The sequence below is a fragment of the Impatiens glandulifera genome, chromosome 1, assembly GCF_907164915.1.
Source record: "Impatiens glandulifera chromosome 1, dImpGla2.1, whole genome shotgun sequence".
Taxonomy (NCBI): Eukaryota; Viridiplantae; Streptophyta; class Magnoliopsida; order Ericales; family Balsaminaceae; genus Impatiens; species Impatiens glandulifera.
In genome coordinates this window covers 69,291,958-69,364,046 of record NC_061862.1, presented here as the reverse complement: position 1 = coordinate 69,364,046, position 72,089 = coordinate 69,291,958, and the positions used below count along the sequence as shown (strand labels likewise).

At 28.7% G+C, this 72,089-nt stretch overlaps 6 protein-coding genes, 1 non-coding gene and 1 pseudogene across 12 annotated transcripts; 2 read left to right on the top strand and 6 right to left on the bottom strand.

Annotated features, from left to right (window-relative positions):
* Positions 1 to 28,469: 28,469 nt before the first annotated feature.
* LOC124931383 lies at positions 28,470 to 30,838 on the bottom strand (annotated as a pseudogene).
* Positions 30,839 to 31,900: 1,062 nt separating this feature from the next.
* On the bottom strand, positions 31,901 to 32,650 carry LOC124931372 (proline-rich receptor-like protein kinase PERK2). Its single transcript, XM_047471825.1, has one exon. The coding sequence runs from the start codon at positions 32,648 to 32,650 to the stop codon at positions 31,901 to 31,903; it is 750 nt and encodes a 249-aa protein (XP_047327781.1).
* Positions 32,651 to 33,152: 502 nt separating this feature from the next.
* On the bottom strand, positions 33,153 to 35,308 carry LOC124918818 (acidic leucine-rich nuclear phosphoprotein 32-related protein-like). 2 transcript variants are annotated; one of them, XM_047458876.1, is made up of 3 exons: positions 35,205 to 35,308; positions 33,926 to 35,011; positions 33,153 to 33,518 (listed from the first exon to the last, which is right to left on the bottom strand). In XM_047458876.1, exons 2-3 carry the CDS (start codon positions 35,006 to 35,008, stop codon positions 33,327 to 33,329), a joined length of 1,275 nt encoding a protein of 424 aa, XP_047314832.1. In that variant the 5' UTR covers positions 35,009 to 35,011; positions 35,205 to 35,308; the 3' UTR covers positions 33,153 to 33,326. The 2 variants fall into 2 exon arrangements, with proteins under 2 accessions (XP_047314832.1, XP_047314831.1); XM_047458875.1 differs by lacking the exon at positions 35,205 to 35,308 and having other exon boundaries at positions 33,926 to 35,198.
* Positions 35,309 to 38,663: 3,355 nt separating this feature from the next.
* On the bottom strand, positions 38,664 to 41,243 carry LOC124918817 (plant-specific TFIIB-related protein 1). The gene is made up of 3 exons (XM_047458874.1): positions 40,582 to 41,243; positions 40,334 to 40,492; positions 38,664 to 39,575 (listed from the first exon to the last, which is right to left on the bottom strand). The coding sequence occupies exons 1-3, from the start codon at positions 41,170 to 41,172 to the stop codon at positions 38,829 to 38,831; spliced, it is 1,497 nt and encodes a 498-aa protein (XP_047314830.1). The 5' UTR covers positions 41,173 to 41,243; the 3' UTR covers positions 38,664 to 38,828.
* A 1,703-nt stretch (positions 41,244 to 42,946) lies between these two features.
* LOC124931363 lies at positions 42,947 to 44,937 on the bottom strand. Its single transcript, XM_047471814.1, has 3 exons — positions 44,553 to 44,937; positions 44,095 to 44,475; positions 42,947 to 43,039 (listed from the first exon to the last, which is right to left on the bottom strand). The coding sequence occupies exons 1-3, from the start codon at positions 44,799 to 44,801 to the stop codon at positions 42,947 to 42,949; spliced, it is 723 nt and encodes a 240-aa protein (XP_047327770.1). The 5' UTR covers positions 44,802 to 44,937.
* Positions 44,938 to 56,566: 11,629 nt separating this feature from the next.
* Positions 56,567 to 57,951, top strand: LOC124921722 (50S ribosomal protein L17-like). Its single transcript, XM_047462413.1, has 6 exons — positions 56,567 to 56,687; positions 56,761 to 56,815; positions 56,945 to 56,995; positions 57,071 to 57,162; positions 57,458 to 57,535; positions 57,623 to 57,951. Exons 1-6 carry the CDS (start codon positions 56,632 to 56,634, stop codon positions 57,777 to 57,779), a joined length of 489 nt encoding a protein of 162 aa, XP_047318369.1. The 5' UTR covers positions 56,567 to 56,631; the 3' UTR covers positions 57,780 to 57,951.
* Positions 57,952 to 59,228: 1,277 nt separating this feature from the next.
* LOC124918816 (DEAD-box ATP-dependent RNA helicase 21) lies at positions 59,229 to 62,752 on the bottom strand. 5 transcript variants are annotated; one of them, XR_007097529.1, is made up of 4 exons: positions 62,540 to 62,752; positions 60,063 to 62,228; positions 59,903 to 59,987; positions 59,229 to 59,349 (listed from the first exon to the last, which is right to left on the bottom strand). XR_007097529.1 is itself a non-coding variant. In XM_047458871.1 (3 exons), the coding sequence occupies exon 2, from the start codon at positions 62,210 to 62,212 to the stop codon at positions 60,092 to 60,094; it is 2,121 nt and encodes a 706-aa protein (XP_047314827.1). In that variant the 5' UTR covers positions 62,213 to 62,228; positions 62,540 to 62,752; the 3' UTR covers positions 59,690 to 59,987; positions 60,063 to 60,091. The 5 variants fall into 5 exon arrangements, 2 of the variants coding, with proteins under 2 accessions (XP_047314827.1, XP_047314829.1); XR_007097528.1 differs by lacking the exon at positions 59,229 to 59,349 and adding an exon at positions 59,690 to 59,826; XR_007097530.1 differs by lacking the exon at positions 59,229 to 59,349 and adding an exon at positions 59,690 to 59,826 and having other exon boundaries at positions 59,903 to 59,982; positions 60,064 to 62,228.
* Positions 62,753 to 67,356: 4,604 nt separating this feature from the next.
* TRNAQ-UUG lies at positions 67,357 to 67,428 on the top strand. Its single transcript has one exon. It is a non-coding gene; the product is annotated as a tRNA-Gln (tRNA).
* Positions 67,429 to 72,089: the final 4,661 nt, after the last annotated feature.

Genomic DNA, 72,089 nt, shown 5'->3' with positions numbered 1-72,089 from the left:
AACATAGAATAAGATAAAGTAATAGTTTTGATTTAAATTTGATGCATTTAAAATTTAAATTATATATGATTAAATATAAAAAATGTAAAATAAGATTTTAATAAATCTAATACAAATTTTATTAATATTTTTAACATTTAAAAAGTTAAAATAAAACAAAGAATATTATATAATTTTATTTATTTTCAAACTAAACATGGCTATTTAAATTTGAAATTTTATAATTCTTAAAGTTATTATGCATAAAATAAATATCATGCATCTAAAAATAAATCAAAATGCATAAGAACATATAATATAATGCATCTAAAATAGAAATATAATAATATAAATTTAAGTAAGATGAAAAGAAAACTTATTTGAACTCATAAATGCTGATATATAATGAATTCTAATTCTAATAATATCCTGCAATTAAAATATATATTATATAGTGTTATTCAAACAATTATATATAGTAAACACATTAAAAAGATTAATAGAATTATTATACATGTATGGACCAACAAACGACTCTTCTCCATAGCAACAATATCCGACATATTTACGTTCTTATTTGATTCACCTTCATGATATGAGATTAATACTGTTTAACATACAAAACATAAAGGTGTCAATAGTTGTATATTAAAAAAGGAACTAAATAAATACATCAAGTTACAACCATTCAATAGAGTGTGAGTATAAAAAAAATAATGTCAATGCAATAAAAGAGAGAGCATAGAATCAAGATAATCTTACATCATTCGATTTCAGTAAATTGTTCTACCCGCTCAAATTCAAAAGTCCAATCACTAGAACCATATTGTCTCTTCAAAGACAGCCAAATAATTTGTATCACCATGATCTATTCCGTGTTGAACAAATTTGTCAAACCAACCATTAGCGGCCTTAAGACCAACTCTCTGAATAATTTGATAGTCAAAGCAGGCTTAGGGAGATCTTCCTTAAATAAGACAATCTTATCCAATTGTTAATTGAAGATGATGATGAGGAAGATGAAGAACTTGTGCCCACACTCATTCCTGATGTTGGTAAGTTTTTGCTTGCTAAAGCTGAATACATATGTTAAAATGGTCTTATCTTCTTATAATTTATTTTGTAATGATATACTTTACAGCTAAGGTAGAGGCTACAAAACCCATTGTAACCAAGGCTAAAACTGTTGTCAAGCCTGAAACATCTTCCAAGCAAAAGGTGAGCATTGTTGATCCAAAAAGAATATCTCTGATGAATCTGATGATGACTCTAGGAGGTAATTCATGTTTTACTGTTATTCAGATAATGAAAAAACTTTGAAGAAGGTTCAAATAGCCTATCTAATATTTGATTGATTTGTGGTTGTTGATTTAGGATATGGAGGGTGATTCTGATGACTCAGATGATGATGAAGATGACTCTGATGATGAAGAGGAAATCCCAACTCTCAAGAAGGTATCTTTTATTTTACTTTTTCTTTTCGGTTTCCAAATGCTTTTTATGGGTCTGCTCTAATATGTTGACAATGATTTCTATTGAAGCCTATTAATGATAAGAAGAGAGCCAATGATTCAGCTTCAAAGACTCCTGTTCAAACTAAGAAGGTTAAGGCTGATACCACCCCTCAAAAGAAAGTTAAGCAAATTGGGTTTTCAAAAAATTACTTTTTTCATTACATATCGACACAATTATGGATGATGCAAATATTATAAATTTCAGATGGGAAAAAGGTAGCTCATGTAGCTAATCCTGAAAAACTCAAGCAGGAAAGGGACAACAAAGCCAAAATCTGATGCCAAAATCACTTACAAATCCTGCACCAAGTATGCTTACTTCTAAAAGAATATATTATGTTTTTGAATTTGCGACTTCGTTGTAACCTTTTGCATTATAAAATCTATTTGTAGGACATTCACCTCCGACGGTGTTCTTCAATCTCATGCCCGGGCAAAGCATGACGCCAAGTAGATGTATATTTTGCATGTGTTGCTGATGTTCTTGAAATGGAGCAGTTCTGCCCTTATTAACAAGCAATTCCCCCTACAAATTTCTTAATACAGGAGAAAATCAGAACTGTGTTGTATGTTGCTCATCATAGCTCTGATAATTTTGTCAAATACAAAAATGTGTGATCTTGTTCCATGTTTATTTTTTTTATGAAATAATTAATGGCGCGGGATTGATGACATTGGTGATGAGTACTAATATGATCCCAATTTAAAATTTGTATAGACAATCTTGCCTTTTAAATAGTTCAAATACAAATACACTACAATCAAAAAGTTTAAAAGTACACTTTGTTATGCAGTTCTGATCTTATTGTTTAAAGAATTGAATTGAATGATGTAATATGTTGCTTTAGAAACATGAAGATGATGTGATTCCAATTCTCATCTTTTGATTAGAGTCAATATTGCATTACTTTCCTAGTACACTTACTATTTGAATCATTTTATTATTATTAAATAGGTCAATTCATGTATTTGAATTTCCATATTTAGTTATGTCTCTCATTAAGTAAAATTTTCCGTCACTTTTATTTCCTATCTTAACAGATTATCTTCCATCTTCTAAACATATACCAGAGCATTTCCTTGCTGAATTGACAAAAACAAGTTTCTCAGACCTTTCTGCAAACAAATATCAGGTATTCTTCGTGTATTTTTTCTTGAAATATGAACATAAGGCTCCTTGAGTAATACTTTGCATCATATTGTTCTAATCGGTTGAACGATCTATGCTTCAATTTAAGAGTACTTGATGACCTGTTTCTATTCTGATTGTTCGTTTTTTATTCATATTTTTTTATTTAAATTTGACGAAATATACTTTGGTCTATTTCTAATTCAATAACATAATAACACTTTGGTTTGAACTAAATTTTCCCATGTTGTAGAGATTAAAAAGAAGCATTTCATACATCATGTGTTTGGGTATGAACATTTGGTAAAATTCATTATCCAAATTATTTTGTAGGTTATTGTCATTTTTGGAAACCATGATAACAAATGTATAATTTTCTTTGTCTTCCTTTCGATTTATGAAATAATTTTTATTTCTATGTTGTATGGAATTACTTTAGTATTTTAGTATACAAATTTGTCTTTTAGTTTAATTGTTTTTTTAAATCTTTAAAACATTATTAGAATCTTGTAATATGTTAGTTAATGTTTTTTTATTTAATTATGATATTATTTTATGAGATAATATTGTTGATATAATTTATATTTCATTTGATAAAAATGTCAATAATGAGTAGGAAATGTCTCTACCAGAAGCTTTATTGTTCCAAGTAATCCGACGATCAGTCGATTCTCTTCTTCGATAAGTGATATTAATGGTCTTCTCCGATAAGTGATATCAATGGTTTGGTCGCCGAAATATATACTTTCTCCTTATATATATCATCATGGATCAATTTATCATTTATGGAGATAGATCTATCTATATCAATTGCGGATTGAACAGTAAGAGAATCTCCTCTTCCACTTTGATCAACAACGATGATTCGACTCTGATTATTACTTCCTTCAGCTTTCAACTCTAATCCCTGATCTACTTTAAAGAAATGACTGGATCCAAAAAGTGATAATCTAATTGGATCGAAAGTAAGGTGTATTGCCCGGAAGAACAAGGTACCAAGGTTTGTGAGAAAAATGTAATTCTTTTAAAATGTAATTTTGTTGTCCAACCTATAGTTCTGTCTAAATTTTATATTTTATAATGTCTATACCTTTTCTTTATTTGTAAGTTCATATGTAGGGGCCCTCATCTTGAAAGATTCCGTGAATTGGAATGACTATCAAATTATTCAGAGAGTTGGTCCTAAGGCAACTAATGGTTGGACTGACAAATTTGTTCATGGTGATCCAAATTCTTTGACTCTTTGGAGAGACAATATGGTGCTAGTGGTTGGACTTCTGAATTTGAGTGGGTAGAACAATTTATTGAAATTTAATGATGTAAGTTTTGGTTCTGTGATGCTCTCTACATATTTATAAAATTTAAGTATTTTAATTTTATCATCCTTTTGGAATCTATTTTAAAATAACAAGAAAATCTAAATATGGAAAACGTGTAAAACATCTAGTGGAATGAATTGAAATGATCTCTTGATTATTGCATTGACATTATTGAATGATTGTAACTTGATTTATTTATTTAGTTCCTTTTTTTGATATACAACTATTGAAACTTTTATATTTTATATGTTAAACATGTTTAATCTCATATCATGAAAGTATATCAAATGAGAGACATAAATATATCGAATATTGGTGCCATGAAGTAAATCCGCTTGTTGGTCCATACATGAATAATAATTCTATTTATCTTTTTTAATGTGTTTACTTTATATAATTGTTTGAATAATACAATACAATATATTTTAATTACAGAATATTATTCTCATTCATTATATATCAACGTTTATGAATTCAGGTAAGTTTTCTTTTCATCATATTAAAATTATATTATCATATTTCTGTTTTAAATACATAATATGTTTTTATGTATTATAGGTTTATTTTTGGATGCATAATACAATTTTTTTATTTTTAGATTTTATAAATTATAAGAATTCAAATATATCAACTTTAAATCTTATTTTACATTTTTTATTTAATAATATTTAATTTAAATATTAAATACATCAAATTTAAATCAAAATTATTACTTTATTTAATTTTATTTTTAACATATAATTACTATTTTTTATACAAATTTATTATCTCATTAAATTTTAATTTTGTATTAAACATATTTTTATTAAATTTAAATTTGCATTTAACTTATAAAAAAAATACATATTTTCTATTTAATCTAATATTATATAAAATTTTCATTAACTTTTTTTTTTATTAAATTTAAATTTTTATTTAACATAATTTACATTAAATTTTATTTCTTTTTATACTTATATATTTCTTAAGAATATATTTTTTAAATACTCTTATTATTTTTATAAATAATTTTAAATTTTAAATTAAACTTATTTTTATCATTAATTTATAAATAATTTTTTTTATTTTACTTTAAACATAATTTCCATTAAACTTATAAAAATTTTAATTTTTTTTAATTTAATCTAATATAATTTGATTCTTGAATTAAACTTATTTTCATTAAATTTTAATTAGACTTAAATTTATTATTAATTCTTAAAAAACAATTATATTTTACATAAACCCTAATCCCTCAACCCAAAACCCTAAACCCTAAATTTATTTAATTAAATTTAAATTTGCATTAAACTTATTAAAATTAATTTTTTTTATAAATATAAAATAATTTAAATTTAAATTTGTATTAAACTTTTAATAAAAAATTTATAGTCTAATATAATTTAAATTTAAAATTTGCATTTAACTTATTCAAAAAAAATTACATTATATTTTATTAAGTTTTTTACTTATACATTTTTTATATCAAGAATATTACTTGTCTCTTAAAGATTCTTATAATGTTTATAAATAATTTAAAATTTTCAATTAAACTTATATTATATCATTAATTCATAAACATACTTTTATATGTTTTTAAAATTAAAATTTGTATTAAATTTATATTACTTTTTTCTATTTGATATAATGTAATTTAAATTTTCATTAAATTTAAATTTTGCTTTAAAATGATTTTAATTAAATTTAAATTTGTATTATTTTTTTAAAACGTATTTTGAATTAAATTTTATTTAACTTTTTACTTATATATATTTTTAATAAGAATATTATTTATTTTTTTAAATATTATTATAATATTTATAAATAATATTAAAATTTTAATTAAACTCATATTTATCAATAATTTATAAACACATTTTTATATTTTACATTAAATGTTTTTTCATTAAATTTAAATTTGCCATAAAATTATTAAAATTTCATTTTTTTTTCTATTTAATCTAATATAATTTAAATTTTGTATTAAACTTACTTTCATTAAATTTAAATTTGAATCAAGTTTATTAAAAAAAAATTTGTATTAAATTTTATTTAAATATTTACATATATATATATATTTTGTATATTAAGAATATTATATATTTTTATATATTCTTATTATGTTTATAAATAATTTTGAATTAAAATTATATTTATTATTTAAACATAAACAAACTTTCAATTTTGCATTAAACTTATAAAAAATGTATTATTTCTATTTAATCTAATATAATTTAAATTTTCCAAAAAACTTATTTAAATTTGTATGGAATCTATTAAACACATATTTTACATTAATATTTTTTATTTATATATTTCTTATATTTCTTATATTATTTTTTAAAATATTCTTATTATTTTTATAAATAATTTTAAATTAAACTTATATTTATCATTAATTCATAAACAAACTTGAATATTTTATATATTTTATTTAAATTTTAATTTTAATATTAGTATTAAATAACAAACCAATATTTGAGAAAAAAAACTCAGAATTAAATTCAATATTATTCCATTTTGTGTTTGATAATGAGAAAGATTCAAGACAACTAAAAGATCTTTAAGGAATCTCCAAGAACATTGTATAAGTAGAGGTAAGAGAATTTTCGCATTACAATAATAATGAAGGTTCGAGAATGCACATACCACAAACCGGGTAAAACGATTTAAATAAATTCAAAAATCGATGATCTAGTTGGATCAATACCAAGGTGAAGTGTGTTGTCCGGAATGTCCGTTTACGAACTACTCATGAAGTTCAATGTAAGGTTTGTTGTCTAAAATTTTGAGTAAAAATTTGAACAGAAAGATAAAAAAAATATGATTTTTTAATTTGCAGGATTCTTCCAAATTTAGAGAGATTCCAGTTGTGATAATGTTATTAAAGAATGTATTGGATCGAATTGACAAGTAAAAACTATTGATTCACTGTTTTTTCTATGAACTTATCAGTTGTTACTTCTGATGGTAATTCTATAAAGACATTATTGAACCTCTAAATTCATTATTTGGATCGGAGTTTGGTCATCATCTTCTACCTACTAGTACCCACGTCTCATCTCATCTTTCTATCTAAGATCTTTTGTTAATAAACTTTTCTAAAGTTATTTCTTGACATCCATGTCTTTGATTTTCAGGGATCAGAATTTCTTGAGGATTTTTTGCATTGCTGATCAAAATAGACTGACAACCAACACCAAACATTCTAGTTATTTGTTATATATCGAATGTTAATGGACTTTTTAAACCACAATTGGATGGTAAACTCTCCATATGAAAGCTTCTCCATTCGCTCAAGTTATTTTCTAAATGGTAAAGTAGTCCTAATTATAATTTGAAATTTGTTTTCAAGTTTCTTATTTTGTTTAAATTTAATAAATTGTTTTGATACATTTCTCACGATATTGTTTCACACTTTTGAATATTAGTGTGATGAAAAAGTAACCTGTTTGTTTCTCGTTGTATTTTAGGACTACCCTCATTCAAAGGGTTTTTAGTAAATTTTCTACATCAATTTGTTAATAGTAGTCAAGATGGTGTTTTTTTCATCCTTTGCATATTCTAGTTTTAGGCTTGTCACAAGATGACAAACAACATAATATACATGACCGTAACAACATGCATCATGGGCTAGACAATTCTTTGCCGATAAAAGAAAAGAATCTTTAATGCACAGGTTGCGCTACATATTATCTTTGCAATCTAAATTTTGAAACTATTGATACATTTCCTTTTAGTTTCTACTTTTAGCATACAAGGATAATGTGTCATAGTCCTTCCAAACTATAGTTCTATCTTGGTTTTATATTTTACAATTTCTACGCATTTTCATTATTTGCAAATTCATATGCAGTATGTTATTTGTCAGGTAAAGTTGATGGAGATGTCAGAGCTAGAGACCCTCACCTTGAGAGATTCCGTGAATTTAAGGGATATTAGAATAACTCTTAAATTATTCAGAGAGTTGGTCCTAAGATAGCTAATTGTTGGGCTGACAAATTTGTTCAACACAAAATTGATCATGTTGATCCAAATTCTTTGGCTGTCTTTTGGAGAGGCAATATGGTGCTAGTGGTTGGACTTCTGAATTTGAGCGGGTAAAACAATATACTTAATTGAATGAAGTAAGCTTAATTTTGTTCTGTGATGCTCTCTACATATTTACTAAGTTTTTTATGATTTTTTTTATACTAACACTCTATTGAATGGTTGTAACTTGATGTATTTATTTAGTTCTTTCTTTTGATATACAACTATTGACACATTTATGTTTTATTTATATGTTAAATATGATTAATCTCAGATATTGGTCCAAATAAGAGACGTAAATATATAGATATTGCTGACATGGAGCAGAGCCGCTTATTGGTCCATACATGTATAATAATTCTATTTATCTTTTTAATGTGTTTATTATATATAATTTTTTGAATAACACTATACAATTAATTGCAGAATATTATTAAAATCTTTATTTATTATATTTATATATCAACGTTTACATGAATTCAAGGAAGTTTTCTTTTCATCATATTTAAATTTATATTATCATATTTCTATTTTAGATGCATACTTTATTTTTATGCATTATAGGTTTATTTTTAAATACATGATATAAAAATTTTTTATGCATTATTGATTTTAAAAATTATAAGAATTCAAATTTAAATAATTCATGTTTAGTTTAAAAATAAATAAACTTATATACCATCCTTAATTTTAGTTTAACTTTGTAAATGTCAAAAATATTAATAGAATTTGTATTAGATTTATTAAAATCTTATTTTATATTTTTTTATTTAATCCTATATAATTTAAATTTTAAATACATCTAATTTAATTCAAAACTATTACATTATTTAATTTTATTTTTAACATATAATTATTATTTTTTATATAAAATTATTTTCTCATTAAATTTAAATTTTGCATTAAACATATTTTTATTAAATTTAAATTTGAATTTAACTTATATAAAATACATATTTTCCATTTAATCTAATACGATATCAATTTTGCATTTAACTTTTTTTTATATAAGCATTTAACTTATTTTACATTAAATTTTATTTTGTTTTTATATTTATGTAATTCTTAAGAATATATATTTTAAATAATCTTATTATTTTTCTACATAGTTTTAAATTTTGAATTAAACGTACTTTTACTATTAATTCATAAACAAATTTTTATATTTTGCATTAAACATATTTTTCATTAAACTTATAAAAATAGTATTTTTTTTCAATTTAATCTAATATAATTTAAATTTTCATTAAATTTAAATTATCATTAAACCTATTTTAAACATATTTCGTCTTACATTTTATTTTGATTTACTTATATATTTCTTATATTAAAAATATTATTTATTTTTTAAATAATCTTAAATAATTTAAAATTTTGACTTAAATTTAAATTTATTATTAATCATAAATATATTTTATATTTTATATTAAATATATTTAATTAAATTTAAATTTCATTTAACTTATTAAAATTGAATTTTTTCAATAAATATTATATAATTTAAACTTGTATTAACCTTTTTATAATTTTATTTTTATATATAATATAATTTAAATTTAAAATATACATTAAACTTATTTTAAAAAATCATTATATTTTATTTTGTTTTTTACTTATATATTTCTTTTATTAAGAATATTATTTGTTTTTTAAATATTCTTATAATATTTATCAATAATTTTAAATTTTCAATTAAACTTATATTATAATTTTTATTCATAATTTTTTTTATATTTTTGTAAAATTAAAATTTGGATTAAATTTATTAAAATTATATTTTTTATTTATTTTCATTATATTTAAATATTGCATTAAAATAATTTTTATTAAATTTAAATTTGTATTAATTTTTTAAATCATATTTTGTATTAAATTTTATTAAATTTTTTACATATTTATTTTTATATTAAGAACCTAATACATTTTTTAAAATATTTTAATAATATTTATAAATAATTTTAAAATTTTAATTAAACTCATATTTATTATTAATTCATAAACACATTTTTATATTTTGCATTAAATGTAATTTCATTAAATTTAAATTTACACTGAACTTATGAAAATTTTATTTTTTTTAATTAATTTAATATAATTTAAATTTTGTATCAAACTTACTTTCATTAAACTTATATTTATATTTGGATAAAACTTATTAATAAAATATTTTTTATTAAATATTTTTTAGATTTTTACTTATATATTTCTTATATATAGAATATTATTTATTTTTTAAATATTCTTAATATTTTTATAAATAATTTTGAATTAAAATTATATTTATCATTAAATAATAAACAAAGTTTTATATTTTGCATTAAACTTTTAAATTGTATTATTTCTATTTAATCTAATATAATTTAAATTTTTCAATAAACTTTTTTTATTAAATTTAAATTTGTATTAATTCTTTAAAACACATATTTTGCATTAAAATTTATTTAGTTTTTTTACTTATATATTTTTTATATTATGAATATTATTTATTTTTTTAAATAGTCTTATTATATTTATAAATAATTTTAAATTAAACTTATATTTATATTAATTCATAAACAAACTTATATATTTTGCATATATTTATTAAATAAAAAACCAATATTTGAGAAAAGATATCAAAATTAGAAATCTCTAAGAACATTGGGTAAGTAGAGGTAGAAGGGATTTTTTGCATTACAATAATAGTGAAGGTTCGAGAATGCACATACCACGTATCGGGTAAAGCGATTTAAATAAATTCAAGAAGCAATGATCTAGTTGGATCAATACCAAGGTGAAGTGTGTTGTCCGGAATGTCCGGTTACGAATTACTCATGAAGATCAATATAAGGTTTGTTGTCTAAAATTTTGAGTAAAGATTTGAACAGAAAGAGAAAAAGGAAATATAATTTTTAAATTTGCAGGGTTCTTCCAAATTTAGAGGGATTCCTATTGTAAAAAAATCATCAAAGAATATATTGAATCGAATTTACAGGTAAAAATTATTATTATTGATTTATTGTTTTTTTTTATGAACTTATCAACCGTTACTTCTGATGGTAATTCTATAAAGCCATTAATGAACCTCTAAATTCATTATTTGGATCGGAGCTTGGTCATCATCTTCTACCTACTAGTACCCATGTCTCATCTTTCTGTCTAAGATCTTTTATCAATAAACTTTTTTAAAGTTATTTTTTGACATCCATGTCTTTAATTTTCAGGTTCTTTAAGGTGTTTTATGCACTGCTGATCAAAATAGACTGACAACCAGCACCAAACATTCAAGTTATTGGTTTTATACCGAAAATTAATGGACTTTTTAAACCACAATTGGATGGTAAACTCTCCATATGACTCTGCATTTGCTCAAGTTATTTTCTATATGGTAAAGACCTAATTATAATTCGAAATTTGTTTTGAAATTTCTGATTTTGTTTTTATTTGATAAATTGTTTTGATACATTTCTCACGATATTGTTTCACACTTTTGAATATTAGTATGATGAAAAATAACTTGTTTGTTTCTCGTTGTATTTTAGGACTACCCTCATTTAAAGGGTTTAGTAAATTTTCTACATCAAATTGTTAATAACAGTCAAGATGGTGTTTCTTTTCATCATTTGTCTCTTCTAGTTTTATGCTAGGCACAAATTGACAAACAACACAATATACGTGATCATAGCAACATGAATCATGGGCTAGACATTTATTTATCGATAAAAGAAAAGAATTCATTAATGCACAGGTTACGCTCCATATTCTCTATGAAATCTAAATTTTGAAATTATTGATACATTTCCTTTTAGTTTATACTTTTGGCATACAAGCATAATGTGTCATGGTCCATCCAAACTATAGTTCTGTCTAGGTTTTATATTTTACAATTTCTATGAATTTTCATTATTTGCAAATTCATATGTAGTATGTTACTTGTCATGTAATATTGATGGAGATGTCAAAACTAGATACCCTCACCTTCAGAGATTCCATGAATTAGAGGAATATTGGAATAACTCTCAAACTATTTAGAGAGTTGGCCTTAAGGCAGCTAATGTTTGGGCTGACAAATTTGCTCAACACAAAATAGATCATGGTAATCCAAATTCTTTGGTTGTCTTTGGAGACGCAATCTGGTGCTAGTGGTTGGACTTCTAGATTTGAGCGGGTAGAGCAATTTACTAAAATTGAATGATTTAAGTTTAACTTGGTTCTGTGATGCTCTCTATATATTTACAGAGTTTTAATTATTTTAATTTTATCATTCTTTTGGAACTTATTTCAAAAGCACTAGAAAATCTAAATGCGAAAAACGTGTAAAATATCTAGTGGAATGTACTAAACTGCTCTCTATTATTGCATCGACGTGATTTTTTTTATACTCACATTCTATTGAATGGTTGTAACTTGATGTATTTATTTAGTTCATTTTTTAATACACAACTATTCACACCTTTATGTTTTGTATGTTAAACAGGATTAATCTCAGATCATGAAGGTGAATCAAACGAGAGACGTAAATATATCGGATATTGCTGTTATGGAGTAGAGGCGTTTGTTGGTCCATACATTTATAATAATTCTATTTATCTTTTTTATTGTGTTTACTATATATAATTGTTTGAATAACATTATATAATATATTTTAATTGCATGATATTATTAGAATCCTCATTCATTATATATTAAGGGTTCAAGTAAATTTTCTTTTCATCCTACTGAAATTTATATTATCACATTTCTATTTTAGATGCATAATATGTTTTTATGCATAATTTTTTTTTAGGAAAACGTTTAAAACCATTTCATTAAAATCCCAAAAGTGGGAGGGTCAAAAATCAAAGCTAGACAAATTCTAGTTATGATTAAGGATGATAATCAAAAGACCCTAAAAAACTGATTAATAGCATTCATACATTCTAAAAAACAGATATTACAAATAGAAAAGACTACATTCAAACCTAACTATCGGATTTTCGCATGCCATCTATCTTCATTGAGAGGTCTTCTTCCCCTTCCTCTTCCTCTTCCCCTTCCTATGACGATGTAAGGAGATTGTATTGAATAGAATGATGAGTATTGTCGTTTCTTATTTTGAATTCTCTCTTTGTAAAAGCCCGTTCTGATTTGATAGAAAGAATTGTTTTTGAGAATTTCGGGGCTTTTACCTTTGTTATCTTCAACTTGAATTTCTATGTTTTTGTCTTCCTTATCTTCGGCTTCAGCTTTAGACTCCAAATCGGTTTTGGAATCTTCTTTATCGACTTTTGAATTCTCTATTTCAGTTTTGAAATTCTGGGTGTCTTCCTCTTGAGTTTCCTCAACAACAACTTGAAGTTCATCTTCCTTTTTCTCTTGATCATTCGCATTACATTCTTATCATTCTTAAAATCTAATATGCATTATTAGTTTAGTTTTAAATGCATAATATAATTTTTATTTTTATTTTATACATATTAGATTTTAAGAATATAAGAATTTAAATTTAAATAATTCAATTTTTAGTTTGAAAATAAATAAACTTATATTTTATCCTTAGTTTTAGTTTAACTTTGTAAATATTAAAAATATTATTAGAATTTGTATTAAATTTATTAAAATCTTATTTTTATTTTTTTTATTTTTTTTATTTTAATTTTTAAATACATAAAATTTAAATCAAAACTATTACTTTATTTAATTTTACTTTTTACCATAATAATAATTATTTTTTATATAAATTTAATTTCTCATTAAATTTAAAATTTTCATTAAACATATATTATTAAATTTAAATTTGCATTTAACTTATAAATACATGTTTTCTATTTAATATAATATTATATAAATTTTGCATTTAACTTATTTTTATTAAATTTTAATAAGCACTCAACAAATTTTGCATTAATTTTATTTCGTTTTAAACTTATATATTTCTTAAGAATATATTTTTTATATATTCTTATTATTTATTATTTCTATAAATAATTTTAAAATTTAAATTAAATTTATTTTTATTATTAATTCATAAACAAATTTTTATATTTTGCATTAAATTTAATTTTGTATTAAACCTATTTAAAAAATATTTTGCATTAAATTTTTATTTAGATTTACTTATATATTTCTTATATTAAAAATAATAATTATTTTTTAAATAATCTTATAATGTTTATAAATAATTTAAAATTTTAACTTAAATTTAAATTTACTATTGATTCATTAATAAATTTTATATTTTACATTAGATGTATTTAATTAAATTTATATTTGCATTAAAATTATTAAAATTGCATTTTTTCTATAAATATAATATAATTTTAATTTTTATTAAATTTTATAATTTTATATTCTTTTATAATCTAATATAATTTAAATTTAAAATTTACAAAAAATTTATTAAAAAAAATTATTATACTTTATTGAGTTTTTTTACTTATATTAAGAATATTACTTATTTTTAAATATTTTATAATTATTATAAAAATTTTAAATTTTAAATTAAACTTATATTATATAATTAATTCATAAACACACTTTATATTTTTATAAAATTAAAATTTGTAATAAATTTATTAAAATTACATTTTTTATTTATTCATATATAATTCAAAATTTCATATAATATTTTTATTTAATATATTAATAATATTTATAAATAATTTTAAAATTTTAATTAAACTTATAATATCATTAATTCAAAAACATATTTTTATATTTTGCACAAAATGTATTTCATTAAATTTAAATTTTCATTAAACTTATTAAAGTTATATTTATTCTATTTAATCTATTATAATTAAAATTTGGTAATAAATTTACTTTAATTAAATTTAAATTTGGATCAAGCTTATTAAAAACATATTTTATTTTAATTTTTATTTAGATGTTTACTCATATTTTTTTATATTAAGAATATTATTTATATTTTAAATATTTTTACCATGTTTATAAATGGTTTTGAATTAATCTTATATTTATTATTAAATCATAAACAAACTTTATATTTTTCATTAAACTTATAAAAATTGTATTATTTCTATTTAATCTTATATAATTTAAATTGTACAATAAACCTGTTTTTATTAAATTTCAATCTGTATTAAATCTATTAAACACATATTTTGCATTAATGTTTTATTTGGTTTTCTTACTTATATATTTGTTATATTATGAATATTATTTATTTTTTTAAATATTCTTATTATGTTTATAAGTAATTTTAAATTAATCTTATATATACACAAATTCATGAATAAACTTGTATATTTTTAATAAATTTAAAATTTTCATTATTATTAAATAATAAACAAATATTTAAGAAAAGAGACCATAATTCGAACACGCTGCAGTGTCGTTTTGTGCTTGATAATTCGAAGGATTCAAGACAACTAAAAGGAGATCTTTAGGAAATCTCCAAGAACATTGTGTAAATAGAGGTATGCGTAATTTTCGCATTCCAATAATAGTGAAGGCCCGAGAATGCACATACCATGTACATGGTGAAACAATTTAAATAACTTTAAGATACAATAATCTAGTTGGATCAATACCAATGTTTGTTGTCTAAATTTTGAGAAAACTTTGAACAGAAAGAGAAAAAGAAAATATATTTTTTTTATTTTGCAGGGTCAATACCAAGGTTTGAGAAAACTTTGAACAGAAAGAGAAAAAAAATATAATTTTTTTAATTTGCAAGATTCTTCCAAATTTAGAGAGATTCTAGTTGTGATAATGTCATCAAAGAATGCATGTAAAAAATATTGATTGATTGTTTTTTCTATGAACTTATCATCAACCCTTACTTTTGATGGTAACTTCTACAATGCCACTAATGATCCTCTAAGTTCCTTATTTGGATAAGAGCTTGGTCATCATCTTTTACCTACTACTACCCATGTCTCATCTCATCTTTCTGTTTATGATATTTTGTCAATAACCTTTTCTGAAGTTATATATTGACATCTATGTCTTTGATTATCATGGATCAGAATTCCTTGGAGGGTTTTAGTTCGCAAACGGCACCAAACATTCCAGTTATTGGCCTAATATCGAATGTTAATGGACCTTTGAAAACACAATTGGATGGTAAAATCTCCATATGAAGGTTTCTGCCTTCGCTCAACTTATTTTCTTTAAGGTAAAATAGACCTAATTAAAATTTGAAATTTGTTTTCAAGTTTCTGATTTTGTTTAAATTTGATAAATTATTTTGATACATTTCTCACGATATTGTTTTAAACTTTTAAATATTAGTGTGATGAAAAAGTGAGTTGTTTGTTTATTGTGGTATTTCAGGACTGCCCTCATTCAAATGGTTTTTAGTAAATCTTCTACATCAATTTTTTAATAGCAGTCAATCTAGTCTTCCATTTCATCATTTGCCACTTATAATTTTAGGCGTGTCACAAGGTGACAAACAACACATTATACGTGTTTATAGCAACATGAATTATGGGCTAGAAATTTAATGTGTCATGGTCCTTCCAAACTATGGTTCTATCTAGGTTTTATATTTTACAATTTCTATGCATTTTTATTATTTGTAAATTTATATGTAGTATGTTACTTGTTAAGTAAAATTGATGGAGATGTCAAAGCTAGATACCCTCACCTTGAGAGATTCCGTGAATTGGAGGGATATTGGAATAACTCTCAAAATATTCAGAGAGATGGTTCTAAGGCAGCTAATGGTTGTGTTGATAAATTTTTCAACACAAAATAGATCATGGTGATCTAAATTCTTTGGCTGTCTTTGGAGAGGCAATCTGGTGTTAGTGATTGGACTTCTGGATTTGAACGAGTTGAACAATTTACTAAAATGAAATGATGTAAGCTTAACTTGGTTATGTGATGCTTTATATATTTATAAAGTTTTAATTATTTTAATTTTTTCATTCTTTTGGAACTTGTTTCAAAAGCACAAGAAAATCTAAATGCGGAAAACATGTAAAACATCTAGTGGAATGAACTTAAATTATCTATTTATTATTGCATTGACATGATGCTTTTTTATATTCACACTATATTGAATGGTTGTAACTTGATGTATTTATTTAGTTTCTTTTTTAATATACAACTATTAACACATTTATGTTTTGTTTATGTTTTGTATGTTAAACAAGATTAATCTGTGAATCAAATGAGAGACGTAAATATATTGGATATTGCTTCCATGGAGCAAAGACGCTTGTTGGTCCATACATGTATAATAATTATATTTATCTTTTTAATGTATTTACCATATATAATTGTTTGAATAACACTATACATGAATTTTTAATTGCAGGATATTATTAAAATCCTTATTCATTATATATTAGCGTTTTTGTGCTCAAGTAAGTTTTCCTTTCATCCTACTTCAATTTATATTATCATATTTTTATTTTAGATGCATGTAACATTTTTATGCATTATAGGTATAGTTTTAGATGCATGATATAATTTTTATTTCATTAAATTTAAATTTGATAAAGCTTATTAAAAACATATTTTGTATTAAATTTTATTTAGATTTTTATTTATATATTTCTTTTATTAAAAATGTTATTTAGTTTTTAAATATTCTAACTATATTTAGAAATAATTTTGAATTAAACTTATATTTATCATTAACTCATAAGAAAACTTTAATATTTTGTATTAAACTTATAAAAATTGTATTATTTCTATTTAATCTAATAAAATTTAAATTTTACAATAAACATATTTTTATTAAATTTAAATTTGTATTAAATCTATTAAACTCATATTTTGCATTAATGTTCATTTATATTTTTTACTTATATATTTGTTATATTATGAATATTGTTTATTTTTTTAAAATTCTTATTATGTCTAGGGGTGTTCAATATTTGGTCAGAACCGAATATCCGACCGAATTCGAATTCACCCGAATTCGAATTACATTTTCGTTTTTTGAATCGAATTTTAAATCGATTCGAATTCAAATACGGTTTTCAGTTTGATTTTCGAGTTTAGGTTTCAACTCGAAAACTAAACCGAAAACCGAATTCATTTTTATTATTTATTTTTATTATATATTATATAACTTATTATATATTATATAATAAATTATCATGGGCCTCCTATTAGATCCCTATATTAAATCCATAATCTCTCATTCATTTTTCTCTTTCTCTAGTTGTTCACACCTCTCAACCGTCATTTATTATCATCGTCGACACTGTTTTATTTTTGTCGTTCAATGGTCGAATATATATTGGCGTTAGTCACTAAGCTAAGTTTTGCGTGATTTATATTTTTTTATAATTTAAGTAGATAAGATCTCTTTAACAACTTATTTATTTTGTTAACTCTTTTAAAAAACATTATCTTATGGGTAGGTGATGTATATTTGGTCTAAACCAATTATCCAACCGAATTCGAACCAAATTCGAATTAACCAAATTCGAATAAACCGAATTCGAATTTATTCAAATCGGTTCGGTTTTTGAATTTTCTTAAAAAAATAAAAATTCGAAGAACCCGAACCGAAAACTCGAATAACCCGAAAACCGAACCGATGAACACCCCTAATTATGTCAATAAATAATTTTGAATTAAACTTATATTTATCACTAATTCATAAACAAACTTATATATTTTGTATATTTTTATTAAATATAAATTTTACATTCATAATTGGAACACGTTGTCGTTTTGTGCTTGATAATGCGAAAGATTAATGGACAACTAAAAGGAGATCTTTAAGAAATCTCCAAGAATATTGTGTAAGTAGAGGTAAGAGGAATTTTCGCATTATAATAATAATGAAGGTCTAAGAATGCACATACCACATACTGGATCGATTTAAATAAAATTAAGAGCGATAATCTAGTTGGATCAATACCAAGGTGAAGTGTGTTGTCCGAAATATCCGATTACGAACTACTCATGAAGATTAAGATAAGGTTTGTGTCTTAAAAAAGTAAAAATTTGAACAGAAAGAGAAAAAGAAATTATAATTTTATAAATTTATAGGGTTTTTCCAAATTTAGAAAGATTCTAGTTGTGATAATGTCATCAAAGAATGTATTGGATCGAATTGACAGGTAAAAATTATTGATTGATTGATTTTTCTATGATGGTAACTTCTGATGGTAACTTCTACAAAGTCATTAATGATCCTATAAATTCCTTATTTGAATCGGAGCTCGGTCATCATCTTCTACCTACTAGTACACATGTCCCATCTCATCTTTTTGTCTATAATATTTTGTTAATAAAATTTTCTGAAGTTATTTCATGATATCCATGCATTTGATTATCAGGGATTAGAATTCCTTAGAGATTTTCGCTCTGTTGATCAGAATAGACTAGCAACCAGCACCAAAATTACAGTTATTGGTTATATATCGAATGTTAATGGATCTTTGAAACCATAATTGAATGGTAAACTCTCTATATTAAGGTTTCTACATTCGCTCAAGTTATTTTCTATATGGTAAAGTAGACCTAATTATAATTTGAAATTTGTTTTCTAGTTTCTAATTTTGTTTGAATTTGATAAATTGTTTTGAAACATTTATCACGATATTGTTTCACACTATTGAATATTAGTGTGATGAAAAAATGAGCAGTTTGTTTCTCGTTGTGTTTTAGGAATTCCCTCATTCAAAGGATTTTTAGTAAATTTTCTAAATCAATTTTTAATAGCAGTCAAGCTAGTGTTCCTTTTCATCATTTGCCTCTTCTAGTTTTAGGCTTGTCAATAGGTGATAAACAACACAATATATATGACCGTAGCAACATGCATCATGGGCTAGACACTTCTTTGCCGATAAAAGAAAAGAATTCATTAATGCATAGGTTGCGCTCCATATTCTCTATGAAATCTAAATTTTGAAACTATTGATACATTTCCTTTTAGTTTCTACTTTGAGCATACAAGGATAATTTGTCATGGTCAATCTAAACTATGGTTCTGTCTAGGTTTTATATTTTACAATATATTTTCATTATTTGCATATTCATATGTAGTATGTTATTTGTTAGGTAAAATTGATGGAGATGTCAGAGCTAGAGGCCCTCACCTTGAGAGATTCCGTGAATTGGAGGGATATTGGAATAACTCTCAAATTATTTAAAGAGTTGGTCCTAAGACAGCTATGGTTAGGCTGACAACACATAATCGATCCTGGTGATCCAATTCTTTGGATGTCTTTGGAGAGGCAACATGGTGTTAGTGGTTGGACTTCTGAATTTGAGCAGGTAGAACAATTTACAAAGTCTTAATAATTTTAATTTTATCATCCTTTTGGGAACCTGTTTCGAAAGCACGAGAAAAACTAAATGCGAAAAACTTGTAAAATATCTAGTGAATGAACTAAAATGATCTCTCTATTATTGTATTGACATGATTATTTTAATACTCACACTCGGTTGTAACTTGATGTATTTATTTAGTTCCTTTTTTTAATATACAACTATATGTTTTTGTATGTTAAACATGATTAATCTCAGATATAAAGGTGAATCAAATGAGAGACGTAAATATATCGGATATTGTTGTCATGAAGAAGAGCCGCTTGTTGGTACATACATGTATTATAATTATATTTACATTTTAATGTATTTACTATATATACTTGTTTGAATAACACCATACAATATATTTTAATTGAAGGATATTGTTAGAATCGTCATTCATTATATATCAGCTTTTATGAATTCAATTAAAAAAAATTTCAACCTATGTTTTTATGCATTATAATTTTATTTTTAGATGCATGTTATAATTTTTTTTTATGCATTATAGATTTTAAAAAATTATAAGAATTCGAATTTAAAAAATCAATGTTTAGTTTCAAAATAAATAAACTTAAGCTATCTTTAGTTTTAGTTTAACTTTTGTAAATGTTAAAAGTATTAATAGAATTTGTATTAAATTTATTAACATCTTATTTTACATTTTTTTATATTTAATTATATATAATTTAAATTTTAAATAAATTAAATTTAAATCAAAACTATTACTTTATTTTATTTTATTTTTAACATATAATTATTATTTTTTATATAAATTTATTTTCTCATTAAATTTTAATTTTACATCAAATATATTTTTAGTAAATTTAAATTTACATTTAATTTATAAAAAATACAAAATTTCAATTTAATATTATAGAAATTTTGCATTTAACTTTTTTTCTTAAATTTAAATTTGCATTTAACATATTTTTTATTAAATTTTATTTTATTTTATACCTATATATTACTTAAGAATATATTTTGTAAAATATTCTTATTATTTTTATAAATAATTTTAAATTTTGTATTAAACATATTTTCTATTAAACTTATAAAAATGTTATTTTTTTAATTTAATCTAATATAATTTAAATTTACATTAAACTTATTTTTATTAAATTTAAATTATAATTAAACTTATTTAAAACATATTTTACATTACATTTTATTTAAATTTACTTATATATTTATTATATTAAAAATAATATTTAATTTTTAAATAATCTTATAATGTTTATAAATAATTTATAACTTTGACTTAAATTTAAATTTATTATTAATTAATAAATAAATTTTATATTTCAATTTACATATATTTAATTAAATTTAAATTTTCACTAAACTTATTAAAATTGAATTTTTTTTCTATAAGTATAATACAATTTAAATTTAAATTTAAATTTTTATAATTTTATTTTTTTCATAATCTAATATAATTTAAATTTAAAATTTGTATTAAACTTATTAATAACGAATTTTATATTATATTTTATTAATTATTTATTTATATATTTCTTATATTAACAATACTACTTATTTTTTTTAAGTATTCTTATAATGTTTATCAATAATGTAAAATTTTTAATTGAACTTATATTATATTATTAATTCATAAACAATTTTTTATATTTTTATAAAATTAAAATTTATATTAAATTTATTAAAATTTCAATATTTTTCTATTTAATCAAATGTAATTTATATTTTCATAAAATTTAAATTTAACATTAAAATGATTTTTTTAAATTTAAATTTGTATTAATATTTTTAAAACATATTTATATTTTGTATTAAATTTTATTTAGTTTTATACTTATATATTTTTATATTAATAATATTATTTATTTTTTAAAGTATATTTATAATACTTATAAATAATTTTAAACTCTTAATTAAACTCATATTTATCATTAATTCATAAACATTTTTTAAAATTTTGCTATAAATGTATTTTCATTTAATTTAAATTTATATTAAATTTATTAAAATTTCATTTTTTATATTTATTCTAATATAATTTAAATTTTTTATTAAACTTATTAAAAATAAATAGTATTAAATTTTATTTAGATTTTTACTTATATATTTCTTATATTATGAATATTATTTAATTTTTATGTTTATAAATAATTTTAAATTAAACTTATATTTATCACTAATTCATAAACAAATCTATATATTTTGTTTATTTCTATTAAATTTAAACAATAAACCAGATAAAATAGATTGAATTATTTAACAACAATCATGATTTTTTTAAAATAATGGTGTATTTTTTTTAAGTGAAATTGTACCTATATTATTTGGTTCTTTTTGACTATTTTATTTGAATTATTTAAATAACTAAAACTAATTAAATATAATATTTTATTTATTAAAATATTTAATTCATTATATAAAATACTAAAATATTATATATTTTAAATTATTATTATATATATTATTATATATTAATAACATTTAAGTCATTTTATTAAAAAAAATCTTATCTCAATAAAATTATCACTAATTTTTATTTTATTCATTTATAATATTTTTTAAGAAATATTATAAACATATAATATACTAATATTAAAAATAAAAAATAATAATAATTTAATCTAAAAATTCAATTAAGTTGGTAACATAAAAATAAAAATGAGTCAGGTTTGAATTCTATTTTTAAAAAAAACTAACATTTATCTCGTGATATTAACCCTTTTAGAAAGTTTTCGGCCATTTAGGATTAGGAATAGATGGAATCAAACCGTGAAAAAAATATTACGGTAAAAATATTTATGAGCGGGTCAACCCACAATCCGACTCAAATATCCATTTACTCTCACATATATCAAAATTAACCACATCTCGCGACCCGGCAATCCGGACACTTTTAAAGTAAACATCATCATTATTATTATTATATATATTAGTCAGTTAAAATGTTGAACTTATATTGTTAAAATGTCTCGCATTCATCAAATTTTGTGTTAAATTTAAAATAAAAAGTATTATTAGCCTAGTTATTTAAAGGGTTGTACTTGTTTTATTATGTTGCAAATTCGAACCATACCTATAGCATTTTTTATTTTATTTTTAATCGTTTTAAGTTTATGGGAGAGTCAACCCACAATCCGACTCCAGTATCCATTTATTCTCACATATAAACAAATTAACCACAGCTCTCGACCCAATTCGGACATTTTAAAAATTAAGCATCATATTATATATATATATATATATATATATATATATATATATATATAAGTCACTAATACAAAAACAAATAAAAAGTCATTCATTAATAATTATTTGGTCTTTTAAATTGAAATTAAGGTGAATGTAACTTGTAACATTGAAATAATATATATAATAATATGATAAAATTAAATGAAGGAGAATTACATCAGAATCACGATTGTTGGCACGTCTGGCACGTTCGGCACAATCGGCATGATCAGCACGGTCGACACGTTTGGCACATTCGGCACTACCAGAACGGTCGCGCGAAATTCGGTTGTTTGATTTGGTTGTAGGTTACGAGAAATGTGGTCGGAGTCACGATTGTCGGCACATTCAGCACGATCGACATAATCAGCACGTCTGGTACGTTTGTCTAGAAATTGTTCACTTGTGTCACGAATATTGGGTCGGGAAATCATAAATACTGTTGATAGGGTTGTTTGAGAACAAGTATGGGGTTGTGATTGCTCTGGGTCATTGATTGCTTTCAGTTCTTAGGTCGTTGGGTTGTGAAACAGGGTCATTAGTTGGCTAGTCTACGGTCATTCCTGGTCGTAGATTTTTCTCGGTTGTAAGTAAATTGGGTTTGGTTTAGTTGTCTGCATTTTTAATTTGCTGCATTCCAGTTCTTCTGCTAAGATTGGGAGAAAGAATAAGAATAAGGCAAAAAAAGTGTATGACTTTGTGGAAATCGATTCAAGTAAGAAAACGATAGATAAAACAGGAAAAAAACAGATTTTTGAGAAATCAGAAATGCAGAAACAGAGTTCTCAGAAGATTGAGGAAAAATGCAGAATGAAAATGAAAGTTTAAAGCCTGAAATCAAAAATGATGAAATATGAAAGGTTGGATACACTAAAAGGGCAAATCTCTACGGACTCAAGAATCAAATTGCGGCATTGTTATTCCAAACAAAGAAATAAGAGGTTCTACTTAGCAAGGAAAAAACACAGCAAATCACTATCCAACTCAATATTCACTATATTCAGAATTGGAACCTACTAAAACAAGAGGAATACAAGAAGATAGTTAGCTGGTCTATGGAAATAATGAGGGAACTTATGAAGTGCCCAAAACCAAGACATATAATATCAGAAGTAATTCCAGTTGGAAAGTTAATAAAGTCTAGAAGAAAAATGCAGGACAAAAATATGAAGATGGGGAGAAATATAAAGGCAAAATATACTTGGGATATTTTAAACCAAAAGTTGAGATTCTTAGATCCCCTTTTGAGTTTAAATTATCTGTTGAAGTGGAGGGAAAATGCATTAAAGAATGGGAAAATATAGTTGTTGTGAACTACATATGTATGAATCGTGTATATTTCTCAGTCACTAAGGATGTTTTGCTAAAACAATGGGAGCATATGGACTAAAACAGGTAACAAAAAATATCCATGATTTCTATTTCTTGAAATTCAAGTAGGGAACAAATCTGGAAAATATTCTGAAGCTTGGGACACACATATGTTGGGTCAAATTGTATGAAGATGGAAAAATGGTCCGAAGGTATGAACCTACTCAGCAAACCAAAGGAAACAGCTCAAATTTGGTTCAAACTAAGGAACATTCCAGCTCATATGTATAACGCAGAAGCACTTAGCCATTTGGCTAGTCTCTTGGGGAAACCATTTTATATGGACCCAATAACGGAGTAAAACGAACACATCACATATGCTAGGATAAGCATTGAAGTGCATCCTAGAAGCACTTTACCAGCAAAGATGACAGTAGTTGATAGAAGAGGCAAACCCATAGACATTGATATTACGTATGAATGGAGACCAAAGAAATGTACGTTCTGCAATACTTTTGAACATCCCAGTAACAAATATGCAAAAATAATTGAAGAAAAGAAGGAAAAGTTAAAAGTTCAGGAGCAAAATGAGGATGCTGAAACTAAAGAATCAAACAATCAAAATGAGGAAGCTAAAGATAGAGATGCAGATGATGGGAATGATGAAGAATCAAAGGAAATGAAAGATGAAAAATTAGAGAAAGAAGAAGATGAAGAGTTAGAGGAAGGAAAATGGGAAGAATCAGAGGAAAGAATGAAGTGGATGATAGTGAAGAGGAAATATTGAAAGTAGACCGAATCAAGTCAGACAAAAATGAAGCAAAAAAATATGAATGTAAATGTGAAATTCCTAAAATACAGAAACGTAATTCATTTTATCAGATTAGTGTTGGCTCCTCTAAAGCAAAACAGATCCAAGGGAATGAAGTCAATGTTCATAAACAGTCATCATCAAATGCAACAGTTCAATCACCAATAAAGAAGCATAGAGACAAACAGGTGATTAGAAAAAATAGGTGGGCTACGAGAGCAGCAGATTGGGATCCGAAAGTAACGGAAATGATATTGGCTACATTGAACAAGAATATTAAGTGGTATGATTGATACGCTTTAGTTGTCCGTAATCTCTGGGTTTTTTTATATATAATCAGATACTATAAGGTCGTTTGATTCTTTTAATCAAAGTTAAGGTTTGTCTAACTTTGATAATTGACCATTTCTCCCAATTTTGGGTTATTAATGAAATGGCATTAATCTATTTTCCAAAAAAAAAAAATTAAATGATTTGGTCTCCCTAATAGTAACACGCAACTTCTATCCATCCGTATAACATGTGCAACCAGGTACCAACTTTTTTAATATTTTAATTAATTAATTAAGTTATAATGGTTAAAATTATAATAACTTAATAAAAAATATTTTTTAAATTAAAAAACCAAAAATACTCAAGATTAAATTATCTTTGAAAGGGTGAATTAGAGAAGGTAACAATAAAATTAGTAATACTAGATAAACTTACTTATGAAAAAATTTTAAATGAATTCACTCTCTGAAAAATTATATGTAATCAATTTTATTTTTATTTTTTGTTAAACTGTGATATTTGATTTCTTAAAAATTATTCTTATGGTTTAAATTATTTAAGACTTAATTAGTTCAGTGATAAAATACAAAGTTTGTTAGTAAAATCAGGACTACGACTTCGACATTGATAGAAATGTGTAGCAAATGATTTTTAACAAGTAATGATGAAAAGCTATAAAAGAATCATCCATAAAAAAAGATAAACTTTACCTCTTGGCAGTGTGAAGACAAAAAAAACTTTTGTTTTGTTTTTTTTCTCATAAATGTTTCACATATATGGAATCTTCTATAAAATGTTTGGACTTGCATAAAATTTATTAAAACTATGTTAAGATATTAAATTTAGAGAAAATTATTTGGGCGGCCCTAAAATTACTACAATCGTTCGCTTTTGGCCCTCAAATTAATTTTTGAAACTAATCACATTTCAACTTTTAGAAAGGTCACCAATGGCCCTTCCGTGAACTTTTTAATTAAACTAGCATTTAGCATGTGCATTTGCACGAGTAATAATATAAAAAACCGTGAAAAAAAATTATGGATAACATTTTTAATTTTATTTTTAACCGTTTTAAGTTTATGGGTGGGTCAACCCACAATCCGACTCAAATATCCATTTACTCAACATCTATATATATATATAGATTAGTTAGTTAAAAAATTGAACTTATATTAATATTAAAACGTCACGCGTTTATCAAATTTGGTGTTAAATTTAAAATATAAAGTCTTTGTAGCATAGTTGGTTAAAGAGTTGTACTTGTTTTACTAGGTTGCAAGTTCGAAACATACCTTAACCCACAATCCGACCCAAGTACTCGACCCGGCAATCCGGACACTTTAAAAATTAAGCATCAAAATATATATATATATATATATATATTATTATTTTTTATATTTATATAATTATTAAATCTCTTATATATATATATATATATATTATTATTATTATATATATATATATATATATATATAAAAATAAAATTTAAAAATAATTTATATGTATTATCTTTAATCATTAATTATAAAGATATATATATATATATATATATATATATATATATATATATATATATATATATATATATAATTTAAGAATATATATTTTAAAAAATAATTTAAAGATAATGGTAATTTTCCAACTACTCAATTACTTTTAACCCTAAAATTATTTTTTTAAATATATATTATATAAATATTATATATAAATTAATTAAAGATAATATATATGAATTATATATATATATATATATTATTTTAATTATTTTAAACTTTATTTTATATAGATATAGATTAAAATAAATAATATATACATATATTATCTATATATTATATAAAAAATTTAAATTATATAAATATTAAAGATAATATATAAAAAAAATATTTTAAGCTTAAACCGTTATGTTTAACCAAAAAGTTGACGGAATTGTCATTAGTGAAGGGGCGATTTGTTCAAAAATTTAATTTGAGGGTCAAAAGTTTGCGATCGAAGTAATTAGAGAACCCCAAGATAATTTACCCTAAAGATTTATTATATATTTTAAAAATATAAGTACATATATTTAAAATATAAAATAATATAAAAAGTTATATTCAATTTTAATCATACAAAAATTAATAAATTTTAAAAATAAAAAAAAAATTAATTATATTAATGTGAAAGATTATTTTTAATTTATGTCATATTTATCTTTATATTTTACAGCTACAATGGAAACGTCTAGTCTTGACTAGTAATAGTTAATATTTTTTATAATCTATTAACGAGTCTTTAAATTCATGATATTATCTCATTATTATTAATTTAAATATATTATTACCATATAGTTATAATTTATTACTCATTATTTTCGTTTTAAAGTTCGACTTGTGTTCTCGTCTTATTAAATATCACTTTCTAAACATTTGTTCGGTTTGAACGATTTCAGTGGCGTTGAACCGATAAATCGACTCGTTAGGATTGATTTGGTGAATAGAAAACCTTAATAAATTCGGTTTGACTGGATAGTTTCATATTTCATTTGGTTTGACGGTTTCGATTTAATTTGGTGGATTTACCGACACCCTTAAATTGTACTATATTATTTTCAATATTGTCAATCTTTTCTTATCTTATCATTATGTTTTGATTTCTCCAACACAACTAATTAGTCAATGATTTTAATGTTATTTGATGTACAAATATACATATATTTTCTTAAACTCTTAGAATCTAGGTTTCCGAGGTGTATAAGATATTTTCATTTCCTTCTAATCATCACTAGTATCTCCGTATTCACTACTATTAAAATCTTGGTTCGACATCACCATCTGTCTGAACTTCACCATGTCTGCATTGTATTCACCCGTATCATAAGCAGATGATTCATTCCCATTTGCCATTCCCTGCCCGGGCTTAGTATCGTTGAGAGCATCAAACGGTAGGTCGCCTTCTAGAGCACGCACAATTTGGCTCATTTTTGGGCGTCTTCGAGCTGAGTGACGAACACTAGAACTTGCACAAGCAACCATACGTGCCATTTCGTTATGGTCATATTTCCCCTCCATGTGTGGATCGGCTATCTCATTGTAGTTTCCATCTTCTTGGGCTTTTGTAAGATGTGGCCTCGCCTATAGACAAATAAATATCCAATCATTAATTAAAATACATTTTTTTTTATAATAAATGAAAGAATTGAAATGAACTTTTAACTTAACATAAACATACCCAATCGACCAAGCTATCCTCCATTATTTTACCCGTATGATCCACAGGTTTCCTTCCGGTTATTAGCTCCAAAAGCATTACCCCGAAGGAGAAGACATCAGATTTCTCGGAAAGCTTACCACTTGATGCATATTCGGGAGCTAGATATCTACACAAAAATATATATATTTATTAAGCTTCAAATTGGACTAACATTATGATTATGAATAGGTTAATGTTTCTTAGAAGTTAACAACTTTACCCAAAAGTTCCCATCACACGAGTAGAGACATGAGTGTTGTTGTCGACCGTTAGCTTAGCTAGCCCAAAATCAGCCACCTAAAAATCAATTCCAAATTAATTATGATTTGAAGGATAGTCGGTAAGAAATATTTAACTATATTTGTACAAATAATCCAACATCTCATCCCAACTATTTGAAAAAAAAAAACACTTCTTTTGTTAGACATTTTATTGTGTTGTGCAACCATATTAGATCAAATTTGAAAAAGTTAAGAATATAAACCTATATGATATATCACAAAAGAGATTGTTTTCAAATAAGCATATCAATCATTTAATCAAATTATCTTATTTTTAATATGATTTGATACATCATGAATTAATTGGTATCACCAATTAATTAAAAAAAAAAACTGTATATATTTTGAAACATCCTCAATTTTTTATGAATCAAAATATTTTTATTTCTATATATACTAAATCTAATTATTTAAAAAAAATATTGGCTTATTCAAATAACCCAAGATCCAATTACTAACACTTAACTAAATTTATAAGACAATAAATAATTTAAATGATGAGATCATCAAACAAGTATATTATTTAATTTAATTAGTAGTTTTCATACTTAAAAATAAACTATTTATCCTTAGAAATTAAAAATTATTTAATTTAAACAAGACCTAATTGTATATATATTAAAATTACCTGTGCTTCAAAGTTGTAGTCAATAAGAATGTTTGCAGCTTTTATATCTCGATGTATAATTCGAGGATGACCTACATGCATTACAAATCGATATTATTATTACTGTTCAAAAGAAAGATCTGAGTTGAGACGAGTTGACTCACAATCCTCGTGAAGGTAAGCAAGTCCTTTAGCTGACCCAGTCGCAATCTTGAGCCGAGTTCCCCAATCCATCGTAGGTTGACCGTTTCCTGTTTTTATTATTATTATATTTAGTTCTCATTTAAAAACACATTAATTTAATATTTATTTATAATAATGACAGAGAGCGAGAATTTAATGTCAATATTATTTGTGTTTGAATTGATATGACAACACACGAGTGAATTTGAAATCTAATAGGAGAGACAAAATTCATTTTTTAAATATTTTCACGTGTGTTGACACATCATTCCCGACACAATTCATGACACTAAATTCTAACTCTCTGTTATCACTTATCAATTTATATATTACCATGAAGATGATATTCCAAAGTGTTATTTGGAACAAAATCGTAAACCAATATTCTCTGCCCATCCGCAATACAATAACCAACCAACGAGACAAGATATCGATGATGTACTCGACTAATGATCTCAACCTCGGCTTGAAACTCTCTATCACCCTGCCCACTTCCCGCTTTCAAGCTCTTAACCGCCACCTCTTTTCCATTTGATAATACCCCTTTGTAAACGTACCCAAACCCTCCTTGGCCTATCACATTTGCCTCAGAAAAGCCTCCGGTTGCAGCTGCTAGGTCTTGTAAAGTGAAAGAACACGTGTTTACTCCAAGTCCCATGTTCGGTGAAATTGGCACACCAGGATTGGAACCGAAACTGTACTGGCTACTAGTATTGCCAACGCCACCCCCGCCTGGCGGTGGCGGAAGCTTTACTATGTGTTCGTCCACGGGCATGTTCTTAGTGCTTGACCGCGGCTTACCAGGTAAATGGCCACCTGATCTTTAAAAATATTATCAGGATGACCTTTTAATTGAATGTTTGCACATAATTTAAATCAATTAATATATCAAATTCAAATCAACTGCCCAAATATTTAGAAATATTTTCTAATATTAATTAGGTCATAAATAAACAAGTTTGGTTTGTCACATTTTTATGTCTTTAACAAAAGGAATTGATAGATTTTAATTCTTTCAACAGTTGTACTTAATTAATATATGTATTTATAAACTATTATTTATATTTAAGTATTAATTATTAATTATAATTTGATTCAAAATATTATTATTATTATTATTTGTTTCTTCTCATGGTTTAAATTCAATTTCTATTATTACACACTCATGCTTGATATATATATATTAAGAAAACCGATCATTCTTTTGTTTTTGAAACTTTCATTTAGATTAAAAACAAACCAATTTTGACCAATCATAATAACTATGGCCAACATAACCCGTTTCAAATCGAATACGAAAAAAAGCAGGTCAAGATCATGTATTTTTGGTCTGGTCCATGTCGACTAATTTAAACTAATTAATAAACAAGTCGACCTTAAATAACTCAAAATAAACCCGATAACCCGTTTATATTTTTTGGGGTAAGATTTTGTGTTTGTCTTTTCATACTTATTCACTCCTTTTTTTCGTTTTATAAGAGGATTTGTGATTTAGCTTTATAATTTTATTATGTAATTTTAATATAAAATAGAGATGTGAAATTAACTAAATCGAGTTGGGTTCGATCGAGTTTAGTGATGTTAATCGTGTTAGGTTCGAGTTTAGTTAATTACAAACAAATCAGATTAGAGATTTTGGCCCAAATTACGGTTATAACCCGCTAGGTTGCATGAACCATCAACCTTCACGCCTCTAAAATACGCCTCTAAAATAATGTATATTTTGGTCAAATTATTAAAAATATATATTGTTTTAAAGACCATTTTCTAAAGTTGGTGGTTTATTTGAAACTATTGAAAATTTTACAGGGTTATACCTTAATTAATAGATTTAAGATCAAAAATATAGCGATTGAGATTTCAGGGAACAAAATTTACCTCCAGGAGCGACTGAGTACATATGTTTCTTCTTCTTCTTCCTCATACAGCAACAGATTATTCCAACGATAACCAGAGTTAGAATAATGGCAGATGTAACGGCTAACGCCACAATCAATACGGTGTTATCATTATTATTATTATTATTTGTAGAAGGAGATGCTGCCGACGACGGATCTTCTAACGTGGACCCCTTTCCCGGCGATCCGCGGCCTGATCGAGGCGTACGCGTAGAAGGATTGGTGTTGTCAATTGGCGTAGGAAAAGACGGGGTGACGGGAACGGAAGACGACGGGGGCGATTTGGGTAGTGAATTAGATGGAGTGGTGGGTGGGGAATCATTGACCGGATTTAATAGTGGCGGAGGAAGAGAATCATCATTATCATCATCATCATCATCATCAGGAGGCGGTGGTGGTGATGAGATGGTGGTGGTATCTGGTGGAGGTGGAGAAGAAGACGGTTGATCAGGAGGTGGAGGAGATGATGGTGGAGGTGAGGAATCGGGGGGTGGTGGTTCAGGAGTTGGTGTGGGTTCCGGTGGTGGTAATGGGTCCGGTGGGGGAGGAGATGGGTCGTCGTCGTTGGTTGCGGCGGGTGGTGGTGAGGAAATTGTGGAGACTTCGGGGTCTATAGGAATATCTCCACTTCCTTTTGGGGAAATTGTTAAGGAATTTGTTTCAGGCGCCGGAGCGGTCACGACGTCCATATTCTAAATGAAAGTTCCGGCAAAAAGGATATAGGAATTAGCTACCTAGCCAGAGATGCAAAACCTGGATACTAATAATAATGAAGAAAGATCAAAATTAAAGAAGAAGAAGAATCAACTTTTTTCTGTCCATAATGATGGAGAAGGAGAGATTTTCTCACAAACCTCTCCAGCTTGTCTTTGAATGGGTTCTTTCTTTTTTTACTTTCTTTTTCTCTCTAAGAAAATCTTACCATAGCTAGATTCAATTTCAGGGTAGGGTTTGTTAATTCTTATGTCTATTTTGCCTATTTTCTGCATCCCAAATATAGTACCAGACCACCACTCAATTTCCCTCCTTACAATAATCATTTTTATATCTCCTTAAATTTAAAGTTTAAATAAAAAAAATATATATTATATTAATTTAATCTCAAATAATATGAAAAAGTGCACAATTCAAGTCTTGAAGAGTGTGTTCATTTTCAACCAGACAAAATAAATCCATAACAAAGGAAAAATATATATATATCACTAGTTCACACCACTACACCCTCCATCCAAAATAACTACCATTTAAAAAAGATACAAAATCTAACGGCACTTTAAGAGGGAGAACAACCACCTTTTGAAAATGATGTCTTTTGTGTATGTGAATTTTCCATTTTCTTTCCTTCTTTTCTAACTACCACAATACCTACCTATGCTTCGACGAAGAAGAGGGAGATACGATGTACTTATCACCATCGTCGTCGTCGTCTCTTTTCCTCTTGGAAGAAGATAGAAAGGTCTTTACTTCATCTTCTTTACCTGGTTTCACAGCTATTTCATCTTCAGCTTTCCTACCAACGGGTTGAACCAAGTACCCTTCTTCATAATCATCTTCTTCCTGCAAAAACTTTCAAACTGAAATTAACAAAAAAAAAACAAAACCATGAAGATAGCCAGACAGTTCAACAATGAAAATTAAAAGAAACTATATGAATAAACAATGAGAATTATTGTGATTTTTAGATACCAGCAATCCACTGCAACTCAATAACCTATTATCTTGAACATATTAACCTAAATCCATCCACTTTTTCATTAAACAAAATTAATTTTGGAAAGACAGCTATTGTCATACAAATGACTTATACTGTTAACTGGCTTTGCTTTAACAATGGTCCATGTTATCTTTTCATATACCTACCTAAACATAAAATCTACAACATATATGCAAATTAAGGCAAATGCAAAATCCAGGATGCAGGAAAATGAATATATAAAAGTATTAGTAACATTAGATATTTATACCTCCTCTTCACCATCTTTATCTTCCTCCTCAAAATCTACACCTTCATCATGTTCCTCTCCGGTCTCTCCATCATCATCTGGATCATCCTCACCTTGCTCATGTCCATCTATCTCTCCCTCTCTACTTGCTAATCGATCAGTGCTCTCTGGCAACCCAAGATCTCCTTCATCATTATCAACCTCATCTTCACCATCATCATCCTCGTCGTCAACCCCATCTTCTTCATCACTGTCGTCAACATCATGAACCTCTACAACATCATATCCGTCATCATCTTCATCAATCTCATCCATTGAATCATCATCATCATCATCGTCGTCATCGTCGTCTTCCTCTGCAACACCATTCGATTGATGATGGGAAGAAGTTTGTTTTGTCCCTTTCAGAGTCTCGGTTTCTTCTTCATCTGCATCACTCTCTTCATCCTCATCAACATCCACAATCACATCATTCCCTGAACTATTCCCATTATTCAACCTACAAGGATGTTCATGTTTCTGTTCCTGTTCCTCTTCATCCACTTCACAACTTCCAGGATCATCATCATCATCTTCTTCTTCTTCATCATCTTCGTCATCATCTTCTGATTCTGATTCTGGTCTCTCATTCTCATCCGCGTCCATTTTATCCAAGTACTTTAATGACTTAATCAAACTAAAAACCCTTGACCGGTAGTCCTTTACCCGAGTAACTGGACACTCGTATAAGTCCAGAGAAACAACCTTAAGTTCAGCAAGAGGACGGAGATCATTTATATCCTGAATTCGATTATTTGATAAATCAAGATCTCTCAATGACTCGAGACCAGCTTCAACAAGGAGCTCAAGGCCACCAGCAATTCGATTATCCGATAAGATTAATTTTTGAAGATTACGAAGACGAGGGAATTGTTCGAGCGATGCTAAGCCAATGTTTGCAATGGAAAGATGATGAAGATCATGGAATTTCTCGAAAACGGAATGAGGAGGTAGACGCCCATGAGCACACTTTACAGCTCCGTCCAACGTCAAGGTGCGAACAGAAGCGACGTTTGTTTGGCCATCGAGCGCCGTCACAACAGCCCTTTCCCAGATCTCGTCCATAACCTGAAATGATGCTTTTCCTTTATCTCATGCAACAATTTCCAGACAACCAAATCAACACACAATACGAAAATCTCAGAGAACGAACAAGAGAGCGGCAGGTTATTTAACGATTGAATAATTTCCCTAGCCCTAAATTGAGATTCAAAAGAGTAAAACCCTATATCTATCCACCTTCAACGGCTTAAAACCCTACCTTCAAATTCCTTCTGCAACTTCAAACGGCTCAAAGGAGAAAAGCTTCTTGACCTAACCCTAAGATTGGGAAACTTTGGCGATTTCCCCCCTTGTCGGCTAGGCCGTTGGATAAAGAAAACACGGATCAGTGAGTTGGAGAAAATTAACGGTCAATAATTAATATAAGTGTGTTTTCTAGAAGTATATCGAACCGTCAATTTTTATGAGATGGGCCAGATCGAGGTAGACACGTCATCAAAAGTTATATTTGTAATTATCTGGTATGTCCAACTATTTACGATAAGACCACGCCAAGTGAAAGGCCTCTCATTTATTTATTGTTTTAAATATATAAATAAGTCGAGAAGACCGAAACAAACTTATGTCGTCTAAATAATTAGGTGTTCTGCGACATCGTTTACTCAAGCTCAAAATTTAGCCAAACATTTTTCACTCATTTTGCTTTGAACTACTTTGCACACTCAACAAATTTGAACCGCATACTTTTTTAATTGTCTTCAATTATTTTCACCATGATTCATAGATTCTTTGAAATAAATTGTGAATGTCCTTTCATTTGAATTGTCGAGCCTCCCACCTAGCCATTTTTTATGACTAAGAATCACATTCAAAGTCTTATTCATCTTCTCGCATCAGTTGTCAATTCAATAATCTAATTCACCTTCGAATTGACCGAGTCTCCCATCTAACCTCTTTTTTATTTTTAGGAATCTCATTCGAGGTCTCAATCTTATTCTCAATAAGATGACAAAATCAATCATCTCATTAATCTTAACTATGATCCACAATGCATAGACAATTAAGATAAAACAAAAGAAGTACCCAAATGATCACATTTGAATTGATCGAGTCTCTCATCTAGTCCATTTTTTCATGAATAGGAATTTCATTTAATGTCTTATTCACCTTCTCACATTGAAAGATAATACAATGATTTCTTATTGATTCGTTTGAGAGTTGCTTCATGATGTCTCAACATAAACTTATAAGTGTCTTCCATTAGTCTTTCTCTTTTTGGTCTTCCATTCATATTGCGTGTTAACTAGCAATATGTCAATCTTTAATCACCTACAAACTCAATGCAATTTTGCAATTTGGCCCAAAGAATTGCTTTGTCAACACGTCGACAATGTTGTCATCATCAAATGCATTTTTGATAAGATTTGTTGTGTACTGTTATTTTCTTTATCCATGGCCAAGGATACCTCTTCGCCAAGGTCATCCCCCTCCCCAATATTAGAAGAAATCTCAATGGTCCAATGACAATTCTCCTTCAGTAGTGTGCTCTTTTGATGATATATCTCCACATCGAGTTGTGAATTCTTTTGAATCACTACTTGTGTCTTCATTGTGTGCTCCACATTTGTAAAACTTCACTTTTTGACCTAGCATAACATTATCTCCACATTCTTCAAGCCAAACTTTATACCCTTTGACATTCTCTGAATCCAATAAAAAAAAATTTCTTTGTCGTTGGATCCAGCTTCCCTTGCATTACCATGAGTTAATTTTTTTTTACCAAAAACTTCTTTTTACCCAATTCTTGTAAGCCTTTGAGGTCAAACTTTAGATGTCAGAACCTTGATGTATATTGAATGGTCTCGGAGATAATAACTAAACATATTTGTGAATTACCTTATAGAGAATACACATTATTTTTATTTACTCCTTCCATAATAACTAAAATACATTGCTCACGAGCAATGGTCCATCTCTTGCCTTCCAAACACAATCTTTTCTATTATGCTTCTTTAGTTTTAGGCACTCTTTTCTGAAGTGTCCTTTCTCTTAACACCGAAAACATTTCACATTTTCTTTAGTCTTCAACGTAGACTTAAAACTCTTACTATAATGCATTCTTTTTCATGATATTGTTTACATTTTGCATATATGTCTTCTCCATTGTCTTCTTGTCTACAGTTTGTCCTCTTGGTTTGTTCCTTAGACATCAAGTAATTCGTACTTCTTCCACCTCAAACCTGACAATCATTCATACCAACAAGAACTACAACTTCGACATCTTTTGGAAACCTCCATAGAACTTTTCAAGAACCCTCCAAGAATCTTCTAAGCTCTTCAGCTTCATCTCCTTTTAAACAGCCTCGCTCTGATACCACTTGTTGGGATACTAGGAGATGAAGTATCCCTTAATTCAAGAACAACAACAACATCGAAAAATTGCGGAAATGAAAATAACTAAAGAACGCAAACACAAGATTTACAGTGGTTCGGCCAAAAAAGGTCTACATCCACTTTCGAAGCACAAGAGACTCTCAATTTTATTATGAAGATTGTTATAGGAGTATTACAATGATTATCTCATAATAAAATCTCACACATAACTCACAAGGAATCTCATAATAAAATCTCACACATAACTCACAAGGAAGCGATGCTCTCAAGGCAAAGACTTGACTTTCTAAAGTGTTCGACTACACCTTTAAATAAGTCTCAATTAGGTCAATATCAATACCTTGTGCAAATCTCTCAAAGAGTTTCTAAAATATTTTTACCATATTTCCTAATTATATTTGTATAACAAAATATTTACTTTTCTTTTGTGTTAATATTATTTCATAATATGAAGATTATACACCAAAAAATATAGTTTTTTTTTGTTAAGTATATCATTTTCTTGTACTAAGGTTGTGTATCATGAATATATCATATTTGTAATTTGTAAATCTATTCTCAACATATTGTTTTTACTTATATTGTTTTTACTTGACATATTTTTTTTATAATTAATTTATCACTTTGTAAATAAATAAATAAAAATGTTTACATAGCCTTTGGGAATTTTGAATTTGATTTTAGTGGCTAAATGTAAGATAGAAGAAGAAAATGAGAAAATTTAATGAGTTTAATAAATATTTATTTTTTATAAAATTTCCTAACATCAATAGTTTACTGTTTTGGTTTTGGACGTATGTTATCTAATTTTAACATTTTTTTAAGTTTTGTTTAAGAAAAATTGAAAGGGACAAAACTTTAATATTTCAAACTAAATTTAATAAAAACCAATTAATTTTTAACTTTTGAGAAATTGGACCTATTTATATATTATTTTGTAGACATTAAAAATATAAAATAATTATAATTAATTATAATATCATATAGATATATATTTTAATTATTTTATGTGTTAAAATAAAATTGCTAAAAAATACAATAAATAAATATTTAATTTATTTGATTATATATTATAAATTATTAAAAAAAACATATATTCATATTTTCTTGCCCAAATCCAATCATGCCAACTCTAAAATGTAGGCACATGTGACCCGTGTTATTTCCTAAATTAGAATATGTTCTCTAAACAATGAACATCTAAACAAGTTACTTTCCAAATTAAAATATGTTCTTGGTTGAACATCTAAACGAACAAGATACTTCACGGAAAATTCTGACCCAAATTCAAAGTCATCTGAATCAGAAAGTGTTTCTAAATAGATAGAATGAACCCTTTTTTGATAATATAAAAATAGGAACTTGATTGAACTAGTTCAAAACTAACTTAACTTAGTCAAAGTAGAATATACACAATTAACTGTCACATAAGCAAAACCTACAAGTTTTTTAACATTTAGGTCACATGAAATAGTATATACCTAATACCTCAATGTTCATCTCTTTTGCCTTCATTCAGTTGCTTTGTCCCACATGAATCTGCTAAACTTGATCTTGCTTTCGACTGGAGCATGAATCGAGAAGGCGAATTCAAACCCGATGAAGCCGAAGGCAATTGCCAGGCAGCAGAGCTCTTACTCGCACTAGCCGTGCTTGAAAATGTTGGTATTAAAGAACCCATGTTCTTCGTATCCACGTCTATTTTTCTCTCAACTACTTCTTGAAGGTTGTTAGGGTTCCTCTCCGTTGACATTTTTAACCCAACTGATAAATGGGGATGCCATACGATCGGTGGTAGGCTTATCACAGATTCATCTTTGCCTCTTGCTTGATGAAAAGTCGAAGATGTATCTAAAACATCATTTTGTATAACGGGTTTGACATCGATTAGCTTATCGTGATCAATGGGCGTTGTTGTTGTTCCTTCATTGGTGTCATTTCTAGATGTTGAAGAGCGGTTTGAGGCAATAGTGGTAGTGGGAAATGCTTTCTCTGGTGGCACGGCAGGGGTATAATTGGAAGGAAGAAGATCGTCCCAATTTTCCAACAGCTCCTTGTAAACCTTACGAAGGGTCACCTCGGTTAGTCCAGTTACCTTGCAGATTTCTGCCTGTGTTTTACGTTTGTCTTCAAGTTGGCAGGCAAGATAGATAGCAGCTGCAGATACACTTATTGGGTTTCGCCGAGTGCAGAAGCATTTGTTGATAACAACTTCTCCTATATGAGTTGCAAGTTCCTGAAAATGTTTTTTGTTTCAAAGTTCTTATATGCAGTACCAACTGTTCAAAAAATCCAATAAAAGGTAAAAAAACAAAAACTCTTTTCTTGTTTAAGCTCAAATGAGATCCACTCCCTTATTTGTATTTTTTTAACTAAGGTTTATTTCCTAGAGGAAGCTAGTACGAACCCCACAATCATGAACCCACTTCAATCAGAGTTTTCTTATTTTTATGACCTAGGTGTAACCTCGATTAATAATCTCCTGACTTTGCACAAACAACCCGCCATCATGACCTGCCACTTCAATCCAAGTGTTTTCAATGGAATAGAAAACTTAGATTTCATGATGGTAAGCCTCTTAATTCAACTCTCTTTGACATAAGAGCTACCAAAGATGGGTAGATCGCGGTACTAGAAATATGCAGCATCAACAATTTTTCAAAAAAAAACAAAAAAGTATAAAATTCTCTATTCCTTGATTTTGCCAAATGAGATCCCATCTTTCTTTTATTTTATTTATCTATTTTATGATCAGGGTGTCAGGGGAGACTTAGCACAACAACCTATTATCATGACATCCACTTCAAGTCAGGTGCTTTCAATATAATCAAACATGAGACCTCAAAATGGTAAGTCACTTAGTCTAAGCCTCTTGTCATCTAAGCTACCCACGATGATGGGTATCTAGATTGAGTAACCAGGGAAACTTGGAATCTAGTACGAATAAAAAGTGTACCAAAGAAGGCAACTTATAGGGTTGAAAAAGGTTGATACCTGAGCAGATTTGTTGAGTTGGAGAAGTGTACAAAATCTTGGCATGTGAACAGATATTGAGTTGCTGTTAATGGGTTGACTCAATTGTAAAGCTTCTCCCAAGATCTTAATGTATTTCCCAATCTCCTTTTGAGGTAAATTAGCTGCTATTGAAATTTCCTGTTATATGGAGTACTAGTTTTCAGATATCATAGACAATTCAGCAAACAAAAAGACAATTCATGAACTCTAATGACCAGATAACACACCTGAAGAGTTCTGGGTTCCTGAGCTTCTCTAATGGCCTGAACAAGAGCAGCAGTAGCCAAAGCTTCAACACTGCGATTTCTCAAACAGGTAGCGGACGAACAATCCCTAAAAAGCTGAAAAGCGTGATCTGAAATATCATAGTCTAAACCTAGAATTGAAGCAACATCGATTATCTGAAGATATGCCCTTAGATTATCCATGGCGACGGAAGAAGATGAAGTGGTGGATGTAGAAGAAGTTGTTTCGAGGACCCGTTCCAGCTCGGCTAGGTGACCGGCAAAGGAGGTGGAAGATTGTGCAAAGATAGGGTAGGGTTCGAGAGACCAGGTGGAAAAGGCGGTAATAAACCCAGTTGGTTCAAATGGATCTTCATCGTTTGGAGCGGAAGGCGTGGCTGATATTGGGAGGGATGGGAGGTCGGATGTGACTAGGGAGAGAGGAGAATCCGTTGCGCGGATGTGGAAGAGATGGTGGGATTGAGATTGTCGCTCCTCCACGACGCGACCGCAAGACGTACACTCTGTTATGGATTTTCCAGCGGTAGTGGTGGCGCAACGACCCTGCGCGACCGAGCAGTACGGGCACCGCATTTTCTTTGATTTTGGATGCCGCCGTCGCCGGCACAGGACTCAATTGGTTGGGGCAGACTGACTGTTCGTTCTTTGGCTGATTTCTCAAAATCAATTATGTCACTTTATTTATTCTACATTTATTTGGAATTAAAATTTTTGTAAACACTCCAATTATAATTCAACCCTATCTAAATTTTTTTCTTAATTTCATGAGTGGTTGATTTGCGGTTCAGATGAGAAGATATTTATATGGAAATTTGACGACATGGTAGCATAAAATTAAATGCGTTGATGACATGTAATTTTTTTTCGTCTCGAGAATGTCGGTTACGTCTTAAGATTATGGACGTATCGCGACAGGGATAAAATCGTTCAAAAAAAAATGTCATCAGCATCTAATTTTATGCGCCGATAAAAAGTTAAATAAGGTCATTTAGTCAAATTTCCCTATATTTATATAGGTGAAATAATAAAACAACTAAGTATATAACATGTATTATAAATATTTTTATTTTATTTTATAATTTTTTAAAATTTTAATAATATTAAATTTTAATATATTATATTATATAAATGATTAATTGTTACTAAAGTTCAAAGCATTGATTGTTAAATTTGAAATATCAAAATTTAGAAATTTGAGTTTTTTTTTCTAAATAAACAATTATCTTATTTTAACGTATATTTTTTGTTTTCTAATTAATTTGTTACGTTTTTAAATGAAATGATATTTAGATACGTTTTGAAAGTGTTTTTTTAAATTAAGTATTGTTTCGAAATTTATGCATTTTAATTTGTTAAAATTTGTTTTAATGATTGAGAAATTTTGAATAGGGATTGATTCTGTATTTATTTTTTAAATAAGTTCATAACGACATAACATTAACGACATAACATTGTGTACGGTTTACCAATTTGAACATATATATATTTTAAATTCACTATTTTTTGAGATATACACGTTCAAAAAAGTCGAATATAGTTTTAATGACTTAAAAATATGTAATGTATAAAAATATATTAAAATTTTGAAAAAAGAAATAATTGTTATTTTGTTGGTACAAATGTGATAAATTATTTAAAAAATGAAACTATTATGTTAAAATAAAAAGACATACATTTATTCGCATGTGAAAAAGTTTGAAATAGTTCAATTAGCCCGTATAATCCAATTCAAAATTCGAGTTTCATCTAGTAAAAACAATTTAAGTTTGAATATCAATTAACAATTAGATCATTATATAAAAATATAACTTTATACTAATAAAAACTTATTTTATAAATAGGGATTTATCTGAAATCGAATTAAACGGTAAAGATAGTAAAAAAATATTCTGAAAGAAGAACGGATGGTTCAACCCATTGAATTCTTAATTTATTAGAAAATAGAATACAGAGAATTTGGATAGACGAGACATTTTTCAGCACATTATATCATATTCTATCCAAAACACATCCAAATCAAATTCTATTTATCATATATATATTTCTCAAGAAATTGAATCATAATTCTTATAAACAACCTCATTTATAGTTAGTCCATAGTGACATGTTCAATACTTATTCACTATAAACTTTAAATTTTCAAAAAACAAAATAAAATTTAGCCAAAATAAAGATTGTTATCTATTGCATCCCACATAAGAAATAGAGCAAAAAAAAAAAAAGCAAAAAAAAAAGTGCCTAATAAATACATCTCTAGCCAGACAAAATTTGAATTGGGAAGCAGAGTGCAAAAAAATGACTCCTAAGAGGATATCGAGATACGATGGATATTCATTCTCTTAGAAAGTCATAGACGACTGCTTCTCGATGTCGTGTTGGAAATGGATATTGTCTCGCTCTTTCCCTTTTCGGGTTGAGTCAGTTTAACTTCTTGTTTAATCTGCAATTACATTACAAGGGCAAAAACAATGATCATATTCAAAACTACGAAACCCGACGACAAATAGAAATGTATTTCAAGACTATATACTATCATTTTATCAAAATGTCGCTAAAAAGCTTTTAGATAAAAGAAATTGAAATAATATTCACAAATCTCACGAAAAGGAGGTTGTATATAAGATTTTGATAATTAACTTGTGGTCATGAGTCTTGCCTTTTTACTCCAAATGAAGCAATTAATAGTTTGATTTGTAGTAATTAAACTAGCATTTATTATTTTAGATTTATCAAGGTCATCTTCTTAGCTAGTATAGTTATAAAATTAAATGATTAACCCTTATGAGTATGACACAATATATAAGTTTGAGGGAAAACTTTCCCATATCTCATCTTCACTTTCTTTTGACTACTCAATCCATTGTTCTAGTTGAATTATCATCATCAATTTTTACCCTAATTTCTATTGACCCCGACAACCTATTATTGCAAAACATACCATTTCATGTTCCAATCAAATCGAAAAACATTGTCCAAATTACTGAAAATTGATTGTCCACTAAACCAATCATTTTTACATAGTTTTAAAGGATACAACAAATTCCAAATTCCTTTTACATAAGTTACAAACCTAATTGGGTTTGTAGAATGGAATCCACAAAAGGGGGAGAATTCAAGAAGAGACTTGGAATATAACTTAATCAATCCTTGAATAACCATCAAAGGACTACAACCATATTTGTACAACTAAAACATAATCCTAATGGGATCAATGAAATACTAACATAATTATCCTAATACTATCTTCATCTTTTTTTTGTGATCCGGGTTTATTCCGGTGGCTATAATTACACCCTAAAGTCATAACTCATTTTAATCAGAGCGTTCTTAGTAGATTCGAACATGAGACATTTGATCTAGTTTTAGAAAATTAACACGTATTTATAATTTTTATAATTATGTCTTCCACTTCAATTTAAACCGTTCTTAGTGGAAATTGAATCTACAGATTTGATATATCACAACTTGCTACTTAAACTACCATAATGGGGTTACTTCCAACTTGCAAACAACGCTGATGGTTTTCCAGAGCAAGCAATATCTCATTATATGCATTATCAACATATTCACATCAGATTTTACTATCAAGGCCCTGATCATGCAAGATTCGAATCTGAATGCAATGAAACAAATTTCTCTAAAGGGTTTACTAACCGAAAGATGGCGAGTAAGAGGAGGAGGATCGAGATTCAGGGAGCGCAAGGACATCTTAGCGATTTCGGAGATCGCAGAATCACGAACGCCAGGATCGTCGCTGGTTAAATCCTCATAGGCAGCCACAAACGCTTGTTGCCAGAATCGCGGCAATCTAATCCTTCGACTGTTCATGTATATGTCCCACATATGCCTCACAACCTTCTCCCTCTCTTCCAATTCCTAATGTTCATATTCGTAAAACAGATTCGTATAAATTCATCGGGAAGAAATAAAAGGAGGAGATTGAAATGACTTACAAGGACATCTAGATCGTCGGAATTGAGTTTGTCGAATTCGTCGGACAAGCGATTGAGATTACCAACGGACCAACGGAGAGTGAGGGTTCCAGCGAGCATTGACCAGAATGCGAGAAGCAAAATAGCGGCCAAAGCCCAGAATTTATACCTACCTTTACCAAATCCTGCCGAATCGAAGATATCTTTCTTTGAAATGGACGAGATATGTGCAGAAGGTGCCGATACAGGAAGAGAATCGTCATCCTTCATGTTGGGATGATGATCACGATATGGAGAAAGGGTAATCCCCGAGTTCTATTCGGATTCGGAGATAATACGAATTGACGTACATTCCTTGATGAAGAACATATTTTGTTGATGAAGAAGAAGGAGACGATCCGGAAAGGAATGTGTTTCTTTTTGGGGATTCATAAAACAAATGGTTTCTTTATTATTGTTACAAAATTACTTACTTTTTTTTTTTAAGTTGTCACATAATTTTAAAGTTTAATTTAAAATGACTCATAAACTTTAATGTTGTATTTATTTATTAAAAAAAGTGACACACACTTGGGGGAAAATAATAACTAATCAAAGAACAATCTCAATTTCAAATAGCATACACATAAAATGTTAAAGAATAACCTAAAAAATGCATGAAAAATAAAATTGCTCAACAACACCTTAAGCTACAACACACCTTGATAGCTATAATATTATAGGGCAAATGATTTGAGTGGCCCTCAAATTACTTTCATCGCTTACCTTTAACACTCAAATTATTTTTTAAAACAAATTACCCCTTAAACTTTTTGAAAGGTCACTAATAGCCCTCAAACTATTAGAAAGGGTCACTAAAGGCCCTTCTGTCAATTTTTCCGTTATATCATAACATCTCTAATTAAAACTCTCATTTTCAATTATCATAACGACTCTTCATTTTCAACCATCATTATTGACTTTACATCTTCTCTACGACAACCTACCTACCTAATATCATCTTTCTTCTTTTCCATAGAATTGTAGAGAGAAAAGTCTGCTAGAGAAGTAGAGAAGCCCTAAGTTGCGATCGGTGCGAGAGAATGGTCTTCTAGAGGGATAAAGAGAGACAGAAGATAAAGTTCATAGTATCAGAGCAATGACTTGGATGATTAGACCTAGAAATTGCGATTTTAGTTCCAATCGAGTATACGGTAAGTATTTGTTGTTGTATACCTAGTTCTTAGTTTTCTTCCTTAAGATATATTATTTTTAAATATATTGCTCCATGTATTAGCTATATAGTTATCTTTATTAAGGAAAAGAGACTAGAGGAAAGATAATAGTACATTTCGTATGTGATATAATGATTCTTCTAGTTAGGTAAAAGATCATTTGAACTAGTAATTACTATAGTAACTTATAGACAACTTCAGTTTTGTGCTGAAACTATTTAAATTGAAAATGCACTTAAACTTGAGACTGCTTGTTTAAGTAATACAGAGTTACTAGTTTATATAATATACTTGATAAGATGTTTATCATTTTTCTCTAATTAAAATGCATTGATATCAAGTTTACAATATTCATATATTGGGTTATAGGTCTTGAGTCTGAATTTTTCAGCATTAAACTTTATCATGGAGAAAGAAGTGATGGGTTATTATACGTGGTGGTGATATTGATTACATTGATTACTATGATGTTGATAGATTGTTTTTCCAAAAGATTAAGGCAATGACTAAAGACTTAGGTAGTGTTTGGTAAGTGGTACAAATTATATATGGTATAAGTTGTATATGAGTATAAATTGTAACGAGGTATAAATAATATAAGGTAGTATAAGTTGTATAGGTTATTAATGTTTGGTATTGATAAAGTATTAAATAAATAAGAGAAATTATTTATTTATCTCCTATTAATTAGGCTAAATATAATAACCAAATCCTATATTTTATCTCCTATTAATTAGGCTAAATATAATAACCAAATCCTATATTTTCTCAATTTAGTTATTTCTCTATTACTATTATAAATAAATAAACTATTGTAAAGATTATTCATTCAATCAATAATATTATTTCAATCTTTCTCTTCAAGAACTCAATCAAATAGTTCTTGTTTATTTTATCAATTCAAGAAATTTAACTTGGTATCAGAGCGTATAAGGGAAAACTCCCGAAAACGATTTCAATGGAAGAACAATATCACTCCTCAGTTCTACCAATAATATCTGGAAGCGTAAAGCTTGATAAATATAATTATATCTATTGGAAATCACAAGTTACTCCAATCATGATAGGTTATGATTTTATGGATATAGTAGAAGGAAATCTTGAAACTCCTCCCAAATTTCTTCAAGAAACAGATGGTCAAAATAATGCAATTCAAATCAAGAATCCAAAGTTTAAACAATGGCGTATCCAAGATCAAAGGGTACTTGCATGGCTCTTTTCAACATTGACCGACGAGATTCGTCAACAAGTCTCAAAATCATCTTCGGCACAAGAACTTTGGAAAACCTTAGAGAAAATCTATGTTTCTCAATCAAAGAGCCGACTATTTGAGTTACGGAGTCAACTCCTAAACGCACACAAAGGTAGTGATTCTCTTCTTAACTTCATTCAACACATCAAAAACCTATCAGATGCACTTATTGCTGCCGGACAATATGTTTCTGATCAAGATCTGCAACTAACTCTACTCAACGGGCTTGGAGACGAGTTCGAGCCGATGATATGTGCTCTAACTTCCGGACAAGATCTATTGTTTAATGAGATGACAGACATACTTCTAAATTATGAACAACGACTCATATTCAAGAAAAGAAAATTCCATTATGAAAATATTTCGCGCTCAAACGTTTCGGCGAATGTTGCTTATATTTATAGGCATGGAGGCGGAAAGAACCAAAGACAGAACCGAGACAATAATCGTCCGCAATGTAATTTTTGTCATAAAATTGGTCATCGCTCCGAAAGTTGTTTTTATAATCCATCTTGTCAAATATGTAATGTACAAGGACATAGTGCTCTTGAGTGCCCTCGTTTTAATCCTTCTACAAATCCTACGACAATGTTAGTTACATCGTCTAATATTGTAGATCCCACTTGGTGTCCAGATTCAGGTGCTACCGACCATATTACTTCCGATCTTAATAATCTACATGTACATGCTCCTTATACAGGTACTCAAACTATCAAAGTCGGAAACGGTATGCCTCTGAATATTTATAATATTGGTACGACTAAAATTTTAAATCAACAAAAATCTCTCTACTTACGTAATATCTTACACGTTCCGAATATTACTAAAAATTTGATGAGTGTCGCGAGATTTTCATCAGATAATAACGTATTTTTTGAATTCCACCCAAATATTTGTCTTATTAAAGACCGAGATACGAAGATAGTGCTTCTTAAGGGATTACTCAAGGACGGACTTTATTGCGTTGAACCTACTGAAAGTTCGTTTTCAACATGTTCTAATAAACAAGCATTTATTGGTATTAGATCTCCGGCTCAAATTTGGCATTCACGACTTGGACATCCTTCTAGCGCTACTACATCTTTAGTTATATCACACTTTAAATTACCAGTTTCAGGTAGTAATACTATTTCTTTTTGTGGATCATGTCAATATGGGAAAGCACATAAACTACCTTTTTCAGCTTCAAAATCTACATCTATGGCTCCTTTAGACCTAATTCATTCAGATGTTTGGGGACCTGCTCCTGAATTTTCATCTAATGGTTGTCGTTATTTCGTACATTTTGTGGATGATTTTAGCAAATTCACGTGGATATATCCGCTAAAGAAAAAGTCGGATGTTTTGAATACGTTTATCAACTTTCTTCAACTTGTTGAAAATTTATTTAGTCGTAAAATAAAAATATTACAAACTGATTGGGGAGGAGAATATAGAAATTTCAAATCATTAACAGATAATCATGGTATTTTACATCGTTTATCTTGCCCACATACTAGTGAGCAAAATGGCATTGCTGAACGAAAAATTCGTCATATTACGGAAACTGGTCTCACTTTATTGGCTCATGCATCTATGCCACTACATTATTGGAGTGAAGCTTTTGAAACAGCCACATATCTTATCAATCGTCTTCCTACTCCGACATTACATCAACGTTCACCATTCGAGACTATATTTCACTCTTCTCCTGATTATGGTTTTTTGAAGACATTTGGGTGTTCTTGTTATCCACTCACACGGCCGTACAATCAACACAAACTCGATTTTCATACTACTGAATGCAGTTTCCTTGGTTACAGCTCATCTCATAAAGGTTATAAGTGTCTTCACATTCCGTCTGGACGAATATTTATCTCTCGACATGTCACTTTTGACGAACTCACTTTTCCTTTCAAAAATAAGGACCTTGTGCGCTTGTCTAAACCACAAGAAGATAACGAGACATCTCTTCCAACAACTATACTTAATTTACCAATACCACCTCTATTATCTCATATCACTTCACCGTCTTCATCATCACCCTCTTCGACCTCAACAACATCACCAAACACTATAACATCTTCTTCTACTACTATTACTGTTCCTTCAACACAACCAGTTATCACAACAGTTAATGCACCTACATCTTCTACTCATCATATGATCACACGCAATAAAGCACGGTCTATGTCCTCATCAGCTCTCATTGCTACTTCTTCCGCTACTACACCTACATGTTTTACCAAAGCTAATAAGGATCCGCAATGGCGTCTTGCCATGACAAATGAATATAATGCTCTTATTCAGAATAAAACATGGTCTCTTATTCCTCGTACACAATCTCATAATATTGTTGGATGTAAATGGGTTTTCAAACTCAAGCATAAAGTTGACGGGTCTATTGATCGACATAAAGCACGTCTCGTGGCTAAAGGATTCCATCAACAACAAGGTATTGATTATGAAGAGACATTCAGTCCTGTGGCAAAACCCACTACTATTCGTGTTATTCTTTCTTTGGCAATATCTTATCAATGGTTCATTCATCAACTTGATATTAGCAATGCATTTCTTCATGGGTCTCTACAAGAAGAAGTTTACATGGCACAACCACCCGGTTTTGTCCATCCAGATTTTCCTAATCATATATGCAAACTTCATAAAGCAATATACGGTCTTAAACAGTCTCCTCGTGCCTGGTATGCTACTCTCCGGACTGCTCTACTATCTTTTGATTTCATAGAATCAAAATCTGACACGGCTCTCTTCACGTATCATGCACCTCAAATAACAGCATACTTTTTAGTATATGTGGACGATATTATTCTCACAGGCAACTCTAAATCGTTTTTAACAAAAATTATATTTCAATTAAATAAATTATTCCCTGTTAAAGATTTAGGTCAATTACATTACTTTCTTGGAATGGAAGCCACTCGTACCAAAGATGGCTTATTTCTTTCTCAATCCAAGTATATTGACGATATTCTCACTCGGGCTGATATGATTCAAGCAAAGCCATTACACACTCCCGTCTCTGCTGGCTCATCCCTTTCTAAACATGATGGTGATCCTTTATCTGATCCGTTTCTCTATCGTAGTATAGTAGGGGCTCTACAATATCTTACACTAACTCGTCCTGAGTTAGCCTTTGCTGTCAATCGAGCTTGTCAATTCATGCAAACTCCCACATCTTCTCATTGGGGAGCGGTTAAACGTATTCTTCGATATCTTCGTCATACTCCTCGTCATGGGATCTTTCTTCGTCCAAATTCACAATTCACTCTTGCTGCCTACTCTGATGCTGACTGGGCAGGATGTCCCGATGATCGTCGTTCAACAACTGGATTTTGTATTTTTTTAGGTGACAACCTCGTTTCTTGGAATTCTAAGAAACAACAAGTAGTTGCTCGCTCTAGTACTGAATCTGAATACCGTGCTCTTGCATATACAACTGCTGATCTTTGTTGGATTCAATCTCTACTTAGTGAACTTCGAGTTTCACTTTCTTCTTCTCCGGTTCTATGGTGTGATAATATTGGTGCCGCATTCTTATCAGCAAACCCGGTATTTCATGCTCGTACAAAACATATTGAAATCGATTTTCACTTTGTTCGGGAAAAAGTTGCTCGTAAACAACTACTCATCCAATATATTCCTACTGAAGATCAAGTGGCTGATATCTTCACCAAAGGTCTTTCTTCTCATCGATTTGCTCTTTTACGTAGCAAGCTCACGGTTTGTGCCTCACCTTTTCGCTTGAAGGGGGATGATAAAGTATTAAATAAATAAGAGAAATTATTTATTTATCTCCTATTAATTAGGCTAAATATAATAACCAAATCCTATATTTCCTATTAATTAGGCTAAATATAATAACCAAATCCTATATTTTCTCAATTTAGTTATTTCTCTATTACTATTATAAATAGATAAACTATTGTAAAGATTATTCATTCAATCAATAATATTATTTCAATCTTTCTCTTCAAGAACTCAATCAAATAGTTCTTGTTTATTTTATCAATTCAAGAAATTTAACTTGTATGAATTATAAGAAATGATATAAGTTGTATATGGTTTATAATTTTGTGTTTGGTATATATTTTAAGAATGTAGTATATCTTGTATAAATATTAATTTAAAATTATTATTATTAATATTATAAATAATATTGTTTATTATTATTATAAATTATTGTATCGCTATTATTTAATAATTAATATAATTTTAGTTAAAATATAAAAAATTAATTATAATATAAACGATAAATTATGTTTATTTAATTTAAATATGATTAATAATTGTAATAAAATAAATTAAAATAAAAATATTATTTATAATATAAGTAAATATAGAAAATAATAATTAATAAAATTATTTTTATAAAAATAAATAAATATTTTTAATTAAAATATTGAACTATTTTAAAAATATTTATATTAAAAATGATTATATATAATAAAATATTAAAATTAAATAAAATATATTTAATATATTATATAATATTAATAAAGAGTATAATGAGAAATTAAAAATTAAATGATATATAAAAGAATAGTGTTGTACCTGGGGGACTAGTTACTATTTTATACAAAATATGAAGTATAAATTATATAAGGGTATAAATTAATACCAATAGTAAAAATATAAAAAACACCATATTAAAACATTATTGGTATAGTTTATACTATACCAATAGTATAGTACCCTTTTGTACCCCCAAATCAAACATGGCCCTAGTATGACAACAATAATATGTTCTTCTCGTATGTGGAACTAGGTGTTCCTTTGAAATGTAACATAAGGAACATTGAAAACGATGTTGATGTTATGAATATGTGTACGTGGGTAAATAAGGGAAGATTGATTGAGGTTTACTGTTAGATTGAAAAATTGACAGAAGGGCCATTAGTGACCCTTTCGGAAAGTTTAAGAGACGATTTGTTTTCAAAAATAATTTAAAGACTAAAAGTAAGCGATGAAAGTAATTTGAAGGCCACCCAAGTAATTTGCCCTAATATATATAAAAAAAATGTAAGAATCTTCTTAGGATTACATTGGACAAATGAACAAATTTGACGAGATATTTCAACTGAAATGTAAGAGATCACTCACACATGAAGAAAAGTTGAACTAAAACATGTCATGTCTCATCGATTATGCCGAAGTCACAAATTTCTTTAAATATAACGCGAAATAGTTAAATTCACTTTATGTATTATTTTTAACCTATAATGTAATTGTTTAATTTCCGTTTGAAAATTTTGAAAGTTTGTTTTGTTTCTATCCTTTATAAAAAAATGAAAGTATAAGTTAGGCGAGAATAATAGAGTCCCTATCAGATAAAGTCATTATGACCAACATGGGACAATACAAAATTATTCACATTTCGACTTTATCTTAGGCTCTGAATTAGGATGGTAATGGGGCGGTTCGGGGCGGGGAATGCAATTACCATCCCCGTCCCGTTCGATTTTTTTCGGTTTTAGGGAATCCCGCGAGGCACCGTTAATAATTTTTATTTAAAAAATAAATAAATATTATACAATAAAATTATATAAAATAATTTTTTAATATAATATATATTGTAATATATTAAAAATTTATATTATTATAAAGAAATAATTTTAATACTCTTATAAAATATAGTAAATAAATAAATATATTGGTGATTTAATATATTTAATTATGTTTATGGTATTCGGGGCAGAATCAGGGTGAAAACGGGGTAAAATCGGGGTGGGTCGGGGCGGGGGACACAAATACCATCCCCGCTCCATCCTCGTTCGGTTTCGGGAACCGTCCCAAACAGGGCAATTCGGTTCGGTTTTCGTGGGGCGATTTCAAATTGCCACCCTTACTCTGACTCACCCTTCGTGGATGAAACTTTCGAAAGAACTCTTAGGTTTCGGGGTGTTGCATTCTCACAAATGTTTGCGTTACTCAAACCGACATTCTCGCAAGTTTTTAGTCCGGTATATAAGTCCAGTCTTGTTTGGTATGCATGAGTTTGCAGCGGTAGAAGTTGGGCCTTTGGGTAGGTTCAATGCCGAACTTTTTTTAATTCAATTCAATAAATATTCTCAATATTATGACTTGGGAAGGACTCGAACCTCCACACTCTTTATAGGGGAAATTGGACGAAATGACCCTGAAGAAAGGGCCATTTACCTCCGTGGTCAGCAGATAATTGAAATTGATTTGGTGACTATTTTTTAGACGAAATTACCCTTTTCGCGTAACGCGAAGGGACTTCGCGTTTCGCGAAGTGGAACAGTGTGAATATATATACTCAATTTTTTTCATTTCCTTCATTTCGTTTCTCTCTCTTCTCTCTCTGTTCTTGTTCGTCGGCGGCGGCGAAAACTTCAGCGACAGCGACTACGGCGACTAAGGGGACTACGGTTATGCTCTGAATCTACAAAGATAAGAAAACTTTATCCCTGAATCGATGTTTATAATACAAATTTATGTTCTTATTTCCATATCTTCATTTAAACCCTAACCCAAATCGATTTATGTTCATATTTCCAGTATCTCCATCTAAAACCCTACATCAATTTATGTTCTTATTGTCTATTCTTCATTTCAAACGATTTATGTTGTTTTTAATCCAACCCTAACCTTAAATCAATTTAATATGTTCTTATTGTTCACATTGCTTCATATTTGTTCATATTGCTTCATAATGGTTAATATTGGTTCATATTAGTTCATATTGCTTCATCTGATTTTCGCGACTTCACGTTTCGCAAAGGGCTTCACGTTTCGCGATGGCCTTCACGTTCTAGTCTTTGTATAATGTTATCTTCACTTCAGTACCAGTTTTAGTTCTTGGACTTTTTGACAAGGTATATCTTCGCCTCTGGCTGATTCTATTTATTTTGGATAATCGTGAACTGGAAAAGTAAACTGTTTGTGTTTTATAATAGGATGTGAGTGCATCTCTTTCAAAGCAGTACCCTCAATTGTACAAGAAAGGAATAAGAAATACTTCTTCAAATGGAGAGTTGTAGTGGCCTTGGCTGTGTTTTAAGTTTACCAATCATTGGTGATCTATAAATTTGTAGCCATTTCCAGTTCTACAAGTGTTGACTCAACTGTCAGGATGTTTGGCCTTTCCTTATTATCACTAGATGGTTCAGGAAATGCATGCAAATGAAACAGATATTAGTAGCAGTATAGGGTTGGTGGAAGTTGGTACTACCCAACTCAATCCAGAGGAATCGAGGAGATTTGCAATGGCACGGCTTCCTCGAGAGGGATCTAAACATACAGGTTTTGCATTTGATTCACCCGGTTACGAATCTTTCTTTGCATCCTAAGCCGGTGAGCTTGCACCTCTCAAGGCATGGGATGTTACCAGAAGAGCCAGCATGAGAGGAAGGAAACAACTTCTTTTGTATACTAGTTTTATTCTTTTAGGAGTACAGTCTTCAAGAAAAAGATGTATACTCTTACAGATATAGTATATTCTAATAACTTACAAAATCATTGTTGAAATTTTAGACAATTTTTTATTGAATTGTGATTTCTGTTAAAGATATATGTAACAAATATCAGTTTCAAATAAAGCGTTATGGTGGGTTCCTATAGATTTTGATTTATATATATTATTTAGATGGTCGATGAAATTAATAGTCGTTTAAATACGGCAAATAAGCCATTGTGAAATAAAATAAAATAAATATATTAAAAAGTGTGAAGATCTTCCGAAATGGAAATGAGATCCTGATCGAATCTGTCGGATTTCAAGATTGAATTTCATATAATGTCAAAATATAGCATTATCTACATTTTTCATATAATGTCAAATGACAGCCTGAAATTGTTGAAAAATAATGCCCGTCACAAACTCGCAAATCTAAGTCTCAAAATATTTATTTTCCAACTAAGGCATGGATTTCCAGAAGACGAAGGCACCCACTGTCATTCCAAAGAAGGTAGATACTTTCACCATCTTCTTCCTCTTGCAAGCCCTAATTGACCTTGTTTTTTCTGCTTTTGCCAAAGAGAGACCAACAAAACACATGACAAAAGAGATTAGGTTATGATCTAGATCAAATACGGATAGAATTCTTCAATAATCAACTAGATCCTAGTACAAAAATGCTAGCCCTAACTAGCAATGCACGGGATTGAAGCTGCAAGCAAGAAGACATTATGATAAGACAAATTAATCTGAAAATAACCTAGGCGAGATCAAAGATGAATCATTAGAAGAAGAAGAAGATTCAATAAGCATTCACATAATTCTTAATTCGGATCGAGGGAGGGAGAGAGAGAGACCGACCTGAAGAAGTTCTTGACTTACAAATTAGGGCTCATCGACCGTCTGGGCCTTTGCGAAACGTGAAGGCCTTCGCGAAACGTGAAGTCGCGAAAATCAAATGAATCTTCCCTGAAATGGAACCGAATCAAAGCATCATCAACTGCAAACATATCATCGACAAGATGAACAACCAAGATGAACAATAAGATAAAAAATAAAAAAATCTCATGATTTAGGGTTTAAAGATGAACACAATGGAAATAATAACATAAATCGATTCAATCACCTGATATTAGAACGAGTTTTCGTCGTCGATTTGTATAATGTGTTCGTTTAGGTTTAGATTTAGGGTTCCGCCGCCGCCGTGCCGCCGCCGTGTCACCGTGCCGTCAAGAGAAGAGAGGGAAGAGAGAGAAAGAAAATGACGAAATGAAAAAATTTAAGTATTTATATAAAAAAAATTCCTTCACGAAACGCGTCGCGTTACGCGAAAAGGGTATTTTTGTCAAAAAAAAAATAAAGTGGTTACCAGAGCAATAAACATTATCAGGTCACCACAGATGTAAATATATTTTCTTTAGGGTCATTTCGTCCAATTTCCCATTTATAGCACGATATTTTGAGTAAAATATTTTTTTTCAAAACTTCATATCATATTTTACTTTTTAATAATTAAATCCCTCTTTATTAATTAAAATATTTATATATTAACTTTATTTTATAATTTTATACTATTAAATTATAAAGGTAATTTTAAAAAAAATAACTTCAAAAACATGTCTTTTTTTTTTTTTTATAATAAGAAAACATCATACTAAGATTTTTTAAATCATTTTTATGTATGATAGAGAGTTTTGTTTGTATGGATAGAAATATGAGTTCATTTTGTTCAATGAAAAAGTAATTTTGACTTGAGTATTCCAATATTAAAAAAAAAAGTTTCATGCATAAACACAAAAATCTAGTATGAATTGGTTAAGATTATTGATCAGTTAATTTTATGGTTAAATTCAATTATCTTGATCTTTTTATAAAAATTATATAAAACATATATTATTGCATTCCATGGTTTTATTATTTTGTATATGACTAACTAGTTCTTCATATATAATATATAATAATAAAGTAACAATTTAAACTAAATTACATATTATAATTAAAAGTTTAAGGTTAAATATGAACCAAAATAAGTCTAAAGGACTCAATATTCCCAAATTTATATTAAGGTCTTATTTAGATTAGAGGTAAGTCTTTTGTATCTATATTAGATTTATGCATGATATAAAAAAATAGAAATTCTTCCTAATCTCTCTCTTCCCCATTTCATACTCTCATTCGCAACTCATAAACCCTAACGATTTCTCTTGAATCGCAACAATGACAAAGATGAGAAGGCTCGGTCGTCCCACTGGTCATCGGATGTCTATGCTTAGGTTCATAATATTTTCATTATCACGTTCAATTTTATGCTCAAACCATATTCTCATCATGGTTTTGATCTTGCAGGACAATGGTTTCTCAGCTGGTGAAACATGAGCGGATTGAAACTACTGTTGCAAAGGTGATTTCTTTTCCTCTACCCACATGAGGCTTTCTTAGATGACATGATATTTTGAATCAGTTGTTTTCTGTTTTCTGATTCTCAGTCAATGAGAGTATGTAATGTGTTCTTCTTGATTATCATTCACAGGCGAAAGAAGTCCGGCGACTTGCAGATAACATGGTGCAACTTGGGAAAGAGGTGATACTCATTTTTTCTCTTTGAAGAGCTTCTTAATATTGAGCAAAGACATAAGTTATCGTTTGAATTTGGCAGGGCACTCTTTCTGCTGCAAGACGTGCTGCAGCCTTTGTTCGAGGGGATGATGTTATTCACAAATTGTTCCATGAATTTGCTTACCGATACAAGTTAGTCTGATGCCTTTATATTTTGCTTCATTGTATTTTGGATGAGGGTAACCGAAATTAGAATTGTAATTCTTAAGAGATGTGTTTAGGTTATTGAAAGATCTTGGGTTATTTGGGTAAAAAGACTAGGAGTTTTTGAAAAAAGAAATAGAGGATATTTCAATATTTTAGTTGATTTGATGATGTGATGTATGATTGGATTGTGGGTTATTTGAGATTAAACCAAAAGGCCTTAATTTCCATAAGAATTCAAAGTCCATAAACAAGACCATAATGGATGTCATTCTTACTACAGAGATAGAGCTGGTGGGTACACAAGATTCCTGAGAACTCGAATTCGAGTTGGTGATGCAGCACCAATGGGCTTTATTGAGTAAGTGCAGTTGGCAAATTGTGGCGATTAACATTAAAAAAAAGAGAAGTAGAATATTGAAAGTGCTAATCATTGTTTGTTTAACAGGTTTATTGATAGAGATAATGAACTTAGACAGTCGAAACCAGCAACCCCTCAACCGCCACAAAGAGCAGGTATGGATCCATGGACAAGATCTCGACTCACCAGGCAATTCGCACCTCCAAAAGAGGAAAAGACCACTTCTTCTGGGTCTGAGGATTGATTCTTTCCTTCCTATGTTGAATGCCTTTCTTCAGCAGTTTTTATTTATATTCCAGCATGTTGATTTGGAAACTGAGAAATTTAAAAGCATAGAAAGGATAAACATTTTTGCTGTTATGGCTTCCCATTCTCTTCAAGCTCAAAAGATAACTTGATAGTATTGTATCCTAGCATCTTCAGTTCTTCAAGCTCAGAAAACCAATCCATTTTCAAATATGAGCAATTGAGCAGAGGGGACTCATATCATGCCCATTTTTTCTATACTTTTTTCAAAATTATGTCTTATTCTTCAGTGATATACAACAAAAGCTCAACCATAATGTCAAAGAAAATTATAGAAAAATAAAATTAGCTCAGATTAACCGATAGTGATCTTGATACCCTTTGTTGGTTCATAGCATATTGAGGGACAACAATAAATATTTCAGAAACAACTCAGTGGCATATAAGCCAAAAAAGGGGGAAGTTAATGTGACAAAAACATGTACATCAATAATTTTTTTTTACTAATTTTGAAGAAGAAAATGAAAATGTAAGAGAATAATAAAACACAAAAATACAATATGACCTATGAGAAAAAAGAGAGTCAAAGTTACTTTTCTTGTTTAATGAAGAGAAGATACTGGAAAATATTATTTTCATAATTGAATTTTACAAAATGTCTCGTACTTTAACCAAAAAATTAAATAATAATATACACTTCAAACAAAGAAACACTTGACAAATTAATTTAGTTTGTATAATAATAATATTTTTTTTAAATATATTTAATATTTTAACTTAATAATCTTATTTTAAAATAATGAATAATTTTTTTTAATTAAATTGTCATTTATACCGAAGACAGCCATTTTCATTCATTCATCATTTTAATTAAAAAAAATCATAATAAAAGAAAGAATGATTAAACTAAGGTTTTTTTTTATTAACAAAGTTTATTCTCATGACTTTGCATGTCCCCATTTTAAATTGGAGATTTTTTTTTTTAATGAAAATTGAATATTAGACATTTTGATTTTAATTAAGACTTCACTTAAGCTAATTAACTTATTTATCATTCAAAGCTTCATTCATAATTTGATCTTAAACTTTTTGATGTGGATTTTTTGGGTTGCATATTTTAAATAGGTATGGATGCTTTGGTGCTACTAGAAATAAGCATAACTCATTTAAAGAAGATTAATCAAAGTTAAGAATAAACACAAACAAATCACATCAATTACAAACTACATATATGAAATAATGGAGTGAGATGCCAAACATTTAAAAAGATAATAATGAATCATTTTGGAAATGTGATGTGAAGGAGCATGTTTTATGTAATTTTAATTTATTTCTTTTTTGTTGGAAAAAAAAAACTAAATGAAAACAAAAAACGACTATTTAATATATTATAAAATATGTAAAAATATTTTAGGAGAAGTGCATACTCCATAGTAAAAAAAAGACATATATAATGAAAAAGCCCATGTTGGGTGTTCTCAATCCATGTCCAAAAATCCAAGACAAGTCGGTGCATATGTTGCAAAAACGAATGACAAAGGTTCTTTGCACCCAGCATCTTGATGAATCTACATAAAACCGATAAAAAGGAAAATAAATAAGAAGCTAAAATGAACAAATGGTTAATCCACTAATGGCACTAAGAAGTTGTTGAAAACCTCACTTTGCATGGAATAAATTTTTGGACTCTAAGAAAGCTTCAGGGAATGAGATGTTTGTAAAGAAACCCGCTAGGTTAGGTTGGTTAATGTAGTAAGAGTCGGTATCTAAAAGATCGATATTATGGATTCATCCCACTAGCTTCCTAAATTAAAAATAAATGTCTCTACAACCTAGTGTAATACATTTAGACAAAAAAAAGAATTTTCAAATGAATCCAATAACTAATAACTATAATAAACCACTTATCAAGTTGCAATCTTGAGCATTAATAAGAAAAAGTGCAATACATTTCGACAATACCAAAAATTCATTATCCATGATAAACTAAGAGACTCAGAAGATTCCAATCAATGTTCACCCACACCATTTATCATCATCAACAACTAATAACAGAAAACAATGTTAAGACATATCATTAAATAAAGGGTAAAAGTATGTCACATGAATCAAAAAACATACTTTAGTTACAAACCCACTTGGGAATTGGGTTATGTTCTTTCTGTTGTAAGTAATCCTCTCTCAATATGCTGCTGCTGCTGCTCCTGTCAATTATATAAACAAAACAAACAATCAATCATCCAATTTTTCTATGCAACTAGAAAGAAATTCTTTTGACATACCTTCTAAAGGCATACAAATCCTTCTTGGTCAGTGAGTAAAGACTGTATCATTCCTTCTTGGAGGTCTATCAGGTATACTTCCAGGCTTAAATTTGGATGCTTCATGTCTAGCCAATTCAGGCGGAACAGGGCTATTACTCTGTATTAGCATCTGTTTCAAATCATAAAACACATCAGAATCGTGTAAAGTCAAAAACGTGGTGGCTTCCCCAGTTTTCCCTGCTCGACCAGTTCGTCCAATCCTATGAGTATACATTTCAATGCTCGTCGTCATATCGTAGTTAATAACATAAGCCACGTCAGGAATATCAATCCCACGTCCGGCCACATCAGTCGCCACCAATATATTATATCTTTTCGTTCTAAACCCTTCCAAACTAATCTCTCTTGATTCCTGCGATTTCCCTCCGTGCAGAGTTGTAACCCGATACCCAGACTTATCCAGAGTTTTCGATAGAAAATCGGCTGATTTCTTCGTGTTTATAAACACTATAGCTGTCTTATCGCCGAGATTATCCAATAGTTTCTGCAGCCTTGGCAGTTTCTCGGAGTCCTTCACCATTATCACGTTCTGAGTGATTAAATCTGTCGCCTTTCCAGCCGTACCGATTGTAACGACAACTGGGTTTCTCAAGTATTTTCTGGCGAGTCGTTCGACTGCGGGTGGCATGGTGGCGCTGAACATGTAGGTTGTTCTGTAGATTTTCTTCTCGTCGAGTTCTTCTTCTTCGTTTTCTGGTTTCAGATTGCTCGATGGCATGGCCTCAAGAACACCGACTACTTGAGGTTCGAATCCCATATCAATCATACGATCGGCCTCGTCGAGAACTACATAATTGCATTGGTTGAGGACTGCGTAGCGTCTCTCTAAGCAATCGAGAAGACGACCTGGTGTCGCAATCACTACTTCACATCCTTGTCGAATTTTGAATCCTTGCTCCTCGATTGATTGTCCTCCTACGATTGAAACCACCTTGATGCCCAAGTAATGTGCGAATTTGAGCGTTTCTTCTTCAATCTGTTGGGCAAGTTCTCGAGTTGGAGCCATTACTACTGCATAAGGACCTTCTGCTTCGTTATCTTCGTTCACGGGAGGAAGTCTGGATATGTACATTAACATAGGGAGAACAAATGCAGCGGTTTTGCCTGAACCAGTTTCGGCAACGCCAATCACATCGCGTTGCTGAAGTCCGAGTGGAATGGCTGCCATTTGAATAGGGGAGGGAGTACTATAACCGACTCTTTCCACAGCTTTCATCAGTTCCTCACTTAACTTACTCTCCTTCCAATTCCTCATAGGGCGGGGGATCTTGGATCCTTTGTAGGATATGTTGAAATCTTCCCTGAAAATTCTCCAATCTCTTTCTGCCATCTCCTCGAGCTTTTTATCTGACCAATGTCGATCTATTCTCATATCGAAGGTGTCGTATTTCTCAGCAGCCTGTTCCTTGAGCTTTTGTGCGGCGGCCTCTTCTGGTAACTCTTCCACGCCATCCTTTTTCCTAATCTCGTCTCTGATATCCTTCTCGTTCTTCGCTGCTAGCTTCTTCTGTTCCCTGCGGTCCATTCCAGCTCTGAATCCTCTACCAAACAGAAGACGGGCTTCGTGAGGATTCTGATAAAGTGAATTCACATCACGAGAAGTATCCTCCGTATTCTCCCAGTCAAATGAGAATCGGAACTTTTCACTAGGCTTGATTACTCGTTTCTTAGGTTTTTTTGATCCTAGGTGCTGCTCTTTGATAGACTCTAGTTCCTTCTCGCGCTCTCTTTCTGCTAATTTCTCGTTTCGCGCTCGTTCTCTACTTTTCTGATCTTCGTCGCGTTCCCTGTCTCTGTTGCGTCGTTCGTTCTCACGGTCACGATCTCTTTCACGGTCTCTTTCCCTATCTCTATCACGATCGCGGTCACGTTCTCGATCGCGATCCCTGTCGCGGTCCCGATCCCTATCGCGGTGCGAGCGACCAGAAGCATCGTTAGCGGGATCGTAAGGTTTAGAATCAGATGACGGTCTGTTGCTGTGGAGAAGCTGTTCGGATCGACGTTTCTGCTCTGCAATTTCTTCCTCACGTCGGCGGATGGCCAGTTCCTCCCTCTGAGCTTTAGTCAAGAACAATGGCTTGATACCATTTGTAGTTAAACCTTTCATGGCGTCTTAGGAAGATCTGGAGGAAATCAGTCAAGAACTCTAATTAGCCTAGATATTCAAACTAAACTAACATGCGTCAGATGACTTGTACAATTGAATCCAAAATCAACAGCTTGATCAAAACATTGCAATCGTTCCTTAGCTCAAACAATTGAGTTTCAGGCAGTTCATATCATTCAAATAAAGCTAAATAACATTTCAGAACTTTCGTCATTTCAGAAAACCAAATTTGAGCATAAGATTTCTAAAGATTTGAATTGTTTACATACTTGCCATGAAAATGAAGTTCGATTCCAACATAAGGTTAAGCTATGAATGATAACTTACATCGATCGGATATAAGCGCGTAACTTGTGTCGATCTTCCGCTAGAAATCACGGATTGCGTCTCCTGGAATTCTCGTCCGCTGTCTCGACCTAAATGAAGAATTTTCTTTTTAGATCTTGAAAACGTAATAATCGTTTGCAGAGCTCCAGCCGAGATGAGTACAGATGAGGGTTTTGGAGAAGAGAAGAGAAAGAGGGGAAATCGGAGATGTGGGAGCGACGGAAATTTGGGATTAGGGTTGAAGAAGAATAAAAACAAAAATAAAATAAAAAGATAAAATAGAAAGACAAACTGATTTTTTTTGTTATTATATATATAATAAATAATAAATAAATAAAATAGTAAGAGTTTTTTTTTTAAAAGATAAATTATTTTATATAGAGATGTCATTACAAATATGTACTCAAAGCATTCAAAATGTCCGAAAAATTAATTCTAAAAAAATTAAAATGGTTGGCGATAAAGTAAATCGAACAATTAGTTTCACGATGACTAAATTAAATATTGAATTCGAAATTAAGCATGAGAAGAAGCTAGGAATATCTTCGAGAATCAGAAAAATATCAGCTTTGAAGGGATACTTAGACATCAGTTAATGCCTTTGCGTCAGATTCAACGAGAACATTGTTCAAAAGAGTTATCGATTCCGATTTGGAGGACCCTCTTTATATCTTCTACTTTTTCTTGTGATGCCGAGAGGGTAATTGTTTTAACTGATGTAATCAAAAGTGGAGTTCCATAATGGTTGCGGGCGATGAATCTCATGTTTGCTTGTCCCAGTCTTTGATTAAAACTCGCGTTAGAGTTAATCTTGATTGTTCATTCGGATGATTTTTCCCATTTTCTTTCCGTCCTAAAATCCTCGAGTGATCATCCATGTATGTCATTTCTATAATTGAAAAATTCCCACGAAATTGTGAGATCGTAAATTGAAGAGATTCAATTTTTTTCCTAAACACAAATTAATTTTTCGTTTCCAAATAAACCAACACAAATTTGTTATAAGACAATACAAAAGTTCTTGAGTAAGGTGATTAGCTTCAATGATGTTCATGAACTATGCGTTCTATCTAGAAATATTTGAATGAGTTGGGATAAGAGTAATTTCTACCAAAAAATAAGAGTTTAGGTAATCAAATCCGAATATTTATATAAAAATGTGGAGTATTTTTAAATTCATAAAATTAAGTTTATTTAAAATTATAAAAATTTTACTTAAAAAATATATTATTTATATATTATTATTATATATATACTTAAATATTAAAAAACAATTATAAATAAATTTTATTAATAAAAAAATATAATTACAAAATCAAATTTATTTGAATAACTAATAATTCTGTTTCTAAATATAAATCAGTTTATTTTGTAATATTCTAAAATTAAAAAAATAATAATAATAAATTAGAAAAATTTAATTCTTAATATCATAAATTTAAAATACCCAGAGCTTGTTAATAAATAACCAATTATAATTTTAAATAAAATACTTTTTCTTCTTGAATTAAATATATTAAAATCAATGGTTAAGGGTAAAGTTATTAAAAAAAAGGTTTATTTAGAAAAAAAATATCAAATAAGATTATAGACACGACTCACCCAATTTATAGAAAATTTTCAACCTTCTTAAGCCAAACACCTTCCACAAAAAGCTTAGTTGGTTTATCTTGCATGCAAAACACTATCAATCTTCTTAAGCCAATTCTCTAACATTTGAGAATCACCCTTATTGAGATTCGAAACAGAAGTATCAATAATCGATTTCATTTTACGTGCTCTAACCATTTTATTTATTTTTTTCTCTTTCTTTCTGCTTATCCAAAAATTCATTATCTCAACAAGTTGGCTAGTTAGTCTAGCCATATTTTCTCTAAAGAACACTTTCATAAGAAAATTGGTTACCATGTTGCTCTCGAGTTTCTTGTTATTGAGTACTTTCATTACAATCAATTCCATGTTCGGAGAAGCAAAAAAGAAGAGCTTTCCCGATGGAGATAAGATCATGATAATAAAATCGATAGCACAAACAATACTCAATTCACTGATCTTTTTGTACAATCCACTGCGGCGTTTGAAGAAAGTGACTTGTCGATCTTCTTCTCTCTCTTGACGTCGGTCCATGGGAATTCTCTGATGGTCTTTTGAACGCTTATTTTCTCTAGAGTTTTTAGGGACGTTTTTCATTACACTCTCGAAATTCGAAGAAGTTTGCTATGCGTCTCCACTTTACTAAATAAGAATTGTATTTACAGATAATATTGCAGACAAATTCGATAAATATTTACTTTAAAAATTGATACCAAAAAATATCATAGTCATCAAACAATCTAATTTGATTAGGCAATCTTCAAATATAAAAAATTAGAAATTGGTAACATTCTAGATTTCAACTAAATTGACCAATTCAAAATAATTTATTATCTGGTCTATTAAAATTTTCACCATCTTTCTTGACATCCAATGTTTCATTATTCTTTTTGAGTATATGACCACATAAATTATTTGCATTGGTTTTATTTTGATGAATATATATATTTTCAGTCTTACTATGTTAGTGTTGTAATATAGATATGAATTACGTATAATATTTTCATTTATTCACACATCCATATAAATATCATAACAATTTTCTTTATTTGCATTATTTATCTATAACTAGTTCTACTTAATTAAGAAAATTTTGTAATTTTTTTTATATGTAATATAGATTAATCTGAGCCTCTATTTTCGTCCAATATTCTTGTCGATAAAAAAATCATTTTATTTACGTTTCTTAGTTGGCGCGAAAGGAAACGACCGTTGACTCTCACAATAAGGTACTCCTCTCCTCTCCTCTCCCATCATAGCCACAATTTGACGCTGTTTGAAGTCAGATCGGATGCTCTATCATTGCAATCTCCACTTAGAGGGGCACAAGGACCATTAGGTCACAAAGGATCCCATTTGGTTTGAATTGCCAACAAAACTTTATTTTGATCTCGATTTCAAGCCCTCCTGCATGCAAAATGATTCGTCGTCGATTTCAAGCTCTTCTTTAACAATTGATAACTCACCACCATCTTCTCCAACTCTAATTCCTCTTCATTAAATCATCTTGTCCAACTCGATCTCACTTGAACAAGCGCGTTCAATGTTCGACAACCTGCTTGTTATCCCACATCCCTTTGCTTGGAACATGATAATCATAGAATACTCCAAGGGTTCTTCTTCGTCTATAGAAATGGGTAAAATTATTACATAGGCTAAAGAGATTGGGAATTAAAGGATTCAATACATGTATGTTAAAATGATTTGGTGTGATATTCTTTATTTCATGATTTTTTTTATTAAAAGTTTTAAACAACTTAACACACATGTATTTTAATTCATCTACCGACTAATCGGAACAAGATCACCTAAGATTGTGTGGTCTGAAGATTGGAAACTTCTAGTGTATCAAAAAAAAAAAAAAATCTATTTATTTAATATAAAAAACATAAGTTGTCACATTTTTATTTTAACTCAAATTACACATGCATCCCTAGCTGATTTTAGTTTGTTATGTTCTCATCTTAGGAAAATTAAAAGGTTCCACACAAAACAATTTATGCATGTTTATGTTTATGGAGAGAACTTACTAAAGTTGACTAGACCGATGCGAGAAAGAGGAACTTCAAGTAAATAGGCATCATCCAACTGATTCAGTACTATATCGATTACACTACTTATTTTCACATCGATAAGTATTAACCCGTCGTGAGTTTGAATCCAATCAATTAAGTTAAATTGAAAAATAATGTCTAAACTAAGACTTCAAATTCCCTAGCCATTTAAACCTTTTTGTTTCATCATTTAAACATTAATTCATGATGATACAAGATGTGTAATACTTCTCTCTTTTGATGTAGTCTCAAATACATACTCCTAGATTTCAACATTTTCTCAAGAAAAGAATATAGATCTGGATAGTCACTAATAGGTCGCGGCTCAAGTTAAGTACCAAAATCTATCCATGCGAAACTGATGTCACAAACTTTAACACCTTGAATAAATGAGTGGTGGTCCAACCAAATGTAATATAAATAAGAAGGAATCAACCTTCAATGAAATATATAATGTGCCCAAAATTCAGATTGAATTCTTGATACAAATGACGTAATATGGTTAGGTAATTCAAAACGTCAATGCAATATAGAGAATGAGTATTTTTAGATAAAGAAGACAAAACATCTTGAAAAGAACGCGAATAGAGATACTTAATTGTATTTATCATAAGTCGGTTAAACATATATTTATAGTTCGAGAGGGTTGGGGTTTTCTTCGGAGTATACGCATGGGCCTTGTCGGCCCAACCTTAGGCGCACGATCCCCTTTACCCTATTTATTTGTCCTCCTTTTTGTTAAACTAAATTGAATGTAGTGCTAGATTCTTTTAAGTTTGTTCATTTATCTTCGAAACAACGAAAATCTAATACATTTTATGTTAGGTAAACAATTCTCGAATGAAGTTCTCTCTATTATAATTCAACTCCTGAGTTTCAATCCTGTTTATTGTTTCAATTTTTATATCACTCCTTTTGACTACTATTTAAAGTAGATAATTAATACCAAGTACATAACTCACACTTAGTCAAAAATGTTAGATTATTTTATCTGATTTCAATGAAAAAATATTTATTTCTATTTAAGATTTGTGAAGCATGAAATTACTCACGCGCGAAATATTTATATTGTTAGATTTGTTTCATTCTATAGATTTGCTCAATTATAATTACATTGTTAGGTAAATTTTGTATTCTACTCTACATCAATTCAATATTTCAGTCTATCAAATTGGTTCTATGCTGTAGTGGTTAGCACTCTGGACTTTGAATCCAGCGACCTGGGTTCGACTCCCGGTAGGACCTCCTTTTTAGGGTTGATATGTTCCAAGTTAGTTTAACCTAACACAATTTTCTAGATATTCTTTGATTAGATTAGTTACTATGGACTTTAATTTGTCATAATCACTAACATAATTATTTTTAAATTTGTTAGAGTAAAAAGGTGAAATCATTCTAATACATTTTCAAAATTATAAAAGCGTGGGTTGAAGAACTGCCTTGATTGAGGGAGAAACTCTTTATAGGGCAGTGGATTCAAGCAAATATACTGACAAAGATATGAGATTGAGCGAGGAATTGCCACAACCAAGGCTAACTCTCTCCGTGCGTTTTGTATAGATGGAGACTTGTAGTTTGATAAGGATATGATTGAGGCAGTTAAACTAAGTTTGTATTTCATTTGTTAAATTCCTGTATATGTTGCTTGTTGTATGAAATGTTATTAACTTCTTTTTATCAAACTAATTGTGTATTATCTTGATTACATGTCCGGTCATTTTGTTCCTGCTACATATGCGAAAGCCCTTATTATTTCATGAGGTAATATTTGAAACTCTTATTTGTGGAAAAAAGTAATACCTATAACTCTAAGCTGAATAAGTATATAAAATATTTGGTTGTTGTTAGTTGGTAAGGAAAATATATTCAAAATTATACGAGAAGCAGAAATTAAAAATAATTGAATTATTGGAAACCATCAAGCTCATTCACTAGTAGCATTCGTTGGAGCTAACGACGGTCAAAGACTAGCAAAAGTACAGCACGCAAAGAGAGTGTTAGTTCTTCTATAAGTGTAATATTTCAATTGATTTATAAATTTTCTACCATCTTATTAGTTTTAGGGAGATGATATTTGAGTTGATTAACAAATTTCTACCATATTATAAGTGGCTGCAAATTCATTGAGTTTTATTCCTCCTATTTATTGATATGGCTAAATCAGTGTGATATTTTTTAAGAGTTTCAAATTGATATTCAGGTTGACAACTAGAAGGTAAGTAATCTCTTGGCAAATATATTAATCAAATATTTGTATGTTTGTTGATTTATGTATGTCCACCAAATTGTAATAATTAGTTTATCTTCTTTGCAGTTTTATAATATTGTTTTGTTTAAAAGAATAATATATTAATTCCTCTTGTTGTTATAGTTTCTTGAACTTTTTTTTTTTTTTTTTTACAGTTTGTGAGATTTATGAAAGGTGTAAAGGATAAGACATTAAGGGTCAAAGGACAAGTGAGAATTCTAGTATCACCCCTAGGCTAGGAAGTTGCCTTGGTGAAGGTAATTTTCCAATTTCACTAGGAAAGTTGATCTAACATATGACTATATATGTTGAACTTAATTCATTAGACACATATTGATCTTTTACTGGCTCAAATTTATGTGTTAGTAAGTATTTTAGCGACGTATATTGACCTCTTACTCGCACAATTTTTTGAGTCAGTAAATATTTTAGCGGCGCATATTAACCTCTTACCGGCACAAATTTATTTGTCGGTATAGACATTTGCCGACTCCACTTTTACTGCACTAAGTTATGTGCCGGTATAATATTTTGTGCCATATATATGCGCTGCAGAACACTTATTTATGTATCAATAAAATCATTTTTTTTATAGTGCTTAAACGTTTAATGATTAAGTTGGATAATCTGAAACAAATAAAATTAATTATTGTTTAAGCTTATCAAACACAATATAAGTTAAATAACATGAATGTTAAACGAAAAATGAAAATTCAATAAATAATAATAATAATAATAAATATATTGTGAAGGATGACTTTCAAAATGAGTTATTATGCCAGCCTTATGTCTTACTAATACCTACGTGCAAATTATCGAGTGAATTAGATCCTACTTCTGTCCTAGGCAGTAGGAGGTTGGTTACCTAGTCTATCTGAGATCCTGAGTTTGAGTCCGTAAGATGATAAGTTTTATTATGGTTAAATTGGCTTAATATATTTGTGAGCTATGTAATCCGTAAGTATTAATCGCACTCCGTAAAAAATGTGGAACCCAATGTTCTAATATATATATATATATATATATTTTAATGAATTAGTTAATAATTTGACTAAGAATGGTTAAAAAATTTTAAACATATAAAATCACAATAATTTAGTTAGATTTTACATTTTGTTTCAATTTAACTATTGTAATAGAAATTGTTTTAAATTAAATAAATACAAATTTATAATAAATAATATTCTGAAAAAAACAAAGAATATCATTCATTACATAAAATTGGACATTCAAGATGCAGTGTAATTTCATTGTTGCTCCCTAAGAATATGTTGTTTATAGTTCTAAGAGATTTTAATTAACTTAAGAAGAAATAAAAATCATTCATATAAATACCTTTTTATAATTCTTAATACTGATATTCAAATTTGAAATAAACTAACAAAACAATAATACATATTTAACTAGAACAAGATACCTATTATAAGCCATAGAATAGTCTTTATAATTAAGTCATAAGTCATCCACGATACATTAGACTTACAAATGATAAATGTTTTTATAAAAATGATTTATAATACTTTCACTTGAAAGCCGAAAACAAAAACTTTATTATAGTTCGACAAAAATATATATATTTGCCTTGACACGGCAGTAAAAAAATTTGATTTGACATAATTAAACAATATTAATAACATAATCAATTTGACGAATTTTGTTAATGTAGTGTAACTCAATTATTATTGTGTGTTTTTTATTTAAAAATATTATTAGTATGGTCTCTATAAAGTGATCGAAAAAGAGTTTAATGACTAATTTGTTAACAAATGTGATGGATATTTAATTGTAATAAAATATATATAACCATGTTACTCAATATTTATTGAGCTCGTAAGTTCTTAAGAATAACGATTAACTCTCTCTAATTGATTATGTCAGTTTTCCATAACAAAATTTAGAAATCGTCATAATACTATATTATGATTGATACGCATCGGACGACTACGATTATTGAAGGTTAACAAAAATAATAATATTGTATTGAAAATAAATTTTTACTTTTATGTACGAAGTTTTAGAATAACACGATTGCACACAGTATGACCACAACTTCAACTTAAAGTTTATACGTAAAAATTTTCAAACTTAGACTAACATAGTAAGTTATATATTGAAAATAATTTTTATTTATATTAATGTTAAATATGAGTGACCTGGTAGAAAAAGTCAACCTAAGAGAACAAAATATCACGAATTCGATTCTCACCAAAAACAACTTTGAATGAAAGTGGAGGGTTACGACTATGGGTGTCATGTTAGTTCTACTTAATTTTAAAAAATGTTAAATATGAATATGAGCTTATGTTATATGTTAATTTTCATACTTGTAAATATGTCCATTTAAGCGCCTAAAAAACAAATGAACTTCGTGATGTTACTTGAATGCTAATTAATATTTCAAGATATATTGTTTTCAATACAAAGTTGATTGAGAGATGTTATAAGTAGAAAATATAATTTATTTGTTATATATAGTATTTGTCTTTTCTTATTAAATTTAATTCTGATATAAATCAAGAAATATAAAAAAATGTCATTAAATATTTATTTCATTCCTAACACATTACATTTAATGTGTTGTTTTTCATAATAACATCATTTAAATAAAACTTAACCGAATATCTCTTTTCTCTAAACATAATCAAATGCCTTCCACAACTGTGTACCTTAGTAGTTGTCATTAAGTTGGTTAATTATTGTATGCAAAACACTTCCAATTTTCTTAAACCAATCCTCTAACATTTGAGCTTCACCTTCATTGGGATCAGAAACAGAAGTATCAATAATCGATTTCACTTTGCGTGTTCTAACCATTTTGTTTATTTGTTTTTCTTTCTTTCTCATTATCCAAAAGATACATCACCTCAAAAAATTGGCAAGGTAGTCCATACAAATTTTCTCTAACTTCCATAAAAAGATGGGTCACATTGTTTCTCTCAAGTTTCTTAATTGCTATTGAGTAGTTTTATTGCAATCAATTCCATGTTAGGAGAAACAAAAGATAATAACTTCCTTATGGAGAGAAGATCATGACAATAAAATCGATAGCACAAGCGATACTCAATTCACTGATCTTTTTGTACAATTCACTACGGCGTTTGGAAAAAGTGACTTGTCGATCTTTTTCCCTCCCCTTACGTCGATCCATGGGAATTTCCTGACGGTCTTTTGAACGCTTGTTTGCTCTAGGGTTGTTAAGGACGTTCTCCATTATATTTTCAAATTTCGAAAAAGTTTGTTATGTGTATCCACTTCACTTCACTAAATAAGGATTGTATTTATAGATTAAAATTCATAAAAATCGATAAATATTTCCTTTAAAAATTGACACAAAAGATTATAGTCATTAATCGCAATCTAATTTGTTTTGTTTTGATTTGACAAGATTCAAATACAGAAATTAGAAAGTTTAATACACGATTGTAATGCTTTCAACTAAATTGACCAATTCAAAATAATTTGTTATCCAGTCAACATTAAACTTTTTCACCATATTTAACGTTTTATTATTTCTTTCGAGTATTTTGACCACGTAAATTATTTGCATTCGTATTACTTTGATTAATATATATTTTTTTTTCAATTTTACTAAATTTATTATTGTAATATAGATATGAATTACATATAATATTTTCTGTTCATCTACTCGGTTTAAATT

What these genes read in the sequence shown, in the direction of transcription:
- LOC124918816 (XM_047458871.1), bottom strand. Translation starts at nt 62,212, where the DNA reads ATGAAAGGTTTAACTACAAATGGTATCAAGCCATTGTTCTTGACTAAA.
- LOC124921722 (XM_047462413.1), top strand. Translation starts at nt 56,632, where the DNA reads ATGACAAAGATGAGAAGGCTCGGTCGTCCCACTGGTCATCGGATGTCT. An exon ending in TTGAAACTACTGTTGCAAAG is followed by an intron (nt 56,816 to 56,944) that starts GTGATTTCTTTT and finishes TATCATTCACAG; the next exon opens with GCGAAAGAAGTCCGGCGACT. An exon ending in GCACCAATGGGCTTTATTGA is followed by an intron (nt 57,536 to 57,622) that starts GTAAGTGCAGTT and finishes TTTGTTTAACAG; the next exon opens with GTTTATTGATAGAGATAATG.
- LOC124918818 (XM_047458876.1), bottom strand. Translation starts at nt 35,008, where the DNA reads ATGGACGAGATCTGGGAAAGGGCTGTTGTGACGGCGCTCGATGGCCAA. An exon ending in ATAAAGATGGTGAAGAGGAG is followed by an intron (nt 33,519 to 33,925) that starts GTATAAATATCT and finishes AAGTTTTTGCAG; the next exon opens with GAAGAAGATGATTATGAAGA.
- LOC124931363 (XM_047471814.1), bottom strand. Translation starts at nt 44,801, where the DNA reads ATGAAGGATGACGATTCTCTTCCTGTATCGGCACCTTCTGCACATATC. An exon ending in CCGACGATCTAGATGTCCTT is followed by an intron (nt 44,476 to 44,552) that starts GTAAGTCATTTC and finishes TATGAACATTAG; the next exon opens with GAATTGGAAGAGAGGGAGAA. An exon ending in GCGTTGTTTGCAAGTTGGAA is followed by an intron (nt 43,040 to 44,094) that starts GTAACCCCATTA and finishes ATGTAATTGCAG; the next exon opens with ATTAAACAAGAAGTTAAACT.
- LOC124918817 (XM_047458874.1), bottom strand. Translation starts at nt 41,172, where the DNA reads ATGCGGTGCCCGTACTGCTCGGTCGCGCAGGGTCGTTGCGCCACCACT. An exon ending in AGGAACCCAGAACTCTTCAG is followed by an intron (nt 40,493 to 40,581) that starts GTGTGTTATCTG and finishes TCCATATAACAG; the next exon opens with GAAATTTCAATAGCAGCTAA. An exon ending in AACTCAACAAATCTGCTCAG is followed by an intron (nt 39,576 to 40,333) that starts GTATCAACCTTT and finishes AAACATTTTCAG; the next exon opens with GAACTTGCAACTCATATAGG.
- LOC124931372 (XM_047471825.1), bottom strand. Translation starts at nt 32,650, where the DNA reads ATGGACGTCGTGACCGCTCCGGCGCCTGAAACAAATTCCTTAACAATT.